At 38.0% G+C, this 71,317-nt stretch overlaps 5 protein-coding genes and 1 non-coding gene across 10 annotated transcripts; 4 read left to right on the forward strand and 2 right to left on the reverse strand.

Annotated features, from left to right (window-relative positions):
- Nucleotides 1-6,197: 6,197 nt before the first annotated feature.
- Nucleotides 6,198-21,049, forward strand: LOC131333084 (sucrose nonfermenting 4-like protein). The gene is made up of 13 exons (XM_058367416.1): nt 6,198-7,182; nt 7,316-7,403; nt 10,184-10,366; nt 10,948-11,055; nt 11,154-11,213; nt 12,088-12,177; nt 15,395-15,529; nt 17,698-17,842; nt 17,913-18,086; nt 19,139-19,202; nt 19,319-19,388; nt 20,161-20,278; nt 20,502-21,049. Exons 1-13 carry the CDS (start codon nt 7,058-7,060, stop codon nt 20,591-20,593), a joined length of 1,452 nt encoding a protein of 483 aa, XP_058223399.1. The 5' UTR covers nt 6,198-7,057; the 3' UTR covers nt 20,594-21,049.
- Nucleotides 21,050-25,127: 4,078 nt separating this feature from the next.
- On the forward strand, nt 25,128-27,103 carry LOC131333085 (F-box protein At1g11270-like). 4 transcript variants are annotated; one of them, XR_009201698.1, is made up of 2 exons: nt 25,128-26,516; nt 26,891-27,103. XR_009201698.1 is itself a non-coding variant. In XM_058367417.1 (1 exon), the coding sequence occupies exon 1, from the start codon at nt 25,190-25,192 to the stop codon at nt 25,949-25,951; it is 762 nt and encodes a 253-aa protein (XP_058223400.1). In that variant the 5' UTR covers nt 25,128-25,189; the 3' UTR covers nt 25,952-26,808. The 4 variants fall into 4 exon arrangements, 1 of the variants encoding a protein (XP_058223400.1); XR_009201697.1 differs by having other exon boundaries at nt 25,128-26,500; nt 26,875-27,103; XR_009201699.1 differs by having other exon boundaries at nt 25,128-26,500; nt 26,883-27,103.
- A 4,797-nt stretch (nt 27,104-31,900) lies between these two features.
- LOC131332930 (F-box protein At3g07870-like) lies at nt 31,901-33,001 on the forward strand. Its single transcript, XM_058367239.1, has one exon. It carries the CDS (start codon nt 31,901-31,903, stop codon nt 32,999-33,001), a length of 1,101 nt encoding a protein of 366 aa, XP_058223222.1.
- Nucleotides 33,002-34,532: 1,531 nt separating this feature from the next.
- On the reverse strand, nt 34,533-56,671 carry LOC131333667 (protein ALWAYS EARLY 2-like). Of its 2 annotated transcripts, none has more exons than XM_058368303.1 (18): nt 56,508-56,671; nt 55,210-55,332; nt 53,131-53,229; nt 52,532-52,594; nt 50,855-50,932; nt 50,229-50,403; nt 48,718-48,953; nt 48,235-48,613; nt 47,634-47,711; nt 45,676-45,938; nt 43,577-43,888; nt 43,318-43,496; nt 42,952-43,234; nt 41,856-42,053; nt 39,449-39,610; nt 37,085-37,309; nt 36,069-36,335; nt 34,533-34,927 (listed from the first exon to the last, which is right to left on the reverse strand). In XM_058368303.1, the coding sequence occupies exons 2-18, from the start codon at nt 55,312-55,314 to the stop codon at nt 34,766-34,768; spliced, it is 3,264 nt and encodes a 1,087-aa protein (XP_058224286.1). In that variant the 5' UTR covers nt 55,315-55,332; nt 56,508-56,671; the 3' UTR covers nt 34,533-34,765. The 2 variants fall into 2 exon arrangements, with proteins under 2 accessions (XP_058224286.1, XP_058224285.1); XM_058368302.1 differs by having other exon boundaries at nt 55,210-55,345; nt 56,508-56,669.
- Nucleotides 51,213-51,319, reverse strand: LOC131334924 (small nucleolar RNA snoR100). Its single transcript, XR_009202327.1, has one exon. It is a non-coding gene; the product is annotated as a small nucleolar RNA snoR100 (small nucleolar RNA).
- Nucleotides 56,672-62,653: 5,982 nt separating the features above from the next.
- LOC131332268 (PWWP domain-containing protein 1-like) lies at nt 62,654-69,552 on the forward strand. Its single transcript, XM_058366396.1, has 2 exons — nt 62,654-64,098; nt 67,004-69,552. The coding sequence occupies exons 1-2, from the start codon at nt 62,883-62,885 to the stop codon at nt 69,178-69,180; spliced, it is 3,393 nt and encodes a 1,130-aa protein (XP_058222379.1). The 5' UTR covers nt 62,654-62,882; the 3' UTR covers nt 69,181-69,552.
- The last annotated feature ends 1,765 nt before the right edge of the window (nt 69,553-71,317 follow it).

The following is a 71,317-nucleotide window of genomic DNA, read 5'->3' on the forward strand; positions in this document are numbered from 1 at the left end:
GATCCGGCCAAAAGCATAAGATTTTGCGGGAAAGTTTTCTGCATTGTGGGGCCAAAATAATTGGAGGGCAAGAAAAAAAACGAATGACGCCAATACCAAAAAAAATACGAATTAGGTTCTTAGAAAGGCACTTTGAAATTTACGTGAGCAATAACAATTTTGACTATTGTGATGCTTTCTAAGATAATTGTTGTAGAAAAAATTAGTAATTGATTTTTTTTTGGAAGTATTTATTTATCTTGTCATTAGTCTTCATTTTTGTTTTGTACTTACTAATCATCAGTTTATCAATGAGTTTTTATATCGGCAACTAATCAAGCAAAGTTATTTAACATTTGTTTATTTAGTTATCATCTACTTATTTTTTAAGCTTCATGTTAATGCTTTGCATTAGATAAAATACATTTTCCGGTATGTGTTAGTTCTCAAAGTTACTTTTAGCCATGGGAAATAAAGAAGTTTTTCATAAGTGTCTTTTTCCGACAAATGAACCACTAAAACTTTAGTTTTCCTGCAAAAAAAATTTATCAAATGAACACTCACAGGAAAATAGATTTCTTTTTCCTTTATTTCACTTTACTTGACTTTTCCTGAGAATAACTTTCCTGTACAACATTCATGGCAACTGAACGGAGCCTTAGGTGGTAGCACAAGAAGTTTCCACATAAAAACACTATTTCATTTAATGCTTCCTAATAGTACTAGTATTTTTTACAAATTAGATGGCTATTTTTCTACTTGCATTTCCATAACAAAAACAAACAATTCTTGTGATGTATTGTGATAAGAGAATGACCCGTTTGGCCGTCTCGTAAAGCGAAATATAAGTACTTAAAAAATAAGAACCTTAGCACCATTGGCATCATGGTCTTTGAGAATGGTGTTTAATAAATATTAAATCAAAAAAGGAAAAGAGGGTGATGCTTTTTTTGAAAGTAATAAAGAGAACAATGATTCCTTAATATTGATCATTAGGGTTGTAAGCACAACAGTCCCCATGGTACTGTAAATTTGCCTTCTAATAGGGAGAACTTACTAAAACGACAAAACAGGAATAATGGCAATTATTCGATAATGTGTCCCGATAATAATGTGTTAAAAACCAAAATAAAATAAAATATTAACCACATCCCAATAAAAAGTACTACTGCTTTTTTGGAAGGAAAAATAATTCAACATAAACAGTAATAAAAATGCGAAAAGCATATTGAATATGTCATAAATACATGAAAGTTATGTAAAAAAAATAATTACTTCCTGCGTCCAACAAATATCATCCACGTTCAAGGCATATCCCATAGATTTATTCATATTTTCTAATTTGTAGCATTTCCATATGCAACATTGATTATATTAGATAGAGTTTTTATGACCACGTTAAAATAATATGAATTGAGAAATATATACAATTTAAAAAAAAAAAGAAAATCAATAAGTGTTTGTTTTTCAAGAGTGTCGTAGTTCAAATTTTACAAAGGCCAAATATTTCAAACTCTAGGGCCACTGAATTTTTTTTCGATCATTAACTTCAAGATTCCATAATTAATTGAGGTGCATGCAGTTGACTTGAACACCGGATATATTAATAAGAAGAAAATGCTCACCGAAGATAAATTATGAACATAGTAAAAAAACTCACTTATGTTCCTTCTTTCTTATGAACGGAGTATTAAATACTAATAGAGAATTGATATTCACCCTCTCTCTTTTTTATTGACATACCCTTTTTTATTTTTCAGAGTCGAAACTCGAAAGTGTATTTATTTATTTTTTCCAAAATACAAAAAAATAAAAATAAAACGTGTGAATATCAATTCTCGTATTGGTTACCCAAAAGGGCATCTCTCACCCTTTTTTCTCTCTCCTTGACCCACCAATCATTACCCGTACTCATCTACACCCCCACCACCACACTCCTCCACCACCGTCCGATCTACCACCCCCAACCCATCCTCTACGTTTCTTTAATGATTTCTCTCTCTACAACTGCACTTTTTCTTTTTCTTTTTATCAGCAACTACACCTTAATATACACATCAAAGAATAGAATATAAAATTACGTACACCCAATAGATACAGCATTTAGCATGAACCCTGGGACCCACATGTCTCACTCTACAGATCCAACGGTCCCACCACCATACCCCCCCCCCCCCCTCCACAGCCGTGGGATTCAATTCTCTCTCTCTCTCCCTCTGTCTCTCTCTCTCTCTCTAGGCAAAAGAAAAGAAAAGGCGGAATCTGATGTGTACGTGTAACATAGGTTCGTGCATAGGAGTACTAGAATAGGCTTAACTACATATTGCCCTCTAAACTATTACTACATTTTTCAAATTCTCTCTGAACTACAAAACTGACACTTGATCACCTTAATTATCTAAACCTTTTGGTTTTGTTCACATTAACACCTCTTTATTCTCGTATTAATCAAGATGGTAAATAGCTCTTCATGTAAAAAAAAAAAACTAGTACCGTGATTTGGTCGATATGCAAGTTATCATTCCTGACATTCTCATGATATTTGGACAAGAAAATATTTGATAGCTATTTTTGGATATTTTACCATCAAATTTTTGGGAGTAATTATTGGGTGGTCTTAGGGCACTGTCACGTGATGTTTTAATTAGGAATGCACAAAAAATTCGGTGAACCGTGAAATCAGTCCAAATTGAACCGATTGGTACCTTTTGGATTTTGTCTGTGTATTAATGGTCCGGATACAGATTCGAAAATTAAAAAACCGTGAGATACGGATTAGGATTGGATTTTCATTTGAAAACCATAGATTATCCGAACAGTGAGATATTTTAAAAAATATAAAATAATATATATATTAGTCCTCTTCTCCTAAGGACCACCTCATTTTAATAAAATAAGGACCTCCCTTTCCCGATCAAATTTTGATGATCCGAGCCGTTCAATGTGTTCAGAACGTGATTTTAAGAGTACCCGTGAGAAATCAGCAAAAACAAAAACCGGGAAGGGCTTCATCCAAGCAGTTTTTGTTATATCTTTATCAAACGGTTCAAGTAAAAACTGCTCAAATCAAGCCCTTCCCGGTCATTTTTTTTTGCCGATTTCGCATGAGTACCCTTAAAATCACGTTCTGAACACATTGAGCGGCTCGGATCATCGAAATTTGATCGAAAAATGGGAGAAATGGGGAGGTCCTTATTTTAACTAAAATAAGGACCTCCTCATTTGAAAATAACTATATATATCAATATAAACTATTTATCCTATCTGATTCGTAAAGTGGAAAGACAACAAGAACATCCAAAATGTAATAATCAAAATCAAAATATTGCTAAAGTTAGCAATATGTGCTTAAAAAAATGCTCGTATTGTAATAATCAAAATTCGCAACCTCCTAACCAATAATCAAATTTGGACATTTGAATAATCAAAAGTGACAATGTGAGACTTCACATTGCTACCTTAACAACCCTCTTAATGAATATTAAATAATCAAAAGCTGGCGTGACAAATTTTAATTACTACATTGCGAATGCTCTAACAATAACTTATATAGAGGTTATAATAAGTTAATTATGGATGTATTGTTAAATAGGTTATACATACTATAAATATAAATTATTGACAATAACCTATAACCAGTTAAATTATACATACTATCATACAATAAGCTATATATGCATGCGTATATACGTTTTTACATTTTTCTTAGTATAGAATTATGTATTTACAAGCGATGAAGTTTTTGGTTGATCAATCCGTGGACAAAATTGGGACCGAACCATGAGACTTTTGGTCTGGACAATGATTTCATTTTTAAAAAATCGTGACTTGCAGATTAGGATTGGATTCATAGGAATCCGATCCAATCTGGACCAGGCGTAGCCCAAGTCCCAATAATCTATCCACCACCAATATATTACTTCTTTATCCGTAATCATGAATGTTGTGACTTATTCATTATGGAACAAATAGTGTATCTAGTGTACATATACTTTGTAATTAATTATTACACATTCTTTGAATTTTTACTTGTGCCGTAATGTGGCAGTGTTTTTCCGTGCCCATGCCACATGTCCCAAAATAACGGCCAAGCATGGCCTATTCTAGAGATCATGTCGTGTCGTATCGTGTTGTGCCTGAGCTGAGCCTTGCTTGTACCGGCCCGCCCCGTTTGACACCCGCAGAGGGTAAAGGAATGAAACAACTTTCAACATTTAAGGGTTAATCTTCGCAACAAATAATAAGAATAATTATTGGGTGATCTTGGGACACTGCTACGTGGTGTCCCAAAACCACTCGTACACCTGAGTTAATCCCATAGAATTTGTTGAGGTACGTATAAGCTAACATAATAGTGAAATCTTTTAGGTTCAAAAAGAGGTTATATCGTTATATATGCAAGTCCAAATTTGTACTTAACGTAATAGAGGCAAAGCGGTGTTGAATGAGTCATGCCGTGCAGGCTCAGTTTGTTCAGTTCTGTGCCAAACGTGTGTTTGTGTTGGGCCTAGCTTGACCCATGTATTGGCCATGCTGTGCTGCCCCATTTGAGAAATATGCTCAGTCCAGCCTGGCCCACGAGCACGCCTAATTTCGTGCCCATGCCCGGCCCCTATTGAACTTTTTTTATCAGGCATTGTAAAGGTGAAAAAAAATTCTCTTAAAAAATAGCTGAAAAAAATTATTTTCTTTTTAATTGACACAAAACAGTATCAAATAGTAATTAAAATAAAATTATAAAAGCACAGACATTTTATTGAGAATAGTAATTTTGTAATACCAATATACAATGAATGTAAATAGGTAAAAGTTGCATTACTATAATTTGAATCAGAAAGTCTACACACACATACAATTTGTGCACAGATTTTATTGTGGGGCCCACCACGGGTCCCACGCAAATTATCCGAGCCGTTCATTAAATGTAAAATATTTTTTCAAGGGTCCCCGTAAAAAATAATCTCAATCCAATACCTATAGGTGCTCGATCCAATCATATAACTTTTCATTATCCGGAAATCTGAATGAAAAGTTAGATGGTTGGATAAAGCGCCTATGGGTATTGGATTGAGCTTATTTTTTACAGGGACCTTTGAAAAAATGTTTTACATTTAATGAACGGCTCGGATGATTTATATGGGACCTGTGGTGGACCCCACAACAAAATCTGTGCACAATTTGTACACAGATTGCTGTGTGTGTAGCACAGTTGAATTTGAATACATCCTAACTAGGTTACCACCGACTAAACTATCAATTATTTACAATTCTTAAATCTTAATTAATATAATACTTTTTCTATCTGTAATCATGAATATTGTGATTCATCAATTATGAAACAAAGAGTGTATCTGGTGTACATCTACTTTGTAATTAATTATTTTACATTTTTTAATTTTTACTCATGTGCCGCGCTTGTGATTTTTCGTGCCCATGCCACGTGTCCCAAAATAACTGCCCAACATGGGTCGCTGTAAGGATAGTGTCGTTTCGTGTCGTGCTGTGCCCAAGCCAAGCCATGCTTGTATAGGCCCGACTCGTTTGACATCCGCAGAGAGTAAAGGAAGGAAACAACTTCAACAGCATTTAACGATTAATCTTCGCACCAAATTATAAGAATAATTATTGAGTGGTCTTGGAGCACTGCTACGTGGTGTCCCAACACTCTTATCCACACCAATTCCCGTAGAACCAACCCTTCTCTCTGCGCATAGTTTCTAATAAATTTTTTGTCCAATTATTACTCTTATTTTTCTCTTTATCTCTGTCTCCACTCATTACCCAAAAATCTCCCTCAAAGCCCAAAACAAACAAATCCAAAGGTATAAATAGTTTAAGGCCCCGTTCTACTTTCTTTCTAAACATTTTTTTTAAAAAGAAGTTAATTTCAAACTCAAATATAACGAAAATAAAAAATAATATTTTAATTTTTTTCACCGTTTAAAAGATCTCAATGAGATTTATCAAACAAAATTCATATTGGTAAGAAAATTATTTGTGTAAACACATAATTTTTGAGCTTGAAATTACTTTTCTTTTCTAAAAGTTCTTTTTCTAAGAAACCGGAATACCCCTGAGTCGGTCAAGCATAAAAGTTTTTACTTTAGGGTGTAATTTGGAAAAGTCTGATAGTTTAAGTAGGCAACATGTAATAAACCCTTGGAGTATATTTTCAGGCAATTATTAATGTGTACTCATTATTACAGTAATACTAATATTATTAATATAATAATTATTCGTCTCGTTTGTTTCTACTTCTTCTTCCTTTCCCCAGAGAAGATTCTCTCTCACTCGCGACATCGCACCAGAGATTTCGAAGATCCAACAATGCCGACGCTCCCTCAGATTTCTCCCCGGAATTAGGGTTTCCCCCGCCACTTCTGTAGCCAGGCCGGCCAATTTTTTCCCGTGGATTTCGCCGGTACCATTTCCATTTCCCCATGTTTTCCCCTAAAGGCGCCCAATTTTAGGGCTTCCGATTGGATTTACGCGTTAATTCCCCACCTCGGTTTGGATCAGCACTCGAACCGCGCGGTTTCGATCGTAATTTAGTATTTATCGGTGCCGATTCGAGCGGTTTTCTTTGAGCAGAAGTAGCTAAGATTGACAGTTTGAAGCTTTCGAGGGTATTGTTTCGTCTGAGAATTGGTGTTGATTTTGTCAAGGAGATCTAGTGTGGCTTTTACGTGCTGGCTGTCAGCTACGCTAACACAGCCCTCCTCCTTTATCCGGGCTTGGGACCGACTGTAAAAAAGATAAGACTCTAAGCACGGCACAGACAGGGTTGTTATTTTGCTTTTTCTTTCTAGAATTTTAGGTATTGGAATTTGTGGGTCTTGGAGGGCTTGAGAAGAGTTGAATTTCTGTGATTTCGCAGTGTGTGTGGTTCTGATTTGGTGGCTCCGAATGTGCAACTCTTAAGGGGTCCTCTGCTGTGGAGGATCCCAAAACCGCGGTTTTCGACTGTAATTTGGCCTTGGTCGTCTCGTTGCTTATTGTTGGTTTGTAATTTACAAAGGTGGAGTAGGAGAGTTGTTTGATTGGTTTTGGGGGGGATAGCAAATCAGTTTCGAAGGAGATGTTTAGTTCTGGTTCAGATACTGGGCATGATAACAGTGGGGTATCGGGTCCTGTATTGATACCCATGCGATTTGTGTGGCCTTATGGGGGCAGAAGGGTGTTTCTTAGTGGCACCTTCACCAGGTGAGTGAGTTTAATGATTCCATTACGATGTTGGTACTACTTTTTTCATGCTTTGATCTTCTTAGTTTTGAGTTAAACCTTTTGCTTAGTTGATGAAATTTGTGCATGGGTATTGTTTTCTTTGAATCCGCAGGTGGACGGACCATATACCGATGTCTCCGATGGAGGGCTTGCCATCTGTGTTTCAGGTTATCTACAGTGTATCACCCGGATATCACCAGGTTAGTATGCGATGATCATGATGTTACAATTATAGTTGCTTCTTTGCTTTTATAAGCATATAGCCATATGTATGGCTTTGATAACCGTAATCGTATATAGGCTTTATGGTGGGTCATCAGGTATGTTGCATGACTCAAGTATGAGAAAAACTATGTTTGATTGTTTTGACTTGGTGCCTTCACTTGCTCTTGTTTCTCAGAGACGTGACTACTTTATTGCTGTTTCATTTTGAAAAAGAATCATTGCCTTGTGTTGGATTTATTGATGAATTCTCTTTATGTATTAGACCTCCTCTAATGCATTCACCCAAGTAATTATAGTTTATATGGTAAAATAAATAAGGGGTTTGTCGTTGTCCTATGTTTCATGGTCTGGGATGATTTAAGGGTCTGTTTACTTTTGTATGGAATCTCGTCTTGCGTGTGTAGATGGAAACATCTATACATACAAAGATGAAGAATGCTAGCGGAGAACAACGGAGAACAAATGCTTGTAGTGAGGGTTGAATCCAAGACCTCTTTAAAACAAAAGCTTTGATACGATGTTAGATCACCAATAGTTCTATAAACTAAAGATGTTACAAGGAGTTATGGCTAGGATCTTTATAATTGTACGTAGTCTTGATAGTTCTTCTTCAGGCATGTTGTGTGTCAATCATGGGAAAAGCTTACTTTTTTGGTAGGAATTGTATTAATCTTGGATGGTCATGTGCGTGTTATGACTTTGTGTCTGCATCGTTTGCTGGGAAATGTGTCTACAATCTATGTTGGTGATTCATTGGAGAAAAAGTCATATGATTGTGTCTAATGTGTTGGTTAGATGTCCTTTCATGCATTGTCCGAACTAGTTAAGATATACGTAAGTGCTTGATATTTACGCAAGTACTAAATTATGAACATTTACTAATTTAAACTTCGCAGTAAGGTTTATTTTTGTATGATGGATATGAACTCACAATTGATCATGGTCGGAAACGACAATGAGAGATACCAAGAAATCCACATTTCCAAAAGTCATTGGACATGCACCGCTGAAATATATCCAAAGAAACTGGCATGCACCTTTACAAGTTGATACATGAGGATGGAAATTGTTGGGGGGAATCTTATTTGTTGTTCATGTAGTGGGAGCTTGTTGTACTGAGGTTCATTGCTGATTTGGTGAAAACAAAAGATAAAGCAGGGTATGTTTTGCTTTTGTCGAAAAAATTAACCAGGTCGAATAAGAGCTAAGAATGCTTTGACACCAGCAATATAAGTCTCTTTTTTTTTTTTTTTTTTTGCTGAGGGTATGTTTTGCGTTTGTCGAAAAAATCAACCAGGTCAAATAATAGCTAAGAATGCTTCGACACCAGCAATATAAGTCTCTGTTTTTTTTGGCTGATAGGTGCAAGTAACATAATTTCTTTGAATAGGCCTGCCAAATGATCAAGACTCCATGACTGAGACAGGAAGAAACCTCTGAAAGGTTATTAGTTCAAAATAGCTTAATGTTTTGGTTTCTCCAATAATTATCGATTTGGATAGGCTATTGGGAAATTGTTCAGTGAATGCCCCTTCGGCATCCGTTTAAAGATATTTGTTTTACCTGTACAGAATAATGTAGCTGTTGTACATGTCAAATATGCTTAGCAACTGCTAATTTGCTATGTTGTGTTTCCAATGAGCCTGGCTCCTCTCCAATCATTGTAGAGAAAACTCTCTCCAATCCTGGCCCGTAAAAATTTCTTATGATCTCACGTCAATGATTGAAACAGTTTATTTTGTCTTGCTCGTTAAAGTATGCCCAAAAATCAAGTTTATTGGACATCATTAGATATGATTTTGGAACACATTTGGAACACGTTATCTTGCAAAATATAAGATTGCAACACTGGACGAAACCCCTTTCTAAATTTTTTGCAATATAAATCTGTTTCGAAATCATATCAAACGATAATTGATCAAACTGATTTTTGGCATGCTTGATGCTCTCAGGTTTTTAAAAATTATGAACGGTCCCTATCATTGAAGTGTGATTGCAAAAGTTTGTTCCGAGCCGGGATTGGAGAGGGTGTTCTCTCCAATCCATTTAAAGGGATTGAAGAGGAGCCGGACTCCCACGCATATCCTATTTCCAACATTGACATCCTCGCAAAAGAGTATGGTAGAAATAATATGGACAAATAATTGAAACCATATGGTCAACTGTTTGTATTTGAGATGTGTTGTGCACAATCACGAAGCTGATCAAGAAATTCACGCACTTTTGTCCAAGAGATGAGTTTATGTACATCAACACTTCAAGAAGTGTACCTCTGACTTTGAGCTTGACACAAATATATCTCATGGTTGAATTGTGTAATTCTTTTCTTTGTGGTACATATTATTCAACCGGTTGACAAAGATTGGGCGGTTCTGTCATTTTGTATCTTGATGCTTGTAATGGATTTAGCCATTTAGGGGCTTTGGCTGCAATAGGAGATTGTGAGTTCTTTGTTGTGGTGGAGTTTGTTCAGTTTTTCAAATTAAGTGGACGGAGAGAAAAGTGTTTTTGAGAACAAATTCAAATGTTGGGGTGATTTATAGGAAAACCGTTTTTAGTAGCTTGTTTTGGAGGAATTCATTTACTTCATTCTCGAGTATAAAAGCTTGTAACCATGTGGTTTTTGCCAGTTTACATTTTTAGCCTTTCCTTGTCTCTTTGGGTGGTTTTCCCTTTATACTCATTTATAATTACCTTTTCTATTGCCTGAGTTTACTTGCTGTGGAATTAATTTTTTTTTATTTGCATGGCACAGTTCAAGTTTTTTGTGGATGGAGAATGGCGGCATGATGAGCGCCAACCATTTGTAACTGGAAACTATGGGGTGGTGAATACTGTCTACTTAGCTACAGAAAATGATGAGATCCCTGGCATTTATAATCCAGAGACGCCTGGTAGATGTAATATGGAGGTGGATAACGATATGTTTCTTCGTTTGGTAAGAACAGTTTGTAATATCAACCATGAACCACCAATTTGTTTATTCATCTTTTCATTAGATGCTTTTTTTTTTATTTTTTTTTTATTTTTTTTGTGTGTGTGTTGGGGGGGGGGGGGGGGGGTTGTTAGTCTGTGTGTTTCACATGGAGATTTACATAATACAGCACAGAGTCATGCGAATGAAGAAGACAGAAAGCCCAAAAGAACAACCCAATCCACAAACATCTAGTCCAGAAATGTGTTCTGTAGACATATTCACCTTGCTCGCTGAACTCAACCTGGCCTCTACGGCTACCTTTATGGTGTCTAAAGTTACGCTGAGATGATGAATCAGGCATGAGTACGTGCGTAGGTCTTCTGGAACTTGGTACTAATGAAGAAAGGAAGTTTATCTCCTAACTTCATGAAGAAAAAGTTACTTTGCTTCCTCCAGCCCTTTAAGAAACATTGTATGGCACCTTATAGCGAATGGGTTTTCCAATAGCAATAAAAGGTTGACAAACAAGGATATATTATTGTAATAATCCCTTCGCGCAATGCTGAAAAAGGCTAGTTGATTTGAGTATTGGTGTCTTGCAGGAATCAGTGCCAAGGATATCTGAGGCTGATATAAACATTTCTCGGCACCGTATATCTGTATTCCTGTCAACTCATACTGCGTACGAGTTACTTCCTGAATCTGGCAAGGTTTGGATGCAAGCATACAGGATATCTTTCAGTAATTGTTGGTTCATTTGATTGATTTGGGTTTTTATGACTTTCCTGAAATGCATCTAACGTTGCAGGTTGTTGCCTTGGATGTGAATTTACCAGTGAAGCAAGCATTCCATATTCTCTATGAGCAGGTATGTGACAATCTTATTTTCCTGTTTAATTACTTTGCTTTTGTCAGCTAAGGTATTTCTTAAGTGTTCAATTAAAAAATATGAAGTGTTCAAATAGAGCTTTTAGTCCTATGTGTGAGTGTTTAAGATCAATTAGGGAAATCGCTGTCGAAAAACAGATCATTTATAGTTTTACTTGCATTACTTGGTTTAATGTACGGTCGATTCATCTTGAGAGAGATGATTTATTCCCTCACTTTTGCAGCTGGCTTCTTTGGCATTGATTTTACTGGTTTTGTAGTCCATTGTTGAGGTTATTTGCCTTTTTCAATAGTTTGTTGGATTTACTTTGTTCACTTGGCATTATCATGCCCTTGGGTCCTTATGCCACCATTCCTCGTGTTCCTTTTGTTTTCAAGCGTTAGAATTTCTATTTGTTGAGGAAATGAATCCCACATTGCTTGGGAGTGGAATGAGTGATCACTTAATAACATATGAGACCTCTCCACTCATTGCCAATTGGCTTTGACATATAACGTTTCTACATGGTATCAGTGTGGGGCTCATTCCACCCCATATTTTATGAAAATAAAAATTCACAATCTGCACCCCATGATGACAGACCAGCAAAAAGGCAGCAAAAAGGCTGCACGATGATAGGACCCAAAATGTGGCCACACATGACAGCCTCAAACGCGGCTGCACGTGAGGGGGGATGTTGAGGAAATGAATCCCACATTGCTTGGTAGTGGAATGGGTGATCACTTAATAACATATGGGACCTCTCCACTCATTGCCAATTGACTTTGAGATGGATATAAAGTTTCTACACTGTTGTTATTATTATTTGTGAGTTAATAGCCTGGATAAAATCATGAGATTAATTATTTTTCAGGGAATTCCTGTGGCTCCTCTGTGGGATTTTTGCAAGGCTCAGTTTGTTGGAGTTCTTAGTGCATTGGATTTCATTTTAATTTTGAAAGAGGTATTCCTTTTATAAATTACTTGTCCCATTAGCTTTCCTTTCAGGTCAGTACTTTTTTCTATGGTTGTTTTGGTTAGATCTTGTTTTCACAGTTGGAATTTATTATTGCTTCTAAATGGTCAATGTGCCTCAAACACTCCTTTGTGCTTTGTTATGGTCCTTGTGGATGAGTTTTGAGGAACTCTATTATTCGGTGTTTTCGCACTTGTCACCATATGGGGCCCGATGGAGAGAAAGACCAATCACCAATGCTTAAGTTCCGTTTTTGAGGAATCAAAATATAACTTTGTAAATTGTTGCGCTAAAGAAGAAGATGACGAGCAAGAAATAACTACTTATTATTGTTGTCTTTTGTCCTTTACTCCTTTAGAAATACAAGCTAGCTAGCTAGTAGCCTAGTACTCGTGAGGAAGCCTGATTCAACTACCTGATTGATGTAAGTGTAGTTAGGGTTATTCCAGAATACGCTCAAGGCTTAACTATTTTGTGGCTAAATTGGCCAAAAAAAAAAATAGAACCCATGTTTTGTTTGAGGCATTTACACGGGCTTTTTTCAGTGGTTTTATTGGCTGGCCAAAGAAGTACGCTTGCATTTTTTGTCAGGCTTTTAAGCCCTGAAACAAACACGCCATTTTGATTTGCAGGCTTTTGTGATTAAAATGCCAATAAGTGCAGCTTTAAGCCTCTAGCTTATGAAGCGGTATTTCTTTTTTTATATGAAAGAACTATAAAATATAAATAGAAAAAGTGTCCAGGAGAGTAAGAATACATAGAAAAGGGAAAGTGATCCTTGAATACTTAAAACCTCACATCTTCCCGGACTAGGTATATCTAATTTAGCAGAAACTTCTCCTCCCTTGTTGGCGGCGAAGATACAGAGAAATTGCTAGGGACTTTCCATGGGAGGCCTTGGTGGAGAATTTGCATATTACTGGGTGGGTGCGTCCTCGCTTGGTGGTGGAGAATTTGCATATCACTTGGTGTGTGTCTTTATTAACGCATTGGTTTTCGATTAAGCTCTTTTGAAAAATTAGTCTTCGAAATATGGCCGTATCAGCAGTACCGTTGTGTTTCTAGATATAGCGATTTAAACCCCTGTTTTGGAGAAAGGTGGTTATGTTAAAGATGGTATGATACGTAGTTAGTGGATTTCTTTGGAGGTATTGTCAGCATACAGAAGACGTCTCAGGACATGATTGATAAGAGTTGTGGTAAACTTCGACTTTATGCTGTATTAATGCTGGGAGCTAGGAGGAAAAGGTTTGGGTAAACATAGATGGAATGAAGAGGCATTAGAGGAGTATTGCTGGCTCAACCTTGCAAACCTTGTTTGAGGCAGGATTCAGCCTCTCCCAAACCTACCTTACAAGAGCAGAGCAGAGTAGATTACTCATCAGCTAATCTGGCATTGCCTTTGAAGAATAAGAGGATCATTAAGATGCCACCATTGTTTTCACTCAGCCCTGCAAAAGACAATGGTCTCACCTGCATTAGGAACACCTGAGAGTGACAAATATCTCGTCATGCTCATAAAGTCACTCCAACTGCTGCATCATCCAATGGTCAGCTAAATACCGATATCAGCACTAGGAAAAAAATTGAAGGCAGAAGATGAAAAAGAAAACAGAAAAGAATAAGTACGGCAGAATGTCATTCATTACTCATTGAGCTATGAAGGAAACCCAATGGGGAGCTGATGATTGATGAAAAAGAAAACGAAAAAGAATTAATGAGGAGAATGTCGTTCATTACGTGTTGAGCTATGAAGAAATTCAATGAGGAGTTGATGAATTTTTTTTTTTTTTGCTTTTTTTTTTTTGAATAGGGACCCCATTGGTGAGGATAGAGAACATGACGTAAATGTACTTAAAACAAATTCCTCCCAAGTAACTCATTGACGTCATTGTATCTGGTTGAGCTCCAATCTGCATGATCAGACATTAGACATGCTCTATGCAACCCTTCCCTACTCCAACCAAAAGGAACATGCTGAAGAAAAAAGGAGATAAGAGATAAGCTCTGTGGCTCCTACACCTTGGAGGTTACCATACCCGTGTCAGACATGCCAAGTATGTACAAGAAGCCACTTGGCATGTCCATTAGATGTTAATGTTTTCTATGTTGGTACACGCCTAAGACATGGGGGGATATGTTGAGGACACACATGGAGACACGACGGGGTGACTTTCTGTCAATTTCAAAATATTTTTTGGGGATGTGTATCAATATCTTCTAAAGGTTTGGAAAAAAATGTAATATGAAATATAAATTCGCATACATTCCTTGGCACATATCGATAGAACCCCTTGCTGATTGACAAAACTTCGAAGGCCTAACCCCTTCCTTGCTTCTTCGACCATTGACAATAGCTCCGGCAATGGTTGATCCGGCGTTCATAACAAGTTATGTCGTCTTTCTCTATCTCTCTTTTCTCCTATCGTGTTCGTCTTTCTCTGTCCCCGTGTTTCTGTGTCTTTATATGTTCAACGTCTCTTTCTTTCTCTCTCTGTGAACGAACCACCAACTATGTGAATAACACTTTAACAGTATATCATAGTTATGAAGTGTTTTCAGCAATTAGAGGTGTTAGAATCTGTTTTAACTGTGCTGTGAATACATAGTAAATATGGAACTGCTGCCTCTAATGCCAAATTTGGTGTACCCCCTCCTCTCAGTGTTATCCTCAACTGTAACCTTATCACTTCTCCTAACTACCGCATCGGTCAATCTACGATAGACATGTCCAAACCACTTTAATCTATTTTCTCTTCTATAAGTGCTACCCCTACCATTCTGCAAATATTTTTGTGTCTAATAATTTCAGCTCGTTTAAGTTACATATTCTTTACTGCTGCTTGTTTTGCTTCCTTTGATCACACAAAGCCTAGGCTCTTATTGATTGGCACAAATAGTAAAAGACATGGTTCTTTCTTGATTCCCCTCTCAGGCACGCTGATACCTATATAGTTAAAAAGAAGTTGATTTTATTTATTATCATCTGTTTGGACTTTGTTGAAGATTTCAATTTCACAAATATTAGAGCTGTTACAGTCCATAAATGCTGAACATGTGCACGGTAATCTTGATGGTTGCTACCTATATCTATTTTCTGTACGTGGGCTTCCATGAGCTGTGACATCTTTTTTTTTCTTGAGTCTGCTTGCACATCTGAGATGCATTTGGAGTCTTTGACAAACATACATTATTTTATTTTCAGCTTGGCAATCATGGATCAAACTTGACGGAGGAAGAGCTTGAGACGCATTCCATATTAGCTTGGAAAGAAGGGAAGTTGCATCTTAATAGACAATTCGAGAGCAGTTGCAGAGCATATCCAAGAAGTCTTATACAAGTAAGTGATTTTTTGGTGATGTGCCTACTTGTGCAGCATGGAGATGGTTGATTTTTCTTTGCATTTGAGTATCTGTCATCTGATGCATGATGAGGGAAAGGCTAGTACATCTTTGTGGGTAATTTCAGAGGCTCTATTGGTAGGAATTAGGATTAACTGTTTAATTTGTATCTCCATGGGTAAATGACATCATGGGCAATAGTGCTTGGATTAACAGTTTATTTTGTTATACATAGAGACGTATATAAGCATCTGATATGAAGGAGTGGAATACAATTTGCTTACAATGAAATTTGCAAAAGAAAATTATAGATTGTACCTGTAGACTTTGTCAAGCGATGCAAGTTGGTGTTGTGCAGGGTATTTGGAAGAATCATATTTTCCTATTCTCCTAATCACTAGTATATGAGACTCTACTGAAGTATCAAAAAGTTAGATACCGAGGGACAGTGAAAAGAACATTGGAATACCATGTTTTCTTCAGCCCACTGAACTAAATAAGTGAGGCAAATATTGTCTTTGACTTGAAACTTGAGTGAACGTTTCTGTAAAATCCCTAACATATTTACTTCTTTTCTTTTCATTGGAGAGGTCGTGAATGCACATTTGAAGGTATAGTTGATTCTTTTTCATTTTGATCATCATTTTTCTTTTGAATAGAGTAAGAACGGCCCAGATACCAAGTATGGATATTACGCTGAAAACCATTTAAGTTGTACTTGTGTACTGGTGTGGACATGGTATCTGGAGACACAGCAAATAGACCATTGGACGGCCATTTTTCTTCTACACACTAGACAATATAAGTCAAGCAAACATTACTTTATTGTTTTTTTTATACTCCCTCCATTCCAATTTGATAGTCCATCATTCCATTTTTGGGTGTTCCAAAATAAAGGTCCACTTTGACAAATCAACACAAAAAAGGGGCCAACTTTCCCTTTTTACCCTTCTTCAAAAAGGACAAAATTGTGTGTGTATGAGAGAGAGAGAGAGAGAGAGAGAGAGAGAGAGAGAGAGAGAGAGAGAGAGAGAGAGAGAGAGAGAGAGAGAGAGTGTGTTCTATTCACAATTAAATTCTTGAACTGACTTTTGGACTTTGCCGCCTAAAAAACCTCTGATTTGTTTTCTTCTTGTACGGAAACAAACAGTTTCCATTTAAATTGTACTAAAGCTATTCAAAAAATGAGGGGCAAAACTGGAAAGTTAAAAATTTGTGCAAGTAATTATTACACTTCTTAAAAAGTTGGAATCCCGGAGCAGGAAATTGGAACGGAGGGAGTAATACAATTAAGACTTTTGCACTTTAGTATACTTAATGTGCTTTCATTTCAATCACTGTCTTGAGGTTTTGGGAACAAATGTTATAGTACCATTAAAACATTACATTATGTTACTGATTCCAGGCGTCTAAGAAACTAGATTTCGCATATGTTTTGGGGAATGAAACAGTTGCAATTTGAGGTTTTGGGAACAAATGTAGGAAGCTTCGTGGAACTACCCCATAGTCCTACCCATCGCGGATTCCTCGATCGCATGGCAATGGCATTTAATTTTTTCACTTGTCTTTTCTCTGGTTATTTGTCTTTTTGTCCCTTTTCCCTTTCTTTCTTTTCGCTTTTGTATTTTGGGTGCCCGGCGGATGTTGTAGTTTTCGTTGGCAGGAGAATTGTTTCCCTGGTCTTTTATGAGGTATCATTCCTCTTTTGCATGTTTATTCCATCTTTTGATGCAGACTTGCAGTTGCTCATTTATAATGCAAAGATGGGAAGTGTGTTCCATTAACATTTGCCTACTGTCAATAGGCGAGGACTGGAATTGAGTGATACCACACCTTGACTTCACTTAAGATTCTTCTAAAAGCCTCGCTGTTCATTTTGTTTTTATTGTCCAATTATTTAATAAAGGAAGTTCATTATGTAACAAAGTGTCATGCTGGTTATGCTTAGATACATAAACTACAGCCTTAGTGTTGCATCTAGTGTCTCCTTGCGGGAAGCCCAAGCAAGTAATAAAAGCCTTGCTTGTTGGCTTGCGGTGTGTGAATTCCGGTTGTTCCATAGTTTGAGTTTGAATTCTATCTGCTAGCGTGTTTTCATCTAATCAATGTTCCCTCATTCTGAAATGTTTTAGCTCTGTTATTGATATGCATGACTACTGCAATGCAGGCTGGCCCTTATGATACTCTAAAAGATGTTGCTTCAAAAATTTTGCAAAACAATGTGGCAACAGTTCCTGTCATCCACTCTTCTTCACAGGATGCTTCATTTCCGCAGCTACTACATCTGGCTTCCCTTTCAGGGATTTTGAAATGTGAGCTTTTCTCCTGGTGTGTTGGTTGAGGACATGCATTACATAACTAATATGTGGACCTACTTTTCAGGTATTTGCAGACATTTTAGACATTCATCTGGCTCTTTGCCAATTCTTCAACAACCAATTTGTTCTCTTTCTCTGGGTTCATGGGTTCCTAAAATTGGGGAGCCAAACGGACAACCATTTGCAATGCTGAGACCGAATGCCTCTCTTAGTGCTGCCCTATCTTTGTTAGTTGAAGGTGACTTTCCTCTCTTTTCTGAAGAAATTTTGGGTTGGCGATTATGTTTCTGTGATCAGGTTTTTGGATGACTTAGTGCATCTCTAAAGGACAACATGCGAGACCTAACACAGAAGAAATAAAAAAAGAAATGAGAGAGATTTAGAAAATTCCTTTAACTTGAGCGTAGCTCCGACTTGAAACCTTCGTTTAATCAAAAAATAGTTGTGACTTAGTCTTTAATTTATCATTTTCTAAAGTCGAGTTGCCATATGGTTAGTATTCATATTTTTCCTTTTTTTGTTCTGGTCCGTGTGTCATTTTGCTAAACAAAGGTCACTAAGTTGTCGCTTCCTATTCATCGTCACAACTTGGTTGTTAACGTGTTGTCTATACTTGTGAGCTTCCAACTGGCATGTTAATAACCTCGTCTAGTAACTTCTTCATGTTCTTTAGCATTAATGTACTTGGACGAGTAACCTCGTCAAGGCATAAAAGCTTCATGTTTTTTAGCTTTGGTGACCTCAACGATCGTAAGTAGACTTCAGTAATTCTTCCAGCTGGTGATTTTTCCAGCTTTCATCATTCGAAATTCTGGTTTGCGAAGTCTATAAATTGTCCTTAGCTCATTATTATAGGAAAATCTTTTCTAGCCAATGGATACCATGGATAATTGGTCGCGGTGAATGTCCCCTAAGGAAAAGCATCCTAGTCTTGACTTGAAGCAACCCACTTTCTCTTCCGATCGTACTTTGTTCCAGGATGTACAAATTAACGGTTTCTAGTCTCTTTTTCGATTCCTTTATTGGTTGGAAGTATCCTAACATAATATGAGGAGGCATTCTGTCTGTGATTGTTCATAATGAGCCCCTGGTTCGTGGTCTATGATAAATCAAGCATCTGTGCATATACTCTCTTGTTCATTAAGGTTGTGTATGTGTGGCAGTTTTTGTTCTTTACATCTTTTGGTTACATGTCTCATTATCCTGTTCCTATAACATATGGAAACATAATCTGGAAAGAATTCTCAGGCATTGTCATCTACTCTTTTGTAATTGCACCTTCTAATGCAGCTGATGTTAGTTCAATACCTATAGTGGACGATAATGACTCATTGCTGGATATATATTGTCGAAGGTAATATTCTCTTTTACTGCTTTGTTTGGTTATATATCGGGTACTTAACTCTATGGAAGTAAACTTTTTACTTTCTTAATTTAAGGCCATATTTGCTTCTCAAATTTTGTTGACAGTGATATCACTGCTTTGGCAAAAGACAGGGCATATGCTCAGATTCGGCTTGAAGAAATGAGTATTAATCAGGTAAGTGTTCCACAACCCTCGTCTATAAAAACAACATAGATCTGAATTTCAAGCTTGTTTATGCATGAGGAAAACTGAATTTATGCTGTGGAAATTTGAGACTTACAAGGTCATGCAGTTTGAAGTACCAAAGGTAGAGCAATGAAATGTTGTTGCATTTCTTCTACGATGAATAGAAGTTACTAGAAAACTGATTATGAACACATCGAACAAAAGTTTCATGCTGATCTTTTTCTTCCAAGTTTGGAGCAGTGCTTTGTCTAAACTATAAGGCTTTTTGTGCAATTCCTCCACGGCTAATTTTTTTATGCTGAGGGCAAGAGGTAAATTGTTTTGTGATTTATTTTGCTTAACAAATAGGTACATAGAGGAAGACGCCAGGACATTTAGAAAAACACCCAAAAAAAATTGAAAGGGAAGGTGTATACAAAAACATCTCTTAAACCCTATGAACCCTCCCCATGCTTTTACTCTCCTATGAAAACTAGCTAAAAAGAAGAAGAAAATCCTACTTAAGCCGAAACTGAACTGATCTAAGAAAGGGCCGCCTAAGCCTGTATGTAGCCATCTTTCCATCTGAAACAATCCGTGTACTGTTGAATTTTCTAGAGCATGAAATTTACTTTTGAAAACTGCATACGAAAAAGAAATTGCAAATTGAAATGAACATGATTCTCTATTTTGTCTTAGTGAATTTGGTTCTCTCTTCATCTCTACTACGCATTGGACGAGTTATCGTGCTTGTTTGTTTTATTTTATGTCGAACATGCAGGCTTTGCAATTGGGGCAAGATGTTAGTTCTCCTTTTGGCTTCTTTGGTGGACAAAGATGTCAGATGTGTTTGCGATCAGATTCTTTGCACAAAGTAATGGAGCGTCTGGCAAATCCTGGTAATTTTTTTCTTCATTTCTATTTAATTACCCCCCAAAAGGGTTTTCTACTTTAGTTTCTCGTCTCTTGTTTGACTTTTGCAAATTGAAGTTCCAATGGCAATTTAAATATTGTTCAAGATGCTTTTTGCGAAGCTTTGCATTCTTTTTTTTTTTTTTGTGGGGGGGGGGGGGGTGGATAGAAGTTTTCACTTGTTTGAGCGCTTCTCTGGCATTACATCAGGGGTGAGGAGGCTTGTAATTGTGGAGGCTGGAAGCAAGCGCGTAGAGGGCATTGTTTCACTAAGTGACGTGTTCAAGTTCTTGTTGGGTTAGATGAAATTATTTGCAACACAAGGCACCAAAAGGTCTGACGGTGGCTCCTGAAGACGGTTATCTCTACAACACCTCTCAGATTCCTTGCCCCTCTTATTGGGTTAGTCTTGATATATTCTTAAGAGGGTTAAGTCTTGATCTATTCTTCCGCCTCTTTCATTGGATGGGCCTTGATTTTCTGAGCCCGACCTATTTTTAGGGAGTTTTTGAATGGGTCAGAAAAGAATCTGTAAATCGAGAAAGATTCAATTTTTCCGTTCTTATCTTTATAACCACATTATTGTCAACTGTGTTCATGCTCCCGGAACAGCTGCTGTGTCTGTCTCCTTGCTGCTTACAGAAAACAGGCGGTGCAAGATCCGGAGAAGTTTGTAGCACCTCATTCAGTACTAGTTGTGACTGATCTCCACTAATCTCATTTTTGTTTATATATCAGTTGCTTTCGTATTTTGCTAATCGCTTGAGCAAACCCACGGTTTAGGTTATGCGAAGCTTTTTGTTTATTTAAATCAGATGGCTTGTTCATGTCCCTCTTGAAATTTTTTTGCCTAGTTCAAATGTAGTTACATGGTAGTGTAGAAGTCCCCAAGAGCATCCAGATTCTCTTTAAAGGACATTTTTGTTGGGGTGTCAAAGGCCTCTTATGGGGTGTCAAAGGCTTTAAAGGCTTTTTCCCCCCAATATTTTGTGTTTTGAGTTTGTTAGGATTTGTTTACTTAGTTAAAAGAGTAAATGTGTTCTATTGGAATGGATAAAACGTGTTCCAAGTGAAAAAAGGATTTAGGAAACTCTTTTCTTTTGCTACCAACAATGAGGAGCAATATCAATGAAATACTAATATGACCTAGCTAACAATCCTCAGCAATAGCTCTAACAATGCCAACAGAGATGTTCCAACCCGTCGAACGATTTGTGAGTCGTTAATACTTGGATTCAGCATCTATTCTTCACTAGGGCCGTAAATAAATCTAACCGTTTGGGAATTGGTTGAGTTTCGACTCGGTAAAGGCTCATTCAAGTTCGATTCATCTATTAGATGTTTTGATTTTTTGCTCGATTTTAAGTTCGTTTATAAGTGACCCGAGTCTGAACCAAACAGTATTCAGCTTCGTTAGGCTCTCGAACTGGGAGTATGAATGTATAGACATGAAAAAATATAAATGTCTATATTTTTTTGTAATGGTTATTATGTACTCCCTCCGTTTTTAAATAAGTGTCCGGTACGGAAAACTAGACCTTACAAAATATGCATATTTTTCATTTAAAAATTTAATTTTTTTTCACAATCTAATAGAACTCATTGCTATCTATTAATTTGTGAAACAAATTTGATTTTTTTAAATAAACAAATGCATCTTTTTAAAAGCTTAGGTTTGTGCGTCGGACACTTATTTAGGGACGGAGGGAGTATCAACTTATGTGCATATTGAAAAATTTATTTGAAGCTCTAGATCTATATGCGAGCATATATAGATGATATATATTTTTGGCTTGTTAAGGCTCATAGATGAGCTTGAGCTTGACTCAAGTTGAGGCTAGCTCAATTCAAGCTCGGCTTGTCAAATTTTCATTAGCTCGAACTCGTGTTCACTGAGAACTTGACAAGCAAACTTTGATCATTCTAAAATTCAGCTCGAATGGGGCCAATTTGCAGCCGTCTGGGTTCAAGTCAAATCAGGTTATAACTAGTTCATGATGAGTTGATTTATTAAACTGCTTCTTTTTTTTTTTGAACGCCTAAAAAGAGATTTTGTAAATCTTTTTCTAATGCAAACCAATTAATTACTGTAAAAAAAGAGAGGAAATGTCTCGCACAATCATTTATTTATGCATTAGCAATTATACATATATTTATATCTATATTGCATTTTAAAAGATACGGGTCCTTACATTTAATGCATGACCTATTTATCCTTCATATATATGACCAATACTAAAACCAAAAAAATAACAATTAAAGGCATGTTTGACTAGATAATTATTGTATCCACGAGTGATATATATATATATATATATATATATAGAGGAATTTTCAAGTGAGGGGGCCCTTATTTTAACAAAATGAGGGACTTTCATTTTTCGATCAAATTTTAAAAATTCGAACCGTTCAATGTGTGCAGAACCTAATTTTAAGGGTCCCCGCGAGAAATCAGCAAAAACAATGACCGGGAAGGGCGTCATCCGAGCATTTTTTTTGAACCGTTCAATGAAAACTGCTCGGATGAAGCCCTTCCAGGTCCTTTTTTTTTTTTTGCTGATTTCTCACGGGGACCCTTAAAATCACGTTCTGATCACTTTGAGCGGCTCGGATCATCGAAATTCAATCGGAAGGGGAGTCCCGCATTTTAATAAAATGAGGGATCCCTCACCGGAACCTGACTGTATATATATATATATATATATATATATATATATATACGTGATTTTAAGGGTTCCCGTGAGAAATCAGCAAAAAAAAAAGACCTGGAAGGGCTTCATCCGAGCAGTTTTCATTGAACGGTTCAAAAAAAATGCTCGGATGACGCCCTTCCCAGTCATTGTTTTTGCTGATTTCTCGCGTGAACCCTTAAAATCACGTTTTGCACACATTGAACAGTTCGGATTTTCAAAATTTGATCGGAAAATGAAAGTCCCGCATTTTAACAAAGTGAGGGATCCCTCACCCTCTCATTTCCCATTCGAATTTTGATAATCCGAGCCGCTCAATGTGTTCAGAACGTGATTTTAAAAGTACCCGCGAGGAATCAGCAAAAAAAATGACCGGAAAGGGCTTCATCTGAGCAGTTTTTATTTGAACCGTTCGATAAAAAAAAAAACAAAAACTGCTCGGATGAAGCCTTTCCGGTCATTTTTTTTTGCTGATTTCTCACGGGTACCCTTAAAATATATATATATATATATATATATGTATATTATTGTCTATTGTTCTTTATTTTACATGCCGTTAATTGATAGTTTACACATCAATTACTTAAAGGAAGTACTAATGAAGGGGAGACCGGAGTATATGCTTAATTAGAGCATCCACATTGTAATAAGCAAATTGGTATGGATAAGCAAACTTAACAACAATGCTAAAAAAATACCTCACATTGTAATAAGCAAAGTTACAAGTCTTTTAGCAAATAACCAAATTCCACCAATTTCATAACCAAACTTAACAACTTTTACCAATAACCAAACCCAATAACCCAATTCAAAACTAAAAAATTAAAAAACACCTCACATTAGAATCGTCTCATCGAGACGAATAATTTGGTGTGGTCGGGTGCGTGATTGGAACTCGTTTGCAATTGGACATAGGTGCATTGCGTATTGTGGGGGTTTTTTTTTATTGGGATACAAAAATAACCAATGTGGAGGTCAAGTTTGTTAAGTTTGATTATGAACTAAATAGATAATCAAATGCTGACGTGACATATTTTGGTTATTGATTTTGATTATTCCCATTGCAGATGCTCTTAAGTTTGATTAGAACATCCGCAATGGGAATAATCAAAATCGATAACCAAAATATGTTACGTCAGCATTTGATTATCCATTTAGTTCATAATCAAACTTAACAAACTTGACCTCCACATTGGTTATTTTTGTATCCCTATAAAAAACCCCCCCACAATACGCAATGCACCTATGTCCAATTGCAAATAAGTTCCAATCACGCACCCGACCACACCAAATTATTCGTATCGATAAAACGATTCTAATATGAGGTGTTTTTTAATTTTTTAGTTTTGAATTTGATTATTGGGTTTGGTTATTGAGTTTTGGTTATTGGTAAAAGTTGTTAAGTTTGGTTATTCAAAGGTCAAAATTTGATGAGTTGCTAATAGGTTACTAAGTTTGGTTATGACAATATGAGCACTTTTTTGAACAAATATTACTAATTTTAGCAACATTTTGATTTTGATTATTACATTGTGGATGCTCTTACGAGGTTAGCTTAATGAATAAGCTCGAGATCTCCCGTAAGGAGGTCACGGTGCAAGGTGGCTTTAATACCGAGAACCCATCTACTTTCGTCCCTTTTTCTTGAAAGTTTTTTGGCATGTAAAACTAATTCCGTATATTTAACAATAAAAACAGCCACGGGAAAAAACAACACAAACAAATATATTTGTAAGGAAAATTCTAAAATCAACTCAATGGGCTGACGATAGTAGGTGTGTAAATGTGTATTAAATGATGTAAAAAGTGCACAGAAATACGTGTTTTTTTTGTCTTTTAGTGTGTTTATCGTCAATCTAATGGAATGCCAATAGCAAGACCGTATTTGTAATCAATTTCTTTTTTTATAGAATACCGGAGTATGTCTTTAGGGATATTTCAGGTTTTCTTCTTTAATGGAAAGAATATTACTGTATTTAATTTTATGAAATAAACAAAGAGAAATGATATTGGCACTTCAAAAATTGATGCATGCATTCTAAAAAATAAAGTAAAGTGGCTTTGGAGTTACACTAATTTTTTAGTGCCTGAATCAATTTTTAGAATGCCAATATCATCTCCCTAAATAAATTGTTCATGTGTGGAAGAAGGAACCAGAGAGAGAGAGAGAGAGAGAGAGAGAGAGAGAGGCATCCAGTTTGGAACGCCATGGCGAGCTGCACCCAGGACCGCCGCCGCTCCGACGATCACCATCGTCACTTGCCAAACGACGTGTTGATCGACATCCTCACGAGGCTGCCGGTGAAATCGCTGCTCCGATCCAAGTGCGTCTGCAAGAACTGGCACAACCTAATCCAAAACCCTACCTTCGCGCAAGCTCACTTCCGCCTTCAGAAACTCCAGGACAAAGGTCGCATCTTCCTCCAGTATTTCAACGACATCGACGCCCCCAGCAAATACCATTACGCCCTGTTCCCCGACGAAACCCTCGCCAGCGACGCATATCACGATCTCGACGTCCTAGAAACCCGTGGTTCGGCGGGTATTGATGGTCCCGTAAACGGCTTGTTTTGCGTGTTTAATTTCTGGGATCCTTTCATTATCTGGAACCCCGCCATTAGAGAATTCAGAACACTCCCCTTTCCCGGCCTCCCCGAATTTCCGCCCAATTTCGATATTGTATACTCGAATACTGGATTTGGGCTCGACAAGTCAAATGATGACTATAAGGTGGTTCTCATCCGTTGCATTGATTATCGAGTAAAAGACATGCCAATAGTTAACGATGTTTACGTTCATGTGTACTCCCTGAGTACCAATACTTGGAGACGTCTCGACGGCCTCGATTATCCGTCGCTTGAATATCTGCGGCGTTGTAGGTCTGAGATCGGAGCGTACTCGGATGGAGTTTATTACTGGTGGCCCGGTGATGGGGTCCTCGCATTCGACATGGGCAACGAGGTTTTCTGAGCGATATCTGCTCCTTTTGTTCTTCTTCCATCGGAGGTTGATGAATGTGTTGTAAGACCGTGCAATGGTGACGGCCGGATTGCTCTGTATCGATTCAAAGGTTTACCTGAGAGTGCTGGAGTACTTGACAAATGTTGTGACATCTGGGTGATGGAGGAGGAGGAGGAGGGCAGTTGGATCAAACGGTTTAGCGTCGGACCGATTACTTGTGGAGCTTTCCAACAGGGGTTCTGGAAGAACGGCGAGCTCCTTTTCCTCCGGCTTATTCAGGGTTCTCGTGACCGCTACCGTCCTCGTGTTTTTCAGCTGGTCTTGTACAATCCATGTACTCGAGAACTCAGGTATCTTGGACCTAAGGGAGCTTTCAGTGGATATCGAGCTTTTGTTTACCACGAAAGTCTAGTATCCGTTAACGGCGGAATACACCAAACGAAGGGCAGATTGTGTGATTCACTCACAGCAGCGCAATACTTGTTCAGTTGGCCGCCCAGTATCCCGCGCTTTGATCCATGACCCGATATGAAAACATATGCCCAAGACCAAGAACCAGTTAGCAGATGCTTTAGTATTGTCTGATTCCCATTGAATATATATAGGCTTTACAATCAGTTCCAATTTCCGTTAGTATTGTCTGATTCTCTCTCCTAAATGTTTTATTTAATGACCTTTACTCGTTTAAGTTATGGTTCGGATTCCGAGTATGAAAGATTGTATGGCTGATAGTGTTTCTAGGCATTAATTACTGCATTAGTTGTTTCTTAAATCTAAACCTTGCGACAATGATTGAGTGATGGCTAACATTAAAAGAATTTTGAGTTGTTTTCAGCTCTTGTCTAGGCTGAAAATCAATTCTTTAAGAGTTCGTTAATTTTGTGGTGTCAATGTCCAACAGCAGGATGTTTTTTTTTTGATCATTTAACAAGGCCCTCAGGTTTACAGAGAAGAGTCAACAGCTAAGACAGATAAAAGAGATAAAGGATGTGGAATCCATTGCTCAAGTAATGGGGTGCAAAATTGAATCACTACCAATCAAATACTTGGGACTGCCTCTTGGAGCCAACCCCAGTAGAATCAAAACTTGGGAACCAGTTTTGGACAGGATGGAGAAAAGGTTAAATGTGTGGAGGAGGAGGAGCAATTCCACTGGTAGCAAACTTATCAATTATTCACTTACTAATCTGCCAACATATTTCATGTCCATCTTCAAATTGCCTGTGACTGTAGCAAAGGCTATGGAGAAATTACAGAGAATTTTTTTGGGGGTGATACAGTGGAAAAGAAAAAGCAACATCTGGTGAAGTGGGATACAATTGAGAAGGAAGAGTTCGGTGGGCTTGGAGTGAAAAAATTGATGCAACAAAACCTTGCACTTCTTGCTAAATGGTGGTGGAGAATCAATAAGGATAAAGATTCGCTTTGGGTCAAGGTTACCAGGCAGCATGGCTACCTCATTTGCCATTGTCAGGTCGTTTACCAATATATGGAGAGAGATATGCTTTAGGGGATTCCTTTTCATGTATTGGTTCGATAATCATGGAATAGGTTAACTCTGGGCAGGAAACTTCCTTCTGGAACCATTTATGGCTTGGAGATAATACTCTCAAAGAGTCTTTCCCTGGACTATATCTACTTTCTACTAAAAAAGAGGAAGTGATTAGTTCAGTGAAGTATGGCTTTGGGAATAAGAGGTGGAGTCTACAATTTAGAAGGTTGTTGCGCGATTGGGAGAAGCCACTAGCGGAGGAGTTAAATCAGAGATTGCAGTCTGTGACATTGGATCAATCCAAGAGCGATAGTATTTTGCAATGGAAACGGACTTCGGACAAATGTTTCACAGTAAAATCAGTCTATTACCAACGGGAGCAGCAAGGTCAGTCTAGGAATCAGGTTTTGGGATCAATTTGGAAGAACCTTAGCCCCCCTAAGGTGGAAATTTTTGGATGGACGGCAATTTAGAGTAGAATAGCTACTAGATCGATCAGAGCTTTTCAGCAGGAATTTGATTAAGGAGGAACACCAGTTACTTTGCCTGTTGTGTTCTATGCATTTGAAAACTCACCAACATCTGTTTTACACTGTCAGTTCTCTTGGGATATATGGTCTCTCATTCTGGACTGGTGGCATGTAGTGTGGGTATGCCCTCCTTCCTTGGCAGATCTGGCACTATGGTGGTTTGATAGTAGGTTTGTAAATTTGGGGAAACATACGTGGGAAGCTATCTTTTATGCAACTCTCTGGTCCTTGTGGTTAGTAAGGAATGACTATGTTTAACAATACTACAAGTATTGGGGAGGTGGGTGAGCTTGTGAAGACTAGAGTGGCTATGTGGAAGAAGTCAAAGTTTGAGATTAGATTCTATACGATGGAGGTGTTTAAGGGCTATTTGGATGAAAACCAAGACGAGTAGTTCTAGGTCCAGATTCATAGCTTTCAGTAGCATCTGTGGAAGCCCACGTAGCAAATCCAATCGCAGGGTAAGCATCTAAGCCATAAGCAAGGACAGCTGCATCAGTGGATTCTTAAGCAGCAGTCGATTACGCTGTTGTTTAAGATCGTGATCCTGATCCAGAACATGTACCGGTAGCAGTAGTACCTTTAGCAAAGGTAGCTAAATAACCAGTTAGATAGTAAGAACCAGATGCGCTAATAGCAAAGGCATCATAGGAGGTATAGGTACCACCACCAGTAGCAAAGTAAGCAAGAGTAGCAGCATACTTTCCATCTCGAGAACTAGAAGAAGATGCACCATACGCAGTAGATTAAGCTGTTGGTTCAGTAGATCCAGTTGTTTAAGCCATTGATTCTGTCCTTGATTATGTTTATTATAAAGTAGAACCAGTAGATGCTGTTTATTCTTTTTCTTATGCACTTGTTTATGTAGTTGACTAAGCAGCAAAAGCACCAGTTTGGGCAATTAATCCATTAAATTAAGGGCAAAGGCAAAGGTAGCATAGCCCATTCGAGAGCTAGCAGAAGCAAGGCCATTCCAAAACCAGTGATAGATTTCGCTCTATACCCATAGCCCATTTTAGATCCATTTTGAGATCGACATTGAGACCCAACGGCAGATCCGGTTCCAGGGCCAGTTTCCTTAGGTTATTTGGGTATGGAAAGGCAGAGGAGGCACTTGTGGAAAGGCCGGTTGAGTTTGATAGGCCTAGTTGAATCGTTTGTTTATCCACTACTCTGCTAGTTGGCCTTGGTCAGGCTTCCCCGCTTGTGACTGACTTTCATGAATTCTATCTCCCCAGGATTCCGCGATGTCCTATCCGACAGCCGCTAACTGCCTTGCAGGGAATTCCTTACTCAAAAGTATGAGAGTGCGGCATAGCAAGAGTGAATGCTCCTACCTCCTTCTAACGCTTCTCTCTTTTCTTGCTTCCTCGCTTTAATCCAATAGGCCGGATTCCTTGCTTGCAGCCGATTGCTTGAAGAGAGTTTACTACAGTGCTTAAGGAGAGGAGAGATTCTCTATTGGATTAGCTTGAAGAGGCTACACTTTCAACGCTCGAACTCTTGAACTACTGGAATAGACAGACCGCAAGTCAACAAGTAAGGTTTTTATTACTAAAGGAAGTACTGGGCTAAGGCTAAGGGCAGACTCCTATTTCTATCTAGGTGTCACTGGGCATCCCGGAGTCAATCCTGGTAACTTCGATTAGCTTATGAGGTAAGCCCGTCTATCCCGACAATAAGGTAAGCGCGGATATCCCTTTCTGTCTTCCCGGGGTAGAGTGAGTCCTCGTCTAGTAGCTCATAGCTAGCTAGATTATCAGACGATTATTAATACGATTCTATTTCATTCATTCCCCATCTAGACGAGGCAAAACCGTCTACCCTTCCTGCACTCCTAGCTGCACAAGGCATTCTGCTTCCCCTGCCCAGAAGCTCTTTGAACCCCTTTCCTTCGAAGCGAGGTCAAGCCTCCTCTTCATCTCCTTACCGGTTGGGCCCCTTCATAACTCTCCCTTCTGTAGAGTTAGTTCCTCAATCTCCCGAACCCAAGAAAGGAGAGAAAGAAGGGGATGCTTATAGCCTGATGATTTAATTATTCCCTCACCGCAGATTTCAAAAACTTTTAGTCAAGCTTCCTTGCCTTAAGCCCAAGGAAAGCTGTCCAATCGCTTCAATAACTCCTATGTCAATTTGGCCGAGATCTTGCTACCTTTCCCTCTCCTGCAGGTGTGGTGTAACGTCTCTGTTGGATGGTTTTGTTTTTGTTTTTTTTTTTCAAGTGGTGTAACGTCCAACTTTCTGTTGGATGGTTTTGTTTTTGTTTTTTCGTGTACTTGTTCCCTCGATATATACTCTTTGAGTTTATAAAAAAAAAAAAATATTCCGAGCAAAAAAAAAAAAAAAACAATAATTGAGTGATGGGGAAGATGCATATGAGTTTTTTTTTTTCTTTGGCAAAAGAAATTTTATTAATTTCTGTGAAGGATACAAAAATTAAAGGGACAAGGATAAGCAGAACCAATCCGAAACCCAAAGATAATACGTTGGCTAGAAACCAAAAAAAAAAGAAGAAGACAAACACTCCAAAAAAACAACCACACCAACGAAAAAAAACAGCCAACAGCACCAGCAAACAAATCACCTTGGCCGAACGAAAAGACAGCAACAACCACCTAAGACCATCAAAACCAAGAGAACACCGATAGCACAGACATCGAGATAAAAATCTGAAACACCAACCCATGCAGGATCCGCAGTATAGAAACCAAGACACCAAAACACAACCGCCAACCAACAACAAAGAAAGCAGGCAGCAGGAGCAGCAATGGGTGTTTGGCTTGTGAACATTGGGTTATTTCGTAAAAATTGCAAAGATAAGAGTAAATTATTACTGATATTCCAAATATGTGAGATTTTCCATTACATCTTTTCACGAATCACCAGTACATTCAATATTTTTGTGCAGGTGTATATCTTTTTTCCCCGAACTTTTATTATTTTGGAACGTCACGAGCTTAACCTCAAGCTTGATAGCTCGAAATTTCATGAGTTTAAGCTCAGGTTTGAAAGCTCGAGTTTGAGTTGCATATTTTACGAGCTAAGCCAAGCTTATCACGATTACGAAATTTCCCAAAGTTCTAAAGCTCATGCCAAGCTTGAACACGTGTAATAAGGAGTTGAGCCAAGCCTAAGGAATATTGCAGTTGGCTTGATTAGCACCCCTAGTTCCGGCGTGGACGGTCTGTCTTTGATCAGGCTGAAGAAAGAATTACTCGAGATGCACGAGCTGGCCAGACACCCTTGACCGTTGAAATAATAGCGGAGTAATTAATGGATTTACAATTTAGCTATTCGATTAAAGATATTTGGTATTTCTTTTATTTTTTTCTTATTTTTGTTCGATTCATCTCATATTTTCCAGACGTCTATTAGTCTAAAAAATTATCACCAGAAATAAAAATTTAATAAAATGAATAAAGTACCAAACAACTTGTATTTTTGTCTGTAGTATCGTCTTTCATGATTTTTTCGACTTTAATTAATTTATTTTATTTCTCTCTTCAACTTAATTTATAATTTCTCATTCCCATTCGAAACACACCAAATAACAATATTTGGTTTCTTCTATTAGAAACACAAGGCCTAGCGCAATACATGAAAAAGTTAAAAGTGAATCTCAACCGTCCAGTATTGTTTCATGTTTTCTTTTCATATATCATATCTTTTCTATATATCCTATCTTTTCTGTAGAAACACTCTAAAAAAACCTAGTCCTTAGCTACCTTGGATCAAAAGAAAACCACGACCAATACGAATGAAAACAACCTTTGTTTCCTAGTCCATCTATGCTAAGGAGACAAATAGATGGTTTCCAAAATCCTATATATATAATTTCCTTATTTGAACAACTTGGGTTATAAGCTTCCTAGTGTATTATTTCAAACAATAACCAGATACACAGAACAAAACACGTACGTACATCAATTTGCAATAATGGACAAACTCCCTCTCGATATCTTCTTCGACATCCTCTCAAGAATCCCCGTAAAATCACTACTCCAATCGCGATCCGTCTCCAAACCCTGGCTCCACGTCATCGACCACCCATTCCTTGCCTCCATGCACGCATCGCGATGTTCAGCCGAAGAACCAAATACCCTACTGAAGATCCCTGACTGCGCCGCCCACAACCAGAAACCGTTGACTTTCCATGCTGTGAGAGAACACCGCCGGAGTCTAAGAGCGACCGAGAAGCCAATCGCGACGTTTTCGGACTGGAGTCGTTGCACGCCGATGGGTTCCTGTAACGGGTTGCTCTGCTTCGCATGCCACAAGGACAAACAATGTCTCGTCCTCTCCAATCCTCTTCGGAACGTATTTTTCGCGCTACCAAAGGCGACGATAAACAGTTCCGAAGAGGATTATTTGGTGAGCTGCGGCTTGGGTTTCGATGCGCGTACTAGTAGCTACAAAGTCGTTCGCATTCTTTGTTCGTTAGCGGGTCCGGACACATCGAGAGTCGAGGTACACAGAGTCGGAACAAGTTCATGGGAAGAGATAGCCGAAGTTCCTCCTTACCCGGTGCACGGGAAGGCGGTGTTCGCTCACGGAATTTTGCACTGGCTGGTTAGCCCTTTCGTCCAAGACTTCTTGGCATGCACCACGGATTCGATAGTTGCTTTCAACGTCGGGGAGGAGAAATTCCAATTAACCCCTCCTCACCCGACGTACCAATCCAGGAACACGACGCTGTTCCAGTTGCTTGATCTGAAGGGTGATCTGGGAATGGCTGATCTTTCTTCTCAAGAAAGGATTGATGTATGGGTGATGAAGGATTTAGAGTGGGTGAGAGAATACAGGATTGAGATGCACGCGCCGTGGGGGAGGGTTAACAATGGGCATGTTCAAGTGATTGGACTGTGGGGGGAGAAGAATGGGGAAATAATGATGAAGACTGATGAAGGGTTTTTCATTTACAGTGCAAAGACTGGGGGGTTGAGGTATGATCAGAGTTTGGGTCTGGAATCTGATTCAGTTCTGGTTTTTAGTCTCAGGGGGAGCTTAATTCATGATTTGACAACAAAATGTTTTTAAGACTTCGGTATTTACATTAAATTGGAAATAATTGATTTCCAATTATTATTGTTGGAATAGATTATGGGTTTGTATTTGGTGTTTTAAGTTTTTTTTCTTCCCTATATTGCCCTAGGTCAGTAATTTTAAGACAGGAAATTTTATAAAAACATTGGGGTTCTATAGACAAAATGAGAAAAGAACACCTCCTCATTGGGTGATTCTCAAATTGTGTTTTCATTGTTTTGTTCTGAAGTAAGAAGCTAAACGAACCAAATAGTTTGAACTTGGCTCGAGCTTGACTTAACTTGACTTTTGATTCGTTCGAACTTGCTCAAACAAAGTATAAGCCAATCTCAATCACTTTTTATTGTTTGTTTATAAATTCATGTCAAGTCTAACGTTATGAATGCTTGACTTGATAAGCTCGTGAATATGGGATTATTTGTAAATATTGCAAAGATAGTGATAAAATCAATAAATGTTCCAAAAATTGTCAAATCTTTCCTTCCATTCACATCTTTGTACCAATCATAAGTAGGGATGCTAATCAAGCCAAACACACACGTTATTACACTTGTTCAAGCTTGGTATGAGTTTGAAAGTTTTTTTAAGACTAATTGTTCAAGCTTTACTTCCATTTGAAGTAATGTGATTGTGATAAGCTTGCCTTGGCTTGGCTTGTGAAATATGCAAGTTAATCTCGAGCTTTCAAACCTAGCTAAAATTGTTGAAATTTTGAGCTATCAAGTCTGAGCTTAAGCTTGTGACGTTCCAAAATGACAAAGGTTGGGTAAAAAAAGCTATACACCTGCATAGGTTAAACGAGCCGAGCCGAGTTTTGTTGAGCTCAAGCTAGGCTTGTTTGCTTTAATGAGCCGAGTTTAAACATTTACTAAAAAAGCCTCTTTAATCGAGCTGAATCTCCTTTAACGAGCTGAGTTTTTGTCAACGAGTCATTGAGCTTTACTAAAGGGAAAACGAGCTGAGCCGAGCGTTAACGAGTCAAGCCGAGTTTGCAAACTGCTCGATAAAATATTACTCCCTCCGTCCCAATTTAAATGTCCCTATGGGAATCCTTGTACAACCTGCCATGATTTTCTATGTTGATTAGCCATCTCATACATAACAATTCTCATAGTGAAGTTGGTTTCTGTCTTCCATCTCATTCATTGTTTCTACATGCATGCTTTTCGTCCATGTATATCCTTACTGCCAATTGCCAAACCAGTGAAAGCCACCAGAAAGGAAAGAAACAAGTGTTAACCCCAAGGATTTACTTAATGGTCAAGGCCTAAGATTTAAGGGCTTGCTCTCTTTTAAAATCTCAGGTTCGAAAGTTCTCAGGTATTATCAACTCTTTTGGGATTAGGCCATATGGAGTATTGCTCCGGCTTTAATTAAGCTTCCCACTAGTGGGCGGTGAAATTGGACTCCTAAGTTATAAAAAAAGAAAAAGAAAAAAGGAACAAGCTTTGAACACTTTTAGTTCTTTCTAAGCATATAATCTTCTTCACGAATTTAGAAGGGAAATAAATGAAAGGCGTAACTATTTCTTGCAGAGACAACAAACCATTCTTATTTATCACTATGATGATCAGTAGAGCTATGCACACACAAAATCTCACTAGTAGAGGTGTATATCCCTATTGGATAGCCGAAATATAAATAAGAAACGGAGGAAAAAAGAATGAAAATTTTCTGGAAAATTAAAGGGGCATGAAACCAAGTGTCAACAAGATATTTACATTTATTTCGAGATCAAAAAAAGTAGCAGTCAAGAGTTCAAGTTGGTACAAGAGCTCGAATCTGGGTTTTGATCTTTCCCATGCACATTTGTATCTCCCTATAGATGGGAAGGTTTTGAGGGCAGCAAGGGTGCAAGCTCCTCACGGAAGAATCCAGTATCTGTGCAACGTTGGCTAGCGGATGTCGTTCAGTAAATGTCTGCATATTTCAAGAAAAGACATTGATATGAAAAACATTGAATAGGAATATAAATCTAATTTTGTCAGGTGGGAAAATTGAGAGAAGATGAAACAATTTCCAATACCGGGATGCAGTATGAGCCGTACTATGATTTTTCTCATGGAAGCGGACAGTTAATGCTTGTAAACATTTTGCAAATATATATCAGATACTGCAAGAGGAAAATACAGATGGTGGGGCATTCGCTGTGGACTAGTGTGGAACCTAATGTTGTTAAGTAGAAAGGTGAAGTTATAAGAGGGAAGGCAGACGTGTCAGCCTACGGCATAACCCTAAACCCTAAACATTGTAAAAGTGCAAGCTTGTTAGCAGATACTGTGCACCCACCAGAGAATGGGATTCGAGAAGTGGCATTGAAATTCATTTCAAGGCATGTGCTAAGAAAGAGGCAGTACCAGCCATAAAGAAAGGGAAGTGGTGACTATCGAATGAAACATAAAGCTAGAAGAGCCAAAAATGAAAAACAACAAATATGAGGGGTAACTGAAGAACAATGAGGGAAGCACAGATTGAGACGACATGGTTTGAGTTCAAAAAATTGTCGCTAGCCAGAAAACAAAAAAAAGAGCATAAATAAAGATAAAGTTGCAAACCATACTGATGATGGTTGAGGAGTGAAGGAAAAGACATCAGGCTCATGATTATGACCACTTATTAGTAAAGCCAAGTGACAAAAATTTCGAAGATAGATTGTTGCGATAGTGCTCTGTTAAGGTTGAATCGTACACTTCACCGGTCAACCCTTCAATGCAATCCCTGTTAGACCATCTATCACGCCTCTTACTATTTCAAACTTAGCTAATACTGATTTAGCAAGCTACAATGCAAAAATTCTACATTTTGACATACACTCTCCAACAGTGTATGTGCTATTTATAAGATAGTATGATCACTTTATGATTCGGTTTTCACAGCCATGATGCATACCTACTTATATGTATTTTGATTTCTCTAGAACTACTAAGGAAAATGATTTATGTAGTCTCCTTTTCTACATATACATTTCCCTTCACAAGCTTTATTACGTGACATAGCACAAAGATGACCCTTCACTTACAAATTTAATTTATAGTTCACTTTAGATTATCTCCTCTCTTACCTGCACCATGAGCAGAGTAGCAACACAGGTAGTGATGAGCTCTGACGAGATTTCTTCTTCAATTTTCTCACTATCATTATGCAACTTGGTAGCAGATGCATAACCTTTCTGCAGCGTCTCTGGGGTAGAAGAAGACAACCTGTGCTCAACAATATCTCCATTAACTGCTAATCCACAATTTGGCGTCAATTTTCCCTTGTCAAAAGCATCTAATGCCTCTCCAATCCTCTCAAAAGCATCTTCCCCTTCCTTTATCAAAGACATTGCCTGAAATCATGCATGAGACGTTAAGTTAAATTAGACTACAGGATAAGCACTTGAGAAACTTCTATGCCCTGAAGGATAATAAAATATGAATATTCACCTCCTACTACAGTTAGCAGCTTAAGACCGTGTTAATTGCAAATCTTGGCAGAGCGGCGATTGATACTTTACAAAGTGTAGTCGTGTAGAGCTTTTACGATGATCATCCAAATTAACAAATGATTCAAGTTTCACAGCGATACAACTGATTTGATAAGAACCTTGTTGATATAGGATTTTAGTGCCGATCAAATCATATCATAGGTCAGTAATAACGGAATCAATCAGTGTTCAACCAGTTTGCATTTGCAAAAAGTATACAAGTTATGTCTAAAAAAAACTTCCAATATATCTGCAATATTGTATTCCCGAAACGCAACACAATAAGATGAATTGAAAACAAGAAGATCTGCATACAAAAAGAAAATAAAGTTTTTGGATTGTGGTCGCGAAAAATTGTAGCCATAACAGTTAATTTTCCCACTATTTGAACTGCAGAGTGCAGACACAGTCCAGACCCGATTTGGTTGGCATAAAATATGAAAACAAAAAACAGAATGTAGAGATTTACTGGCATGACTCATGAGGAGTGAAACAATTCACAGGGTAAAATGAACTTCAATTTTAAAATTACAGAAACAACACAACATAACCAGTGGGTAATTATCCAAGCTCAAACACAACCACAGAGATTCCAGGATTCTGTTCCAAACCTGCATAGCAGTATCCACCATTGTCTGTGCTTTAAATCTCGAATCTTGGACAATCTCAACAACATCAGATCCCAATTCTGAATCTAGATCACTAATTAAATGATGTTCCATAGAACTTGTGGGGCCATTAACGCCACCTGATGTGGCTGAAGGCTTCATCCTTGGAGACAAGGAGTTCCCAGGGTATGTGTTGCATGGCCTCAAATTAAGCACAGCAGAAGAGACCTGCAAGAGAAAAATGATCCATCAAAAGATTGTGGCAGGGTTGAAACTATTAATGAAAGCCACTGGCTCCGATTAACTAGATGGTACCAAGGCATATTGCTCCTTGAAATGTTCCATCCTTTAGAAAGAAACATCCATTACTTTGGCTTTTCTTACATTTCTTCATTTAGCGTAAACTACATCCATATTTCCTCATAAAAGGAACAAAACATATCAGCTGATTAATGCTGCCAATCTCGACACGTTTACTAAAGAGGAATACATGCATTTAATTTTGCATACCAACAGCCATAACTGGGAAAGATCATGGGCCTGTTGCATAGGTTGATACACATTGTTGGGCCTATTTCTTAACAGTTAAGGTTTTGAGAAAATTGGTAACTTAACATGGTATCAAAGCTTCGGTCTCCTTGGGTTCAAGTCTCTCCGTTAGCATTTGTTCCTGTTTGCGTTCTTCTTCTCCCCCTAGTATTGTGTTTTGCTCTATCTATGGATATTTGCACCTCCATGTGCAGATGGGGTTGCACAGGAGAGGATGTGAAGAGGTTGATGTACAGTTGTACACTGTTGGGCCCATTTCCTAACAACTTAAGCTTTTGGGATATTGGTAACTTAACAAGACCGTGCTCAGCAAATATGGCACTAAAATAATAGACCCAACTACAGAAGTAACAAAGCAAGTTCACATATTTCACCTGCTTAGCCACTCCCCAAGAATTGTGCAAACTGCGAGAAACCATGGCCTCCAGAAAAGAAGGAACAATTTGCATTCCACCGAATGGAAAACTTGAATTGAAATAACAATGAAACCTAAATAGAGAGATACCTAAAGAGATCTCACATGCATTATTTGCACTTAGGGTCCATCTCAATAAAAATGAAGTTCTGCAATAACTCATAACATCTAGATTTGGCATTGGAATCATGGATTGACAATGATGTTTACAGAATGACATTGATTTATTAAATTTTTGGAAAGAGAAGGTGTGCATGATAATTTGGACCGTTTGCAGTTATTTTTGTACTTGTGCTATAGATAAAGCAAATTCACTCCAAATTTCACTCTTGAACATCAATCTCCACTAGGCATAAAGGAATCACTAATTTACCAATCTTCCAGACCTGAATAAATATAACAGCTAGCATAACTTGTTGCTGTTAGTCAACATATTCACAAACTTATCCGAAATGATGGGTTATAATGTGATACATAGAAGTTTATGGTACCAGGTTTCCTACCATTTCTGTCAATTTTATCTACTCCAATTTTTTATTTTTTATTTTTTCTGTTTTTGGGTTTGACTGGAATCTGATACACCAACAACTGTGTTAGCAGCCATGGGTGAAGGCATTCAACTTATGAGCTAGGAGGTTGTGTTTAGCTTCTAAAGATGCATGCAAGTATCACTCATACAATAGAAAATCACAACAATATAAGCCAGAATAGTGAATGACTATCATGAGTATGTGAAAAATAACAATACTTATGATTTAATTTTTTAATGTTGGTGCAGAGTGCTCATCTCCCATTATTCGTATGCGAATATGGGAATATAGACATCCAAATAGCAGAATACTTTCAACTAAAAAAAGAAAAGTGAACAAAAAGCCATGTTATTGAGACTTGGCATATGGGCAAAAAATCAGCATGGGTTCACATGTGAAAGAAAATAAAAGGCAAGGCATAAAAACGGAAAGGAAGACGTAAAATTGTCAAGTCAATATTGGAACTTGGAAGTGATTATCGTGTTTCTTAAAAATAGCAGTTGTTCCATAACTATAGAGTTAGAAACATGAAGAAATACTGAGATGATTATGTAGTTACTCTGCCATAATATTATCTATGGCTACCGTAGAATGTTAATGGGACTTAAAAACAATGTGTCAAGGAGTAAACAGTTGAATATAATCTCAAGTTCCAAACCAATGGGATGGTATGGCTAACATTTATCCAAGGCTCCAAGCAATAGCTTCCAAACGATTGTTTTCGTAAATGACTAAACGAGAACATACAAGCATAACCATCTGGATTTGATGCATATTGTCATTATTAATTGCATGAATCCAACTGTAACTTCGTCAAAATTCTGCATTTATTTGCAGGTATATAACAACAAAGCAGATAACAGACAGTATGACCTTTTTGTTTGGAGCATGATCCTGCTTGGTTAGAGCCCGTGTATCTGCTTCCCTTGCTTGTTTGTGCACCTCCATAAAAGGATGACCACAAGCTGCTTGCGGAGCATTAACAATATCGACTGGTGTTGCTTTAGCTTTTGAAACAGCACAAGTCACATCACCCTGCCAAAAAAAATGGGGTTCATACTGAATTAACATTCAATTTAAGCTCCAGTTGTGGTTTGGTTTTGTAGGTTATCCAGGGTGGCAACACAAAGGTCATCTCATGGTTATATAAAACAAACTGAGACACACTGGAGACAGTTATTTCTCGATTCTGATAATCTGATCTAGTATGAAACCTAAGCAAAAAGAAGGAATCTGATTTTTGGATCAGAAGCATAAGTGACCATGTCAGACAGACTCAAGTCTCAACCATCTACGACTTCCCAATTTGGGACAAGGAAAAAAATAACAGATTCCCAAAGTAGAGGTTCTTTCACTGCCAAGGGCATTGCAAAGAACTTTCGGTGTTAGGAGTATTCCAATCCCGCAGAAATAGAAGGAAACTTAAGAGTGAGTGCTCAATCGTGTATAGATTCGGACAGTTGTCAAGATTATGGAGCTTGATCCCTTGAATCTAACAAGCAAACATTCCTACAAGCCTATTCTGCATGATCTTTGTAGGAACATTGTTAATGGGTGGAGCCAACTTAACAAATAAGATGTGTTTCAAACTTCACCAGTTAAATCCATCAACTGGATAACAGCAATGAAAGGAGTCCACGTATGACTTAGGGCATCCTAGTGCAAGATAAGGGCTGCGTTTGCTCAGAAATGAACTGACACAACTCAGTAAACAAGGGGAATACATTTCCCACTCCAATTGGTTTGTTAATTACTGGAGGAAAATAGTTTGTTAACCGAGGTGCAAAGACAGAGAAAGAGGTAGAGGGGAAGAGAGAAATTGTACGTCCATATCGAACTAGATTACACTACATAGCACTGACAAGGACATGCAGCACGATGTGGAAACAAAACCGACCATCCGACGCACAAATTTCGAGTAGATGACATAATAAGTTGAGGCACGTTAAAAAAGCACTTTTGCAGTTTAATTTTTTTTCTACTTACAGGACTTCTAACTAAATGTTACTTTTTACTAGTCACTTTAGTCTTACTTCACTTCTTCCTAGTCTAGTCTTGTGTCATTTCTTACTCAAACTTTGGACAAGGGGGAGGGGAAATATTATTAACAAAATAAAAAAGACGACTAATCTCTAGTCGGCGACTAGTCGGCCTAGGTGTTAGGCTCCCCCCTCCCACCACATTAGCCTAAAGACTTTCAGAACATTGGCCCGAGCATGTTCAAGAGTGTCCCAGTAAAAAACAATAATGAGCAAAATATGACACTTCCAATATGAGCGTCAACTCGTGCACATGTCCGTACAAGTGGCCAACAAATGGTACGTGACCCGGTGAGGTGTACATGCCTCATAGGTTTAGAAGTGGATGTTTATAAACGTTAAATTACTCCAAATCACATTAGTTATACCATTAAAACACCCATTCAGTCCCTAAATTAACGCATGCTTGACACACCATGTTGGGTCCGGTTTTTGCACGTTGTCATATAATACATGCTTTAACGCAGCCTTAGCACTACGCCAGATAGTTAGAGATGCTCTTATACTAGAGAAGTTAATACAACTACATGTTTGCTGACATGATTCTTGAGTATATCCAGGAAGCAAATCGCAAAGATCTACCTCACTCTAATGACTTCTCTTCTTTTACTGTCACGTCACCCTTTACAAATGACAGAATGAGATAGTAGGTCCTCAAGCCTATGATCCCTGCTTTTGGAGGTCTGAAGATTGATCACTTGAACCAACAACAATAAGAAACTCTGAAAAGTATATCACGGAAGAGCTAATAAGCTCCTACAGTTTTGTCAATTTTTTTTTTTTTTTTAAAAACAAAGTGGTAGTCAAAGTACTAATGTTTTGATAGAGTGACCTCCAAAATCAAGAGTTACCAAGAAGGGAGCGTTTTAAGTATCTTGGCTCAATTGTTAGCAAGGATGGAGAGATTGAGGAGGATGTAAGCACATAGAGTTCAAGTTGGAGGAGTCAAGTGGAGGAGTGCTTCAAACAAGCACTACAGTCGTCCGCATACCACTTGGTCCAACAACAAGATAGTGTGCCTCTACCTACGTCCAATTAAAATGTGAAGCATTCTTATTTATCATAAATTAAACTGTGAAAGCAGGGTATACTGCCAAAATTTTGTACAACCAACCATGCTATTGAAACAACGCATACGTCAAAGTAGGAATATCTACATATATAATGGGAAAACAAGGTTATGGAATGAAGTCATATTAGAAAGAGAAATTAATTACATAAAGCTGCATGCTGGCACTTGCCTGATTCACCAGAATGTGGATGGGACTGCATGCATTCTCCGGATGTTCATTTGGAGAAAGTACCACAGACTCCCCAGTATTCGATTGTCTGGTTCTTGGTTCGCAAGAATTCATAGAAATTTTATCAATTCCAATATTCTGCCGTCTTAGATCTTCTGGCATATTTTCCAGTGAATTTGAAGGCATGCAATCAATATCCTACAATGAAGATCATTTAACTCCTTTCATTTCAACTCTCCCCATTTCTAAACTTGGAATTTCTATTCGTTACCAGAAGCATCACAAAATCAAGTAAAATTACAAACAATCTCCAAACCCCAAGAACCACTGATTTGGTTATACAACAGAAGCAATGAGGATAAGGGAATACAATCATTTGCGGCACGCTGACAGCAAAATACCAATATACCGAACGGAAGAAAATGTAAAGAAAAACAACTTGAATAGTGCCTGCAATATTTATTTTCCATACCTAAATGGAGGCTCTGATAGATTATTCTATCCTTAAACTGCTTAAGGTTCTGCTAAGCCATAACCCTTGAATGGTGGAGCAGATGAAATTAAACCTCACAATGCCAAAGAAGTGCCTTGGATATGGAAATTAAAGTAACCATCCAATACAAATGGCTTCACAACTTCAAGTTTAAACCAATAAAATATTCTTAAGTAATTCACAAGTCACACCCGCACAATGAAATCCAGATAATTGCACACTGCAAATTGAGAAAGATGTGAGGAAGGAAAGGAGAACAGAAGGTTTAATTTTTTCATGTTTCTTTCAACAAGGATATGGATTCAAAATTAATACTCCCTCCGTCCCAAATTGGATGTCAATTTTTGATATCCGTGCCAATTTCAATTCCTTATAGTTTTCAAACTCATGAAAAATATTATGGATTGAAAGATATAAGCGATGTAAAATGACACGAGTTTTAAAAATTGTCATCCTTTTTGGGACAGAGTAAAATATTATCTAGGAATTTTAAGATCAACATAGTATGGCTTCTGTTATGACTAACTGTGATAGATCAAACCATTGTCTTGCCAGAAATAGTAATTTAATGTTTGAGGTAGAGTATATAATAGAAGGAATTACCATAACAAATTCAACCCCAAGATCAGGGCGGTCAAATTGAATCCTGCACTTGTCATGGTCAACTGTGAGCACACTTCCATCATGAACTTCCCTTGATTTTGGATGAAGAGCAACTACTCGCTGTCCAACCGATAAGGGGCAGGCCAAATCTTTCGGTAGTCCATCCTGGATACCAGCACGAAGTTCAGTGTAGTGTTTCCTAACAGATTGTCGGTACTGCTTAAGCTTTTCCTTCTCTTCATGCAGGAAGAGTTCGGAGAACCTCCGGGGTTTACCTAGGGAACTAAATCAAGTACAAAATCATCATAAGCAATCCGTTGCAGCCCTTCGCAACAAGTTAGATATACCAGCAAAAACTTAATTTACCTTCTTATGACACCCCACTCAACACGACTTAGCCTCGGAATGTGGCCCAGACCCACATGATTTAAGTACTCCACAAACTCCCTTTTAGCAAACCAAGGGTACTCGATAGCACTATAAAACCACTCAAATGTGCACCATCGACGTGTCAATGAGGATGATAGGCAACAAGAAAGATTATCCTGCAAAGTCAGTAAAAATATTATAATCCTGCATCCAAGAAAATCTGAGTTCTGAACATAAAGCTGAAGATCCGAACAACCTTTAAAGGTACCCCTTGAACTGTAGAGTGTTTATTAGCCTCATATAAAGTGTTCCCTGGAAACTTCATCGGTTTCTGACTTTTTGATCTTCCTGGCACCATCTTGCGCTTACTTTGTTTGATTGGTAAAGTAGCATGGGTCTCAACAGGAACCTCTGCAGTTGATACTGCTGAATCATTCTGAGGACTTGTTTTATCACTACTTGAAGAACACTCTGCAGGCCTGATAGACTCCCCGTGTTTTAAAGGAGAAAGCATTTTACCAGTACTTCCATTTTTAATCACAAGTTTTTCATCTTCTTCGGCTGAGACCTAGGAAATATTTGTGTAGACAGCAAAAAAAAGCTCAGTGAAGCAATGTCTAACAAAGAAAATGCCAAAGAAGTAATGATCCTTAATCTGATTTGCATAAGGAAAAGTTTTAAACGATCATTTATAGAACTAATAAATTAAACATAAGCAACCTCCAGTGCATTCGTTGCATCATGTATCCATGAAATTATCAGTATAAACACGTTGCAAAAACTTTCATAAATTGTGCGTCGTGATTTTTGCTGTTGCACCAGTGTTCCATATAGAATGCTGATAAAAGTTGCAAGTGAAGAAACATTGGTTTATAGAGAAAATAAAAGAAAATCACAAGTTGACAACAAACTTTGAACGAAGAGACTCCTTGGACCTTTCCTCATTACATTTCTCCTTATTCGTTTATAACTGTGTATATATAATATGTAACTGCATATATTATGCCCAAGTGTGCTTGTGGACAAGAATACCCCATGCTTAAGAGTGAAATACATGTGTTAATTTTGTTGACAAGAAAAATTTACACAATACGGAGCAAGATTAACTAGGATGCAGATTGTTCTAAGAAGAACTAAAACAGGTACGTGGTACAACACACATCCTAAAGGTTGATATGATAAGGATAGGTTGCTATATATATACTATAATAGGAAAGTATACTTCTCGCAAAAGATAGACATGCAATAAATTAACAGATTATTTTTCAAATTATTCATGTCAAACACATCTGTAAGATTATTTTGACCAATTTATTACATTTTTGTTCTAGCCAAAGCTTCACTCTCTCTAGATTTTAATGGAAATAAATTGGAAAACAAAATTTGGCTCTGGATCGGTAAATTCATCACCTCGAAACAGAATTATATATTTATATCATGTTTTGTAACGAGAATTCCAATACTTAAATCGCAAGGGTATAGTATTTCTGGTAACACACGTACAAAAGGGTCCATCTACCAAAAAAATGACATTAGCATTCCTTTTCGAGCCCTTAATTCACCTAAAAATCTGTAAGGTCATAAACAGAAGAGTTAAGGCTTGAATAACTGGAGCTAAATTTAGGAATGATTTTGCGAAAGTTCACCAAGAGATGATGGTGACGAATGGGATGGTAAGTGCTGGTTAGGTGACAAACTGATCATGGCGTGAAGGGCATGCCGGTGACGGGTGGTAGTGCTGATTTTGGGAGAGCGGGAAAACGAAAATGTGGTGGAGTATGGTGTATAGTGACCTGGTGATGGCCGTGGTGTGATGGATTCTTGAATAGGCATGGAAGAGATTGGATGGTAGGTGCCTGGGTGGTCATGGTTTTGGTATAATAAAAAAAAAACAGAGTTAGGAAAACGACGGTGATGGTGGTGAGTTTACCAGAGAGAGGATAACATACAGTGGGTAGTGGGGAGGAGTTTTGATAGGAAAGCTGGAAGAGGCGGTGGCATTGCCAATTTCCGTAGAAAGAATGAAAAGTTTGTTTCTATGGTGGTGGGTTTTTGGTAAAGGGTGTGGCATTGCCAATTTCAGTAGAAAGAATGAAAAGTTTGTTTCTATGGTGGTGGGTTTTTGGTAAAGGGTGGTGGTTGGTAGAGTGGTGAATCTGCGGATGCAGTTTGGTGGAAGAAAGGCTGATAAGATGGTGAGCTGCATTAGCTCTCTTACTGGTTAAGAATCCTCAAATAGTCAAATGGTTTACAAAGCAAAGGAAACCATAAAATAGTACCAGTACAGTACTAGCAGTAAACAAACAAAATGAAATATCAAAGTTCACATAGCATAAAACTTATATATGCACTCACCTTTAATGATGAGAATTTGCGTTTCCTTTTCCATGGTTTATTGGCCGACAGGGACTGCTGCTCTCCTTCGGAGATAGCATTAGCTCGGCTTGCTAAGTCACCGCCAAGTTTGGATCTTTCAGTAATTGAAGCCTCTTCACCAGAAAATCCATGTTGCACTTTCTCCCTGGCACCATTTTTCTTCTGTTTAGGCACAGCCACGTGTCCACTTGACCCAATAGCTAAATCAAAAGCTTGTTTTTCCTCCAACTGCACAAAGGGTTCTGACCAAACCAAAGCGGAGAGGGGAAAGTAAACAAATAAACAGAATTAAAAATACAGTCCAAAACATATGCCCACACCCACACCCACAGCAAAAGCAAAGTAATGGACTTGACAATAGCATGTTAAACACATGACAGTTACAGTTTTAATAGTTACATACATATAGCATTTTCTAGATGGGGTTTTTCTTCTTTCTTTTCTATTTTTTTTTTCTGGGCAGCAAGGGGGTTGAAGTTTGGATAACGATAAACTGAAATGATAAAATCAAGGTATTTCCGTTTAACCAAAAAAAAGAAAAAGAAATGATGAAATCAAAGGTTATGAATTACCAGGCAAGACTATAGTTACAAACTAAAACAAACTGGAGATTCACAATTCGTGTCTTACAATTCGACGCATTCAGTGGGTCATCAAAATGAATAGGTTGCATGCATCAGAAATAGCTGTGAATCATGGGAGAATCGCTGAATCGCTTCGGTGTTTATCTCTTTTTTGCCAAAGTACTTTTTAAGGTCTTACAGATCATTATATGCCATCTTCTGCCCCTTCTCCCTATTTTAATCTCAAAATATATTTTTCTTTGTGCAAGGTATCTAGGTAAAAAGAGAGGAAAATTTATATCGGAAGTTAATTTGAAAATACAAAGACAAGATGATATACGATAATCCTGAAGAACTTCGAAAGGTTCATTTGAACTTGTAAATTTCAACTCTTTTCCACAAATACAGCCTAATTAGGATTCACAAATCCACATCTCCTGCACGTTGCAGAAGAGACAATTGTCTTTAACTATCAGACAACGTAATTATCAATCATTTAAAACTAATAATTTTTTTCATTGAAAGAGGCCCAAAACTTTGATTCATATAGTACGTATTTTTGTCATCCAAAATGCGTAGCGATACACGATTCGGTAAAATACAATTTTGATTATAGATTCACGATTTGACAACCTTGAGTTAACATTGACCTAGATACCCAAATAGATAATGTGAGGCAAATGGTTAGGGTGCTAGGTAGAGGTTGGTGGCGGGGGTGGAGAGGGGAAAGAGGAACTGATACTCTTATTCGGTAACAGCGGTGGTGGGTTCGTTGCAGTTGCGTGGTGATGGCCGGAGGTGCTGCATATAACAGAGAGAGATAAGGGACGGCCCGCGTTGGAGATAAGTTGTGTGCCAAGGTGTCAAAATAACGTTGTTTGACTAGAGTTAAATGGCAAAAATTCATCTCTAACCAGAAATGCTGACCTTGATTCCCCTTTCTCATAAGTAGTTGCGGTCAAAAGGTATTCAGAATGATCGTCCTCCATTGGCAAATTCATAATTAAATATTACTTGTCAAAGTATATACACACATGACATAGCAAAACCATTAAAAGTTGTAATCACAGCAATTGTAAGGATCATTCGCTAGCCCTGAAAAAAATCAACTGTACATAGCAAAATCCTGACTATACATAATAAGACATGAAACACTAAAAGCAAGGTAGACCAAGCATATGGAGTTCTTGGACCAACACTGAACTTTAACACAAGATGGTTTGTGAAACTTTTGCATGAGGTCATCTATCTCGGAGAGAGAGAAAGAGAGAACAAGGACTCCAACACTAATTAGCAAACTAGAAAAATACATAGATGGGTTAGGACATTAAAATGGTAATTCAAAGGAACAAAGACAGGAAAAGAATCATTTACCAGATTCCATTGTTGAAGCTGGCATCATTGAAGACAAATCTGCCAATGTTTGCAGGGCATCCAAGTCTGGGTTTTCATCTAAATGCAAAAGGAAAGAGTTAAGACCACATGATCACAGAAAATTAGATCAAGTGATTGGAATCTTTGTGAGGGAATCTGCATGAATGGAGAACAATATTGCATTCATGGACTCTGAGAGACCCATTTAATCAACCTATCCAGGTTAAAATGATGACTGGACTTGAATGTGCCTATTCTCCAATTGCACTGTCATTTTATGTTTCCCGTTATATCTCCCTCATCTCTGCTCTAGGATTATTAATGCTGAAGGAAAACAAATACAAATGTATACCACTAGGAGAAAGGTTTTATCATTTTATTCTAACAGAAAACGATACATCCCACACAGAGAGTTTCAGAAACAAAACAATCTTTCACAGAAATTGCGAGACGAGACCAAAACTTTAATAGTGGCCATATCTAGCAACAAGACGAGACCAAAAAAAACAGTTAAAAATAGTAATAAGTAAAAGCAAAAAGAACCCCAGCAACATGACGAGACCAAACAACCACGAATAACAATGCTTTAATTGTGACATACCTCCAAAAAAAAGTTTCTTGTTTCTCTTCGTCTTACATTTACCCAAAGAGGACTGCTCTAATCTTGGATTTGAAACTTCAATGTCAATGTCTTCCTTCATATCAGTATCATTAAGACCATTTCCCATGTGGCTACATGATTTCCAATCATCACCACAGTGGTCAATTCTGATATTATCAGATTTTCTCCTTTTAATATAAACTTGTTTCCCCTTTTTATAAAGTTTTAACACGCCAAAACTTTTTTTATTCCTCAAAGCACTTATTTCCCTGGTATAGCCTCCATTCTCTTCCACCCTGAAGCCTAAACTACCTTCCAAAGAGTCTTTATCAATTGCAGGACCAAGAATCTTGGACTTATCCATCTCTGATTGTGAGAGCTATATTACATGAACAGGAAAGATTAGTTTAGCTGGTATTCTGACATCATAAAACAAGGGGAAAGAAGCACAAACCAGAATATTGAAATGCTTACCATACTTACCCGGCTTTGGAAAGGTGAGGATGTCATGTGATCTTTCTTGAATGGCGATTGAGACACATGGGGCGAGCCTCCCCTCTGACAAGCCTTTGTTAATACTGATGCTGCCGCATTTTCAACATCATCAGCCCAATCCGTCTTTCGACCACTTCTATTAGGTGAAACATGGCTGTCTTTGTCATCTTTTCGGGATGAGCATGCAACTTGGAAGCGAGGTGTCCTTTTCCGCTTAACACACCCTTTTAACCACAAAAAAGAATAATATAAAAAGTCCAAAGTAGAAGACAAGCCTCAGAAGACATTATAACCTACTCAACCAATGTTCTGTAGCCTTCACCACGACAATTGAAGAAAAAGATACATATCACCACACGCTATAAGTTTGATGCAAGTATCAATACAACACCATGCATAAAATCATCACACAGAAAGTCCATTAATGGTTAGGGTATAAAAATATCAACTCTGCCTAGAATAGGTAAATACGAAAAAACAATGAAGCAAAATCTTAGGTGAAAAACTCCACAGAAATAATAGTTGCTACTCTATACATCGACTATCGAAATGAACAGTGAAAATAACAAGTTATTGTTGATATGAAAACACACAACCATCTGTTGTTTAGAAGAGGATCTGAAATCATGGAATCTCATCTTCCCCATTCATGTCAAGAGGGGAAAGATGAGATTCTAGTATTAAATGGATTACAACACCCACTTTACAAAAACTTCAATAAGATGGCTCAAACCCAAGAACTTACACAGTGTACAACAAAAACAATGAAGTGGATCTTTCTAGAGATTATATATATAATATATCCGGGGAACCAACAGCATTCCCATTTAAGGCTTACGAAGCCTGAAACAACTAAATGGGGGTTTTGTTATTCTCTTCACGAAGGCAAGGAAACGCCCTATTTTCCCTTAGGCATTAGGTGCTGTATCACATTGCCCAACTTATTCTGGCCATAAAGGTATCAAAACAAACCTCATCAGTGCACACTATCAGTAAATTGGAGAAAAAATGTCCTTTAGCATTCACAACCCAATGTAAGAGGTGATTCCCTGTAAGTCTCTTATATAAGGTTCTCTTATGTCTTCTTCATTCCAACATTATAGATTCTTTTTTTTTTCCATAGCATTTGCTTCAAACAGCCGAAATTTCCATAATTAACCAATTATAATCCTTGCACCACTATTTCTTCTCCTCTCTTCCCCTCCTTTTGCAGATGTTATGTCCCTTTTTGACACCTTCTACCTCTTTATTATGTTCCTTCCTAAAACGATTAAACATTGCACTTCCATCAGAAGTAGTTTAACCGAATAAACAAATAAGTAATGACTTACAAAATATATAAAGCTATTTTCAAATTCCTTAATATATACCGCTGTAAATATCCCCAAGTCTAATAAGTAAGAAGAGAAACAGTACATGAGAAATTTTACAAAGGAAAACGTGAATAGAACGAGCAATAATTTATATGTCGAAAGGAAGACGAATAGTTTTAGTTTTACCGTCAGAGAGCTGCTTCCACAGGGGCAAACATCCATCATTTATTGAGGCAACTGGTGGAGATAATAAAGGATCATCTTTTGATGCAATATACTGAACTTTTCCTTGCCCACGTTTCTGAGGCGTCATGGATATCTGAGAAGCATCATTGCTCTCCTCGTTACCGACACATTCTTCCTGTATTCAACAATCCATCAGACTCCAGCTGAGAAAGTGTTGAAATACAAATTCAAGACACCATACCACAAATAGCTCCAAATCCTAGGCCCCAAATTCATCCCATTCTACATTTGGTTGTGCATGGAATAAGGAAGGAACAAGGAGTGGGGTCCACTGTCGTGAAGCTAAATAGGTCACAGGATTAGAAAACTAGCAACTCCCTTGGGATTACACAAGTCCCCCATACGGTTATAATGTTGGTCAGGGGGAATACAATCCCAGAACCGGGGTTGCACACCAAACGCGGGCAATTAATCCAGTTACACACCACACACGGGGAAACGCAGGACTATTTCAAAATAGTCCAACACATGGCCTCTATATCCAAGCATGGCCCTAGGGCTATATTTCAAAACAATAATTGTATGATAGCATCTCCCTTGACTTACAAACTAAGTGCTTAACTCACCAGGACATTATAGTGATCAGTCACCATTGCAATCAAGCCAACCACAGAAGTTGTCCCCTCTGGCAAAGATAGATATGCCTGGAAATCAGAAGCATCTTATATGGTTAATATTCAAAAATTAAAGGTCACATAAGGAAAGGATACCCAAGTTCCCAACTTAGCTCACAAACTCATAATCCGCAAAAAAGAATACGAAAGTATGCAAGTAACTAAAACATCGACAACAACAACAACACCCATATAGTCCCCAATCATTGGGGGTATGGGCGGGGGAGGATTGGAGATAGACCTAACCTTTGGCAATATGCACAAAGTGGCTGCTCTTAGAATACCACTGAAACAGTGGCCCCCCTATACATGTTTTGCTGCCGAACCATGCCCTCAAATCAAAGCCAAGGGCATTAGAGAGGGCAGACTTAGAGACCCAATTCAATTTTTGCGCATATTACCATGCTTCCTTCCTTTATAGTCTAGAGCATCGGTATGAGGGCATCATGCAAGTAATTAAAACATATGATTCGAAAATTACATATCATTCTTTTGCCGTTTTAAGGATATGAAAGTATATGCAACTAACTAAACATCAAAGATCCTAGAATGAATCAACCAATTATTGGTTTGGAAATTACATGTCATTGTTTTGAAAAACTATATGTGCTCCTCTTCCTTTTCTAAGAAGATAAGAACGATACAAGAGAGTACGGAGGACAAGAATCTACCAAAAAGAAAATAAAAAGAGGATTAAAAAAGTTATGTGTTATGCACCACTCCTTGGTCTCTACTAATAAAAAATGAGGACATCCCCATAAAAGAGGAGTCACGATGCCCAACTTAAAGCACATACACCCAATCCAATAGTGCCCCCAACCTTTCAAACTTATCTCCAGACCCTTCATTTTTTCCCAACCAAATCACTCAAAACACGGCACTAACCACACAATTCCTGCTGGGAGTTTGTCCGAGACCTGCTAGTGCGTGCTCAAGGCCCAATTTGTATGGGAGTAACGGGAGAGAGTCCACCACATCACTTGGGCCCAATATACATTAAATGACCCATATCCACTTAAAAGGCTAAGCCTTGTAAGTGGTGAGCCATCCAATTGTATATTAAGGTCCAACCATTTTTTTTATTTATCTGATGTGGGACTTAACGTTCACACATGTTCTTAACACATTAGCCTCAGGATCACTACAATATCTGGAATAAGACAGATTATAACTCCAGGAATTCGGAGCAGAATTAGAACAAGCCATGGGAGCGATAGAGGCATTATCGTATTGAGAAAACTGATTAATCAAAGGAAAAACTCAACTGGCCTCACCCAAACAAATCTCCTCTCAGAACAGAATACCCTCCCATTACGCAAGATGAAACTAGTAAATCGTGAAAAACAAGGTAGACACTCAAAAACACATTTCCCTGGAGCAAGAAACTTTCAGCAGCTAACCAAATTGGAAGTATCACCCATTTTCCTGAATCCCTTATTTGCAACAATGCAATGCCAAAGTTCTCTCAATATTTCCCAAAGCAAGACCCCAGTATTTTCCAGAAAAAACAACATGCCAGAAACATTCACACTACACTCTACAGAAACAAGTCAAAGTTTCACACCAAACAATTACTATCATAATAGTGAGCATATCTAGTGACGAAGCCAACACTAGAACCAAACGTACCTTGTTCATATTGTAAAGGGCCTCAACCATTTCAAGAGATCTACTGGGTAGCACATTGGCCACCTGAACACAAAGAGTAGCAAAACTCAAATGGCAAAATGACATGCATTCTCCAAATAAGACAAACAAAAAGCCAAAAGCAGTTGTAAAGTAAAGCGTGCATAGTGCTTAAAAGGAACTTGTCAAGATTCATCTTCCACGCGCCATTCTATGTTGCTGAAGTTGTCCTTTTATCTTGTCATCCAAAGGATGACCAAGTTTGATTAATGGCTCAAGTAGATACTTAACATACTAAAGGAAGTTCTTTGCAAACATTATTGCTGCAAAGTGCATATGCAAGAATCATCTCTATATAACATCATTGCTGCATACATTTCAACATTTTATTGCGCCGTGGTGTTTGGTTATGAATACGTCTGTATGCTGCTTCGCAAATTAAAAAAGGGAACAAAAGAAAGAAAAGACAAAGCAAAATGACAATGATACATCGCAAGAGGCAGTAACAAAAAACTCAAATGAGAACAACAGCTCACATGCTTCCAATAATGTCAAAATTTCCTAAAAAGGGCAAACTCAATAGTGATGACAAAAAGGGATACCTTCTTCCAATCTTTCCCGTACTTCCTATAGGCTCCATAGAAACGCTCAAGCTCTTCCTTGCTCCATTGAGATCCTAACAAGTCGGACAACTTCCTCTTCTGTACAAGTATGACATCAACAAATTCATTATCTCCACAAGGTCAAAGTTTTAAGGTTCTGAAATTTCCTTCCCTCTTTGGTGGGGTCTTCTTGTGGAATAACTCCATAAAAACAAGTTATTCAAATACACTAATAAACTGAATGAGAGCTTCAGTATCCAGTTATACACCTTTTTCACGAAAAATGTAATAGACGTTGTTCTGCTATTCAAAGAAAGGCCACATACAACTCATGACATTGTCACACTAGTGGACACATACAAAATGCTGACCTAGAAAAGCACAAGCTAGCAGCCAAAATCTTTGTGTTCCTATGGTCAGGTGCTGAACTGAAACATTCAGGAGCTAAGGTAAGGTGGGTAAATCTTTGTGTTCCAAAAAATGAAGGAGGTCTTGGTTTAGATCCTTGAAGGGATGGAATAAAGTTGTTAATATGAAGCATTTATGGGCCCTTAGCCAAAAAGCAGACAATCTATGGGTTAAATGGGTTCATGTTTATATCCTCAAAGGACAAAGTTTATGGGGAATTCAAGGTCCTAGTGAGGCTTCTTGGGTAATGCGAAAGTTGTTGAAGCTGAGAGCTACCTGCCAAAGTTGGATCCGGTACATCATTGGCAATGGTAATGATACTTTCCTTTGGACTGATAATTGGCACCCTTTAGGAGTGTTATACCAGCAATTTGGGGAGGTTGTGGTGACTAATCGGGGTCTTGCTTTGCGTGCTAAAGTTGCTTCTATTATTGATCAAGGACAATGGAAGTGGCCAAGGATAAGGAACAGAGCTGTATTGAGCATTATACGGAATACTCCTGAAATTTTTTTGCCTTCCACCTCTGATTGTGATAAGATTGTGTGGACTCTAACTGCTGATGGCTCCTTCTTGGTGAAATCTGCTTGGGAGGCGTGTCGAAACCGCAATCCCATCCAACCTTGGTATAGCTTGGTCTGGTTTAGTCAAGGAGTGCCTCGGTGGAGTTTTATAGAATGGCTTGCCATTCTAGGCAGGCTATCCACTTGAGATAGATTGTTTAGTTGGGGTGTACAGTGAGCCCTCAGTGTGTGTTGTGCATGGATGGTGTGGAGTCACATGATCACCTCTTTTTTGAGTGCCATTTCTCTTCTGATATATGGAAGCAAATTCTGACCCGTAATAATATTCACAGGGCTGTCTTGCCTTTATCTCAAGAAGTTGCTTGGGCTGTGCAGAGTTATGCAGGTAAAGGGTTTCGAAACACCATTTACAAGCTGTCATTGGCTGCTTCTGTTTATTTCTTATGGGGGGAACGTAATGCCAGGATATTCCAGGGCAGATCCAGAAGTGTTATTGAGGTTACTAATGAAATTTTTGTTGTTGTTCGTGCCAAGCTCAGTTCTTGGAGTTCGGTGACGTTCCATGCCCAAAATAGGGGGTTGTGTGAGGATTGGCTTCTTGATTCTCGAATTTTTGGGATAAATAGTTGTCGATAGAGAGCTTTTGTTGTTTCTTTGGTTTTTGGTGTATAGTTGGGCCAGGGGTATGCCTCTGTGAGTTTTTGTAGCTTCTTGCGTTGTTTTTTTGGTGAAATACAATTTACTTACCAAAAAAAAAAAACCTAGCAGCCAAAATGAAGGAATACACTGAAGAGAGGAATAGAAGACAAGTTCCGATATGACAATTTGAAGTGTTTTACCGATATCGTGTGATGTGAAAGAGATAAAAGATGATTGATCAACCAACTATGTGGAAATACAGAGGTTCCTTCATATATACGAAACGAGTTGGAATGCACTTAACGAATGAAACAAAGTGACGATACCCCGACTATCCAACATAATAAGCACCTATCATTGACAGCTTAAAATGAGAGTACTATCCACTAATCTAATATAGGTACATAAAATGATGATCCAATATCACCCGTTATCAAAAAGCATGAAAAACTCCAATAGCTGAGTTAGGAGTCCAGTGAGAACATAAAATCCAAATAATGCCATACTCACCCGTTGCCGGGATTTGATTGGGTTTCCATTGTTTTTATCTGGAGACACCTCAGAATGATTTGAAAACTGCTTGTTCAAACTCCTAGATTTCCTTGTTGGGGCCATGACCAACCTTTCTTCTCTCTGGCAAACATCACTAGAATTAATACGAATCAAATCATCAATTCCAGTAAAAATCATCTTCACTCCAAATCCGTGATGTAAAATTAGGCATAGAATAAAGATGCTAAAAATGTACACAATACCTTGAAAATGTTTAAGGAATATTGTTTTCCCAAAGAATAGCTTTTAAATTCCATGAAAAAATTGAGAAGACACAAGCTTGGGGGAAATAAGAAGATCAACAAGGTCTAGAACCATAAACACTCACATAATTGTGTGGGGCCACACACACACTGGCAGTGTAGTGTGTGTGAGCCACACACATTTATTTGCGTGTTTGTGTAACTGCATGTGTATTTTGTTTGTGGTTCTAGACTTTTTGTAAGAAGATTTACTTTTCTACTCTTTCTTGGGACAGCACATGTGATCATACCGAAAAAGAGCACGAAATTCATAGTTTTAAATAGACGCAGCGCATAGGCGTAGTGGTAGTGGGAGTATCGAATGATACGTAGCAGAAATCGGGTGAAGTGGTCATGAATTTTGTAAAATCGTTTTGGCACCAAAGCACCTGTAGCGGCCGTAGCGGGCAAAAATCGGACACAAAGCGGAACCGGCTGATACGGGCGTGAATGCGCATAATTTCATCAAAGGGAAAGTTGAAATCCACTTGATTATTGTTCGAACTGGATATTGATAGGCAAAACACAACCTCGTATTTTATCTTCGGTACCTTTTCTTAATCTTCTCGATTGCTCGTTCAATGGGTAGCACTGATATAGCGGGGTGTGGCTGTACCGCGGTCCATAAAACCGCTTCGCTACGTATAGGTCGGTTTTTAAAACTATGACCAGATTAGACCAGTTCATCATTCCCTTTGGTTTGCACAAGAGAATTTTTCAAAGCAGTTAAAACGATACGTTCAATCCAAATCAAAAGTAGCAGAAACCGAGATCAATCAGTAGTAAGGGCGTTAATACAAACTTATCTGCTTAGCAGTATATATATCAAACAAAAAAGAGATCCAGGTTCTCTAATTACCAGGGAGAGAGGCTTTTTTTCAATAGATTACCAAAAAAAACGCAAGTAACAATAACAACAATACGCGACAATGTGAAACGAAGAAATTCAAAATTTTCGTGTTTGTACCCTAAATATCAAGATAAAATTGAGTGAGATGACGGTGCTGTACTTACAAGTTCTGGGATTTAAGACGACCGGAGAGGAAGAGTAACGAATTCGGTAGGGATTTAGAGAGAGAGATAGAGAGAAAATCAAGCAGATCCGTGTAGGAATGAGGAGTTTATAGGGAGAGAGAGAGAGAGGGGCAGACGTTTGCCGCGAAACTTGAATATAAGGGTTTGATATGTGAATGCGGAAAAATAATTCGGTGCTCCTGGATACCGTGATGCGCTAAGGCCTAGTTTGGCAAAAATAAGTAAAATGACTATTTTTATTTTTTATTTTTGTCTTTGTTCAAAACAATTTAGACAATTTCTCATTTGTTAGCTTTACGTTAAACTTTTGCAAATTATTTCTTTGTCTCGACGGGAGAAATCGAAAAAAGAGAAGTTATGATCCAACCTCATAATTTTTTAAATAAAATCTTTTGACTTATTTTTGTCTTCATTCAAATTTTTTTGAGCTTGGATCATAATTTTTTATTTTTTTAATTTCTTTCATTGAGATAAATTAATAATCCCCAATAATTTGACATAAAACTAATAAATACAATTTTTTAATATAAAGACAAAAAACAAGTCAAGTGACTTATTTTTGCCCAATTAGCGTGAGTGTTAAAACATCTCAAGCTACTACAAGAAACTTCAAGACCGATGATTAAAAGCAAACTAAGTACAAAAATTGAGAACGAGAGAGCAAAATGTTTTTTTAAATTTTCAAAACAATTCTATCCACACTGACAAATTATACGCAGATTGTGCACAGATTTTTGTTGTGGAACCCACAAATCATTTGTGTGGGACACTTGACGGGTTCCACAACAAAAATCTGTTCGCGATTTATATGTGTGGTTAGCAGCATTGTTTTCAAAACATATCTCGTGAATGCAGGGAAGCTTTGTTCCTCTTGAGAAAAATCTGAGTCCGACACAGTGGTATCTTCCTATTCAAATTTAGGTGATAATGCTCGTACACGCGGCGTGTTTAAGATTGCACAAGGCTTGTCTGCGGCCTATGTTTGGATTGAAGAGGTGCGATTGGAATGTTTGCAACCGTCGGATGGTGTTTTTAACGGTCGAGATTTAAAAAAACTTTTTCCGGAGAAAAGTTGCCAAGAATAATTTTTTAAAATCTTGAGTGTTGAATACAAAGATAAACAGCTATGATATAATTACATGAGGAGGAGCCGGGTTCTTTAAGATTGAGGCGTATCAAATACTAGTTTTCTTTTATGGGAAAATGACGGCCAATAATGTGTTTTGATAATTAAATCCACCAAGGACATGTTGAAAATATTTGTTAATACTGAAAATGTCCTTAACCGGTATTAATTATCAAAACACGTCATGGATTGTTATTTTCTCTGCTTTCAGAGTAAAATAGTGGGGTCTTGAGGCCTATTGGTACGGCCCAAACCTTAGCCCTATATTTCCCCTGTAGGGCATAAAACAAGCTTAATTTAACTATTACTTCTATTCAAAAATAATTATCGTGTCCGCCAAACAAGGACTTTTAAAAAATTATTTTTTTGTTCTATAAAAATTATGTTTGATTTTTAACTTCTGTCCAAAAAATTTGTGTGAAGTAATTCCTACCCACTATCATATTAATGCAGAGGATCACAGAAATTATAGTCATTGCAAAAAATTAATCACCGACTGAAACACCCACCACCCCCACCCCCTCTCTTTGTCCCTCATCGACGGTCACTCCACAATCAAACCCTCGTCCCACGATCGATATGCTCCAACAAGGTTGAACGGCCATGTAATTGGGAGTCTGTGATCCTCCTATCCTCTCTCAATCTCACCATCGGTATGCTCCGACAAGGTTGAACTTGGTCCAGGACTTGTTTTCCAGATTTCTGGTAGGTTTCAAGCTTTCCAACTATTTTCCAGCGACTATTAGATAACTCCGGTGATCTTTTCTGATAGATGATAATTGGATTTGGGTGAGGTGGTAAGGATAGCTATAGTCATTTGAGGATGGAAATATACAACCCCAATGGTTGGTGCCATTTGTGGGTGCTAAAGCGTAATTTGGCTATCTGCTACAACACTTTTTGTCATAATTTGGCCAAACTACGATATCTAGTATGCTTGGAATCCAACCTTCCAGTGACACTGAGATCTCCATTAGATTACAAGACATCTCACAACAACGAGATGATCCTCAACCATCATCCCTCTCCCGGGTGTGTTTCAAGTTGTATTGTATAAATCGCTTATGCTATATATTTATCGACGTAGTGCAAATTAAACAGGAAGAAATTAATAGTATGGTTCTTTCTTTAATTAGCACATGACATGAAAAATGAATTTTACAATTATTCCACGAGGGAGTTCAAAGACGAATTCCAGACAAGAAGAGATGGAAATCAAATAATACAGCAGCTGATTTTTGGAGGGTATCAAAGCTGTTTGGAGCACATAATTACTAGTATAACTTTTCCCTGCCACCAACAAACGCTTGTCTTAGGTCTTTATCCAGTCGAGATTGGGGCGTCCCCTTATTGTGTCCACAAAGTGCCCCCTCATAGGCCTCAAGAGCGATCGCCTGCCACTTGCAGCTGCAACGGTAGTACAACATACTTGTGTGTCAAAAAGTGATGGAAGCAATAAGGAAAAGAATGTCAAAAAAGTGAACACTGATGAGAAACACGATTAACCATTTACTTAGGTTCCGTTACTTATTTTTTGAATTAAATATGATATATCATGAGAGAATGATCTATTTCGTAAAAACGAGATTCGAGAACCTTAGGGGAACGGAACCTTAGTTTGAACTCTAGGTAACAATGGAAGGACACGAATTTGATAATGATGAATTTATCAAAGAGAAAATGATGGGAAAATCGAAGACATAAATACAACATTTTAAATTTCTTATCTTATCTTTTTATTTATTACATTGGACGTACATACATGAATGCTTTATTAATTGTCACCAGTTTCGATTACAATTTTATTTTCACCACACAATTCAGCAAAACGTTCTTCATCTTGATTCTCTATATCTAAGTTATTTGTTCTGTAAACACAAAATCAATTACGATCATCCAACCAAGCAGCGACAAAAAATATTTACAAAAGTTCTAATCTCAATTAGGATCATAATTCATGATCATCTAGCTAGCAAACAAGACAAAATTTCTCTCTCTCTCTCTCTCTCTCTCTCTCTCTCTCTCTCTCTATATATATATATATATATATATATATATATATATAGACACACACACACACACACACACATGATTAAAGGTAGGACTGTACTTACCATTTGGATCACAAAGGTTGTTGCATGTGGTTGTGCAGGAAAAAGGGTTAGAGTTAATGATCTTCAGACATTGCTCTTTGCAGGTCTCCAAACAATCCTTGCGATGATCAGCGTTAGCTTTAGGCAGCTGAATTGATGCAACGAGAATCAGGGATACGACCACCAATGTTATAACTCTGATCAGTGCCATCTCTCTCTCTCTCTCTCTCTCTCTCTCTCTAAATGTCCGGAGGGAAAGAGAGAAGCATTTATAGGGAAGAAAAATAGGAACTCGAGTGGCGACCCTTGAAGATTGGAACTTTTTTGAAGTTTTCAAGATGTTTGAATCCTATTTTTTAGGGTTTGCATTGATTTGAGGATAAGAGTTGAGGGGATACTCTGATCACGTGATCTTTCATATGATGCAAAATGCAGTTTTATGTGATGATCTGATCACGAGTTGTTGATTTTCTAAGCTTCGATGCGCTCAACATCACCGAATATCAATAAAAATTTGGGTGAATCATGATTGTCTTAAAAGGCTATGCTTGAATGATCGGGATCTTTTAGTAGGAATAAGAACATGATTACGAGAAATCAAAGTCAACATTTTCTTTTTTATTGATTGCGCCTAAAATCTAAAATTACCATAGGTTAAGAGAGAGATCAGATTCCCACTCAATCTAAAAATATGATTCCTAGATAGACGTGTCATCAAAAATCACATTTCTATTTCCGTATCTTCCAAAAGTGGGAATCACGGATGTATATCATCATATTTCTAATGCTTTCGTTCCTGAACATCGGAATTATAGAAGGATTCATCCAAGAGACTACCCCCAATCAAACTGAGCTGTCAGACTTTGAGCCTCCCATGAAGAAATGCCACATTATCTCTGACCCCTATTTGATTTTCAGGGTTTTGGATTTTGAATTCTAATTATTATTCTATTTCTTTCAAATTGTTACTTTCATTTTTCTCTTTACCTCTCTACAACCATTACACCTATTTTCAATCATTGCTCTATTTCTCCCTACACTCATTACCTACAAATTCCAAATTCCAAAACGAATGGAGTCCTACATATCCACATTTTATTTGCATCTGGACGGTCGGTTGCATTTTTTTGACAGCCCGTACGCACTGCACGGGTACCACGTCAAGAATATTCTATTTGCACCAAAAAAATTCTCGATATGTACGTGTGTGAGAAGTGTGAGAGAGAGGAGTGAGGTGAATTGTAATTGTAAATTTTGTGAGATTAATAAAAGCAGAATTGGTCCAGTGGGATGCAGTGGCGACGCCACAGCCAAGGTTGCGGGGCGCCCCCATGGGATTTTTTTTTTATTACTACCATATTGAAATTTTTTAAAAATTAATAGCTTGACCTCATGAATATTTACGATGACACCATACATGATAATTGTCACTTTATATTCGATACAAAATCAGAGGCGACACTGTACAAAACGAAAAGGCAAATGTATTCACCACCTCTGTTATCTTTGAGTCTTCGTTTGACCGATCACCAATGAATAATTTTACAAGCTTTGCCTTTTGAAATTTGTATATGCTCAAGCTTGATATGGGTTGTTTGATTTTTTGGCAAAGTCTATATAGGATATGGGTTGTTTGATTTTTTGGGAAAATAATTATATAGATTTTGACGCTATTGACATAGAGACTATCATACAACAATTTCAAAATATGAAATCGCGTCGAATGCAATTGTAGAAACTCGTGTAGTTTTTTTTTTAATCGAGAACTTATAATAAAGATTATTAGTTTATGCATTTTGATATATTTTGTGTACAAATTAAAACGCTTGTTGAGCTTTAAATATGATTTTCGTTGGAAGTAGATAATTAATTGCCATAATTACGTTATATGTTTGATTGTGTGAATTCTTTCTTGATTTCTACCAACGTCTACAATCCCCAGAACTAGTGCACCCATGTAAGTTTAAAATATTCTACGAATAGTGGAGTATATATAATTCCGAAGTAAAAGAGAAATAACTACCATATTAGTTCCTTATGATAAATACAAAAATACAAAAGTATGGATCGAAGTTGAAAAATCCGCATATAAGATGGCACTAAAGACAAAACAACAGCTAGTTGACAGTTTTTTCGTCTTTAGTGAAATATTTTTTGCTTTCGCTCAATTTTTTTTTATATACTTTTTAAACTTTTCGTGTCGAGACAGATAATTAACTCAAAAAACATAAAATGAACTTAACAAAAAAATATAAAAGATGAACCAAAAGTTGTACTACTATTTTGTTTTTTTGTTTTTTGCCTTTGTTCAAAATAAATTCGCGTTTATTAGTTTCACTCCAATTTTTTTTTATGGGTTATTAGTTTGTCTTGAAGAGAAGAATCAAAAAAGTAAAAATTTATGACATTTGTCCAAATTTTTTTAAAAACATATCCAAGAAAAACCAGTTTTTTAAAACGTTTTCTTGAATAACGACGAAAAAACAAATCAAATACTTACTACAACTTCCAAATTAAGTTATGTTCTACTAACTAAAATTACTTTATTTTTTGAATTGAACGTGATTTATTGTGAGAGAATAATCTGTCTCATAAAGTAAAAAATAAGAACCTTAGCGGAACGGGGCCTTAGTGGAAATAAGTTCTACAAAGTTTTTAAAAAAACGGAGATTCTATAATAGTAATCTCGACCCCGTTCATTTTGGGAGTTTGGATTTGTAGGTAATGATTATAGAGAGAGATAGAATAATGATTGAAAATAAGAGTAATAATTAAAGATAAAAAATAAAAAAATAATTAAAGAAAAACAAGATAATAATTAGTAGAATCTAAAATTCAAAAATCTTTTAACCCATGTCGAGTTTACGGCCACTGAATATAATACTCATAAGATAATAGACCCAGTGGAGTGCCCCACATGTATCTCGAAATGCTAGAGCCACTTGCAATAGAAAAAGGCTGTGTCGGCATCTCCAGTCTCATTTTGCCCAACATCTTCTCAGCCGCTTCACGCTCGCGACGCCGTTGCTCTCAACCTTAAACGAAAGGTATGCCTCCGGAATCCCACGCCTTCAACTGCTACGGCTCCATTTTTTTCCCCCTAGGGTTTTGAATTAGTTTCAGCTCGTGAAAAAAATGGTTTCAGTGATGAACGGCAACGATTTCGCCCGTAAACCGGACGCGATTGAAGCCGTAGCTCAATCGAAAGCTACGGTTTCCGATGACGTTAATGGTATTGAGAATACTAGGTTGTCAGAAGATACTAGGGTTTCAGGTACAAAGTCTGTAAATACTGTGGGGTCTGAAGAGGTTAGGGTTTCTCCGGAGCTGGTTAACCGAGCCCCCGATGGTTTTTTTGAGGGTAGGGTTTCTGTAAGAGGTGTTAGTAGTATGGAGAATGGTAGATGTGAGGAAACTAGGGTTGCGGAGGAAATGAAGGATGGGGATGGTGATATGGTAAGTGGTATGAGAAGTAGTGAAGTCGAGACGCATTCGGTGAATGACAATGGATTCAGCGCTCTGGAAAGTGAGACCGAGCAATGGAACGGTGGAGGTAGGGTTTCGGAGTCGGGGGTTGGAAAGGGATTTGTAGAAGCGGGAAAGCCTTGTGTTTCTGAGTACGATGCTTTGATTTCGATGTTTGATGAGTATGCAGCGAATGACAAGGGTAAGGCCGTGGGATCTGCTGGGGACTCTAGTTCTGTGGGTTATGGTTATGAGATAGGGGATATGGTTTGGGGGAGGGTGAAATCTCATCCATGGTGGCCGGGACATATGTATGACGAAGCGTTTGCAATGCCTTCGGTTCGTCAGACAAAGAGAGAGGGTCATGTGTTGGTTGCTTTCTTTGGTGATAGTAGTTATGGGTGGTTTGACCTGGCTGAGCTCGTCCCATTTGATTCTAATTACGCTGAGAAGTCGAGGCAGACGAATATGAGAACTTTCGTGAAGGCTGTTGAAGAGGCAGTTGATGAGGCAAGCAGGAGGTGCGCTCTGGCGTTGGCTTGCCGTTGCAGAAACCCATATAATTTTCGACCTGGTGACGTTCAAGGCTACTTTGCGGTTGATTTGGGTGACAATGAACCTGCAGGGGTTTACTCCATGACCCAGATTAGGAAGTCGAGAGAGAGTTTCCGGCCAAGAGATGTTATTGCTTTTGCGAAGCAGTTGGCGTTGACCCCTAGAGGTGATGGGCATGGTAGTATTGAATTAATCAAGAATAAGGCTACTATTATGGCTTATCGGAAAGCAGTGTTTGAGGAGTTCGATGAGACCTATGCTCAAGCATTTGGGACGCAGCCAGAGCGCCCGAATCGTGAACCATTGCAAGCAGTCACTCAACCTGCTAGAGGTATTGTACTGAGTAATTTTCTCTGTGTTTTGGTGGTTGCTTTTTTATTCTTACTGTCCTGAATTTTTTAATGCCACGTTACATTCTGATTGATTAGAATGAGTTCTATCATGTCATATGCTAATTGATCCGATGGAACTAAGGCATCTAAAAAGTTATTCTCCCGTAGTAGTAAATGAGGACATCACTTGTGCTTGTAGCATTCCCAGTAATGATTTTGAGGTGATTGTGCAAGTGTTTTATGTTATATGACATGTCTTTTCTATGGTTTTTTTACTTCGTTAATGCTCTCTCTAGTGACTTAATTATCTGCCATCGTCAGGTATTATTGTAGTCAATTTATTTAATTTCCGAATGAAGTAATAAATGGAAAGTCAAAGGGTTTTTCGAGTTTAAAGTGATTGAATCCTTTTGGTTTGTTTTATTGCCCTTCAAAAATTGAATTAAAAGGAAGAAAGTGATGTTCAAGTAGGGGACTTTTCTCCCGTTGCTCTTAAGTTACTCCATTTTCTACATTTTTCTTGTCCATGAAAAATGTTTTCTGGTTTCTTCAATGTCATCATGCCACCGTTGATTTTGCTTCTCTGGAATGTCAACATGCCAAACACTGGAAAATCGAGAAAATGTTTCCTCAAAGGATTTTAGCCAAAACAAATGGAGTGCTAGTTAAAGTTCTTATTACAGCGTAAAGTAGTCTATTGGTACTTTTTTTTTTCATGTGCATTCACGTTTATTTATAAGATGCATTTCAACTCTCGAGGGAACTGAAATAAATGGTGATTATAAGTGAAATAACCATAATGAGTGAAGAAACAAGCATAATTGATATGCATTTGTTTCAGTCTGATTTTTTTCTATAAGTTTGTCAAATTGATTTTGGAGGTGTTAGGGATTCGGATAGGTTTAAAAGAGATCCTCCTTTAGTTCAGTTGTACTATGGGAATTTGAACTTTCACTTCTCTTATAATGATTGCGAACAGTTGAAGTGGTTTCATGTCTACCATAATTATACTATCAAGTGTTGCATTCATTCCTTGCTTTTTTAAGGACATAGGAGTAAATGTTTAGCGTGTCCTGGGTTGTGTGTCACATGTTTGTTTTGGAGACAATTTTAACAAGGAAAAATTTCAGTAAATTTATCACGATGTACTGTAAGAGTTTCTTAGTATTGTGCATTACAAGATAATAGTTGTGATGGTGGTATCTTATGCATTCTTGAGTTGCATTCTGTTTGCTTTTGATCTTATCCTTGTAGTTGGTCAAGCTCCGAGTTTGCTGACTTCCTCTGTTCTGTCAGTTCATGTTCTTGAACTATCTAAGGCTTTTATTGATTACGCTCGGTGGCTCACAGAGGAAGTTCAATATTAAGTTAGTAGTGCGTGCGTTTGAATTGGAACCAACGCAACATCCGTAAATGTGCTAAGAAAAGTTGCATTGCAATTAGTTGTTATTGTGGTCATTTAATTAGGTACCTGTCTTTAGCTTGATTTAATTGGGTGATTCCAAAATCATGAGCTAATCCTTATTTGGAATTTGTCTTCTTGCAATATATGTACATCGATTACCTTCTTAATCTGGCTATGATATAAATCCTGTTGTCAGACATTTTGAAGTTTTTGCTTATTGCCGACAGATCCATGGAGCTCTGTTATTTTGGTTGCTTGGTTGGAAGTACTTTTGGGGTTTGGTTTCTTAGTAGTTTTGAGGGTCAAAGTTGTGAGCAGTGTGATATCTAATTATATCTGTTATGGACTGTTTCCAGTGTACTGTAGAACAAGTGCACTGTAGCTTTTATTGATCCAAGATAAGATTTGTAACTTTGGAGAAATTTTATGACATCATCTGAAAACATTTTACTCTGTTTAGTTGCTTAGATCTTTTAGTTTTTGGAAATGAAGTGCAAATTCGGTCGCAGCTAGGGCAAAATAAGAAATGCATGTACAATCCCCACTGGAACAAACACCAGATTTCTTTCCCTCCACCATTTCTATGTCCTAAGGAATTCTGTATGGCATTCATTTATCTCAGGGCAAACAAATGAGCACTTAAGTTGTGAGTTATGGGTGGAAGTCCCCTTTAACTCTCAACCCCAGAGCAGAGGTATGTGCACTGGGGACTGGCTTATATCGGTGAAGTGGACATGAAAGGATACAATTTCCCTTTACTAAGGCCGTCAGTATCATTAAGAGTGGAGCTGAACCAGATCTTTGTTGCTTCTATTATCTGGTTTGCTTGTGCTTCCTTATTGGGAGAGAAGTGGAACATTTAAAAAAAAAAAACATCTGGGGCACTGTTCATCGTCCTTGATCTAGCTTCTAACTTTTGAATGGTCAAATACATGACATATGACCAATATTTTTCCCCCTGCTCCTTGTAGCCAAATTTGGTTGTTATGCTTGTAACGCTTGTTACTTAAAATTGCCATTGCTTCTCTAGCTAATCAGGCTCTCTCATACATGTGGTTCTTTTTTAAATTTTCATTATAGATTGATTTGAAGAACATCACATCAGTACAATTATTGGGGGAGGGGCTCAAATCTTCCACAGGATGAGCAGCGCACAAATAGCCGGACCACTGGGCTAGGAGCTTGCTCTGTTTTGTGTCTCTGTACTGAACTTGTGTTTCAAATTAAACATGTTGCTCCTCTCTCCAGGATGTTGGTAGCATAATCTTAAGTAGAACCCTTAATCCTCCCGAGCCCAAGTTTCTTGAGCTTCACTTCTTGCTGTGCGAAATAATTCATCGATAAGACTGGTTTTCTTGTCTTAAATCCAACTTGCATCATGTTCATTTACTTTTGGGGGAAGGGGGAACTTGCATTATGTATTCTTTTGGGATGTAAATCACCTAATTCATGAAACATTTCCTAATCGGATGTATTGGTTGTCTTCGGAATTGTGGCAGCTCCCTTGAGTGGCCCAATGGTGTTTGCAGAAGTTATGGGTAAGAAGAAGAACTCTACAAAGCATAACAAAGCAAAGGACCAACCAGACAACGATAGATACCTTTTTAAGCGGAGGGATGAGCCAAACGAGTTGAAAATTCCACAAACAGGGCAAAAAACTTCCTCTTTGGGGCCGTCTCTTGTAGATGCGCCTCTAGAATTAGCAACCGGGGATTATGTGTTGCAAAAGCGAGCTCCAGCACTCTCTCCAAAGCAGCAGATCCCAGCGAAACATGAGCAGATGTTCACGACAGAAATGAACAGCCCTTCAACCTCAGGTCGAGTTACAACTATAGAGGACAAGCCAGTCACTCCCAGATTTACTGTGATTGACCACACCAGTCCTCTCTTAGAACCTAACTCATCTAAATCAGTTGATGGCTTTCAGCAACCTCCAAATTTTGCAGCTAAAGTTGAGCAAACACATGGACTTGATGTCAAGTTTCAGGGTCAAGATTCAAGATTTCGCACGGAAACTGGGGGAAAGAAGACCAAGCTTGTTAAACGTCCTGCAGGGGAATCTGTTGCTGAGAAATCTTCCTTGGGGGAGAAGAGAGAGAAGAGAAAGAAGGAATTGGGCATGGAAATGAGTATGCAGAAAAAGGCTTTCACTGGAAATGCTCGTCCGCCTCCTAGGGAGGATATTCGAATAGAGCATCAAAAGAAGGATAATGGAGGTAGTTCATTGTTTCGTGATTCCCTTGGACCGCTGCCAGGAACAATTGGTTTGGGGAAACTTGAGCTTAAGCTTCCACAATTGCTGGATGGTTTGCAAGTTCTTGCCCTGAATCCCTTCTGCGGTATGGAAAGCAATAGTCCGGCGATTATTCGGCAAGCTTTTTTGAACTTCCGGTCCCTTGTTTACCAGAAAAGCTTGGCCATGTCATCCTCATATGAGATGCAGTCACATGAAGTTCCTCCCCCTGAGAATGTCAAAGATCTTCCAACTGCAAAACCACAAAAACCTCTAGTGAGGCCAGCTGATACGACAAAAGGTGGCCATAAAAGGGTCCCATCCGATCGTCTGGAAGAAATGAGTGCAAAGAGGGTGAAGAAGATTAATGACATAAAGTCTCTGGCTATTGAGAAAAAGGCTACTGAAAGAAATCTAGAATCCCGAAGAGATGCTAAAGAAACAATGGATTCAAGACGAGCAAAATGGTTCAAACCAGACCCTATGAAGAAAAAGGAGTCATTAGCCAAGGTGCGTGAACCGACTATATTAGTGATGAAGTTCCCTCCCAACACAACGCTCCCAGCTGGATTTGAGCTGAAGGCTAGGCTGGCTCGCTTTGGACCATTGGACCATTCTCGCACCCGTATTTTGTGGAAATCGTCACAAGTACATGTAGTCTTTATTCACAGAGCTGATGCTGAGGCAGCACACAGGCATCTTATGGGACGTAATACGTTATTTGGCAATTTGGATATGAGATGCAGCATCCGGCCTTTGGAAGCGACAGCACCTGAATCAGAAACCAAGGTCCAGAGAGAAGACGGTCCCATAGAAACCCCGCACTTGAGGGACTCTAGAGCGGAACAACGGCCGACATCAGCCATGCTGCTGAAGTCGTGTCTGAAGAAACAGGTGGGTGATGAGGCAGCAGCGGTTGCAGCAAGTGGGAGCAATGGTGTTGGTGGCAGAGGGGCCCCGCGTGTTAAATTCGTGCTGGGTGTGGCAGAAGGTAGTAGCGGGGGAGAAGAAATGATGGCAAGCAATAACCACTTCAATAGTAATGAGGCGGCGGCAACAGGTGGCGGTAGAGTGTTCCCACGTGTAAAATTCATGTCGGGTGGGGGAGAAAATTTGATGGATACTAGTAAGAACATCTTGAACAATTCTAGTTTTGCTGATGGTGCATCTTCTAATTCTCACGGAATGGATTTTAGTAGTCAGAATTTTCAGAAGGGCAATTTGCCGCCTCTTCTTCCTCTTCCTCCTCAATTCCAAAATGCCCCAACTAATTTGCGTTACGCCGAAACAACCCTTAGAACAACTACTCACAATTTAAACGCCAGGCCGAGCTTGAATTACGTTGACATTGCACCCGAGATGCTTAGCCTTCTTGCAAAGTGCAACGACGTTGTGACCAACTTAGTGTGCAATCTGGGCTTTTTGCCTTACCATCCCCTCTGATGTGGTATTTTGTTTGGGGCTGAGGCCCAAATTGGACCGACGGGAAAGATCGAATTCGGGGTGGTTATCTCGTGCTGGTAGTTTCATGGCATCTCTGCTAGGGGAGACTCTGTAACTGCAAATCGAAAGCCATGGCGTGGTGGTCCCGTTGTGTTAATTGGGTAATTTTTTGTTTTTTTGGTATGAACGATCTGTTTCTGAACACCATGTACACGGATAGAGGGGTACTCCAAATGTAATGGTGATAGTGAAAATGGTCCTCTTTATTTAATCTTTTGAGGGCTTTTTAGTAATTTTTAGTTTAGACCTGTGTGTTTGGTAGGCTTGTTTGATTTAGTTACATGACAAAAATGTCTGTTGTGCTGTGGTTAAGATTATGCTTCCTAGATTCATTTTGATTTCTATGAATTACATGTAGCGTTTAGTTGCGTATGCTCACAGCAATGGTTTGTGGGCTCTTTCATGTGTGATTGTGATGAAAACAAGTATATTATAAGAATGTGTTATCACATACAGAAGTTCAAGGGATTAATTTTTTTTTTTTTTGAACATAAGGAATTTATATTGGAAATGAAAAAATAGGGTGGTGGAATGGCATATTAGATTAGGAAATTAATTGACTACGGAAAGAAAGATGATTCATTGTATGATATGGTTCGGACCGGTTTTGAATCAGAACTATTAACGAAAATCCACGTAAATCCAAAGGGCAAACCATTTAATATGGTTTTGACTAGACTCGCGATTCAACGGTTATTTTATTCACCCCTAATCTTTCCTGCATTGGCATTGCATGGTGAAAACAATATTTTTGGGCCAACGTAGGTAAATTCCACTCAAAACACTATGACCATGTTCGTTTTGGGACTCAAGTCTCGACCTTTTTTCACGGCGCATGGCCCCTAATAAATTTTCTTACAATTATTATTTTTATTAAAAAATTGGTGGGAGGTTCACTATAGCATGTTTGTAACCTACTAAGTCCACTTCTAAATTTCATAACCCCTCTAGTCCACTAATATAATTATATAATCTAATAACTCCAATTTATTTTAAAGGACATTTTTCAAGACCAAAAAACCCTCCTATATATCATATAGAGAGAGAAACCCTAGATCAAAGAACAGATCTGAGCCTTCCCCCCGCTCCTCCCCTCCCATGGTGAACCGTCCGCCTCCAAGATTATTATCAGGCCGAGGACGGTGCCGGAATATAATTTATACGATTTGTTTGATTTTTTGTTGTTTGTGGCTGGCTTTCCACATCCCGTTTGTTTCCTGGATTTGTCATGAATTGACTTTCCCCCTTTATATATTCCAAACCTTTTGCTTGCCAGGCCAGGATTCCCATTCGTCTTTGCATATAGGTATATATTTGGAGTATAAATTTGTTATTGCTGCTTCAAATTTGGTTTAGTTTTTAATTTTCAAAGTTATCTCCTTTTTCTATTTTGATGCTCTGTGTTGTCTTTGACTGATTTTGTGAAATCAATTTTGTGTTTTTTGTTTGTTCGGAGTTCATTAAATCTCGTGAACTGGTTATTTGGATTTAGTTATCTAACATATGGTATCTCTCTCTCTACTGATTTTGAAAGATCAGATTTTTTGTTATAATATATTTAGACATTCAATATACTTTTGAAGATTCTTTGCAGCTGTGATTTGTCTTGGTTGTGTAACTCTGTTTCCTGATCTGGAAATTTTATGAATCTATGTACGACATCACCGATTCACAGGGCAGCGAAGGGAGAACATACGCGAAGTCATGGAGAAGAGTCATTCACCCAAACCTCGGAATCAATAATATCATCTTATACATGTAATACCTGTTCCTCATAGTAGTACTGGTTGTTCTGTATCTTGATCTCTTTGATATTTAAAGTTATAGTCTATTTCTTGCACTAATATTTGATATAACGTTATTTCGATGTTTCATAAATGTGCTTTAAAGTTGGTTTGTCTATCGTATTAAGAAGGTTGATCTGGTTTTTTGTTTAGTTTATTGGAGAGAAATTTGGAGTAGTAAAATAAAAAATATAATATTATAAGAAGGTTGATCCGGTCTTTTGTTTATCCCGCGTCCGGTTATCATTAGATTTGGAGGTTTTTGAATAAATACATAAGGTTATATGTGTGCT

Source organism: Rhododendron vialii, chromosome 7a (genome assembly GCF_030253575.1).
Source record: "Rhododendron vialii isolate Sample 1 chromosome 7a, ASM3025357v1".
Lineage (NCBI taxonomy): Eukaryota > Viridiplantae > Streptophyta > Magnoliopsida > Ericales > Ericaceae > Rhododendron > Rhododendron vialii.

Bases quoted from the DNA above. Each gene is read 5' to 3' on its own strand.
- LOC131333084 (XM_058367416.1), top strand. From the start codon at position 7,058: ATGTTTAGTTCTGGTTCAGATACTGGGCATGATAACAGTGGGGTATCG. The intron at 10,367-10,947 runs GTAAGAACAGTT...GGTGTCTTGCAG, and splicing joins ACGATATGTTTCTTCGTTTG to GAATCAGTGCCAAGGATATC. The intron at 11,214-12,087 runs GTATGTGACAAT...ATTATTTTTCAG, and splicing joins TCCATATTCTCTATGAGCAG to GGAATTCCTGTGGCTCCTCT.
- LOC131333085 (XM_058367417.1), top strand. From the start codon at position 25,190: ATGGCGAGCTGCACCCAGGACCGCCGCCGCTCCGACGATCACCATCGT.
- LOC131332930 (XM_058367239.1), top strand. From the start codon at position 31,901: ATGGACAAACTCCCTCTCGATATCTTCTTCGACATCCTCTCAAGAATC.
- LOC131333667 (XM_058368303.1), bottom strand. From the start codon at position 55,314: ATGGCCCCAACAAGGAAATCTAGGAGTTTGAACAAGCAGTTTTCAAAT. The intron at 43,889-45,675 runs GTGAGTGCATAT...AATATTTCCTAG, and splicing joins GCAAATTCTCATCATTAAAG to GTCTCAGCCGAAGAAGATGA. The intron at 37,310-39,448 runs GTCATACTGTCT...TTTCTCTTGCAG, and splicing joins ATCATGCTCCAAACAAAAAG to GTCTCTTCTGCTGTGCTTAA.
- LOC131332268 (XM_058366396.1), top strand. From the start codon at position 62,883: ATGGTTTCAGTGATGAACGGCAACGATTTCGCCCGTAAACCGGACGCG. The intron at 64,099-67,003 runs GTATTGTACTGA...GAATTGTGGCAG, and splicing joins AGTCACTCAACCTGCTAGAG to CTCCCTTGAGTGGCCCAATG.